General features: G+C 45.0%; 1 protein-coding gene across 4 annotated transcripts; it reads left to right on the top strand.

Annotated features, from left to right (window-relative positions):
- The first annotated feature begins 40,340 nt into the window (after positions 1–40,340).
- On the top strand, positions 40,341–66,170 carry Sephs1 (selenophosphate synthetase 1). 4 transcript variants are annotated; one of them, XR_004607461.2, is made up of 10 exons: positions 40,341–40,515; positions 43,046–43,319; positions 47,745–47,848; positions 49,949–50,056; positions 51,146–51,300; positions 54,074–54,164; positions 56,464–56,563; positions 62,453–62,665; positions 64,247–64,894; positions 65,718–66,170. XR_004607461.2 is itself a non-coding variant. In XM_034509874.2 (9 exons), exons 2-9 carry the CDS (start codon positions 43,127–43,129, stop codon positions 64,459–64,461), a joined length of 1,179 nt encoding a protein of 392 aa, XP_034365765.1. In that variant the 5' UTR covers positions 40,341–40,515; positions 43,046–43,126; the 3' UTR covers positions 64,462–66,170. The 4 variants fall into 4 exon arrangements, 3 of the variants coding, with proteins under 3 accessions (XP_034365765.1, XP_034365767.1, XP_034365768.1); XM_034509874.2 differs by having other exon boundaries at positions 64,247–66,170; XM_034509876.2 differs by lacking the exon at positions 40,341–40,515 and adding an exon at positions 40,557–41,223 and having other exon boundaries at positions 64,247–66,170.
- The last annotated feature ends 5,469 nt before the right edge of the window (positions 66,171–71,639 follow it).

Here is a 71,639-nt window from a genome sequence, read left to right as displayed (position 1 = left end):
TGGAAAAAATGGGGTTGAGGGGATAGCATCAATGTAACGAAACCTCTATATTAGATGAGTGACCAAGGTGAACTATAGTGGTCATAAGTCATATTGATAGTACCCACCCTTGATATGATAGGCTGAAAAGGATATCTGACCCCTGAGGGGTTTTTTCCCTGAACATTCTTACCTCAGTCTACCTATGAGAAAAAATTCCAATAGAAGGGTACCCTTCAATTAAAGAGAGGAGAAATAGATCCTCCAATCCTTTAAGTATGGGTTTTAATTCTTTTCTTCCAAACAATAAAGTAAAGAGAGAAAAAGAAAGAAAGCGTCAGAGACTTGCATGAGAGAGGGATGGTGAATATCTAAAACTCAAATTCAAGGCCAGCAACCAGAGTGACAAGTTACAACCGGAGTGACAAGTCACTTCGGTATCTGGCCATGTGGTGATGAGAGAGAGATTTTACTTCTGTGATCTTCCCTTTCAATGCCCAAAATATTACTCTAATCATGAAGAATCCCAAGGCATTTGGGTTGTAGCTCGGTTGGTAGAGTGCTTGCCTATCAGGTATTAGGCCCTGGGTTCAGTGCCTGGCACTACATAAACTTAAGTACAGTGACATGTGCCTGTGACCTCAGCACCTGGGAGCTGCAGGCAGGAAGATTTAGGAGTCCAAGTCTATGAGATGCTAACTCAAAAAGAAAAATGAGACGGTCACTGCTTATGTCAGGATAGATGAAACTTCCCTCCTTCCTTTACTCCATGTCTTTCATGTTAGAAACACAGACTAGGAACATGGAACAAAAATGGAATGTCAGCGTCAATTCTGAATGGCAAGGCTGACATCATAAAAACGTGGTCAGCTCACACAGTCTCCCCCAGTGCTTGCACTGTTGCTAATACTGTGTGTGTGTGTGTGTGTGTGTGTGTGTGTGTGTGTGTGTGTGTGTGTTGCTTTTCCTATTGTATTTATCATATTTTTTTTAGACAGTCCCTCTATATAGCCCTGGCTGTTCTAAAACTTGCTATATAAATCAGGCTGGGCTTAAAGTCACAAAAATCCACATGTCTTAAGAGCACTGGGATTAAATATGCACATCACCATGCCTGGCCATGTTTATTTTCCAATGTTATTAAAGCCATTCATCTACATATTAAATGCCTTCACAACGATGTGTGATGTCCCATGCCATAGTTTATTCGGCCATCCTCCAGTTGTTGGACATCTGGATTGTTGCTAGTTTTTGACAATTACAAATAATGCTGACAGACATCACTGATGGATCCTTTAGCCCAAGTCTCTAAATGTGAAATTACTATGTGGAATGTACACACATTGATATTTAGGGCTTTAGGTAATGTGGGAAATCTCTGGTCTTCTCGGAGTCAGGCTCTTTGGTTCTGTCATTCAGAAGATAATCTGTCCGGCCCTCCCTTGATGCTAATCTAGCTTTTGATCCTAATGTACATAGCATTCTCCTGCTTTCCACCTTTCCATTCCAAGTACAATTATTAGCTCCAGGAACCCCTTGGTGCTATGATACCTCATGGGGATAGATAGGCAATACAGCCTCTCATGAGCAAGAAAGGTGAGGACCAGAGTTTGGTTGCCAGCACTCACATCAGGTGGTTCTCAGCACCTACAACTCCCACTCTATGAGATCCAATGACCTCTTCTGATCTCCACTGGCAGCCACGTGCACATGTACATACATGTACACAGATACACACATAAACACATAAATAAATAATAAACCTGTTTTTAAAAAAGAAAAGTGCTTGCATGTGTGCCTTAGTTCCTTTTCTATTTCTGTGAGGAGACACCATGACCAAGACATGGGTGAGCCCATGACCATCATGGTGGGTAAGCGTGGCTCGTGCAGGCATGCCTGGCACTGAAGCAGTAGCTGAGAGTTTACATCTAATCCACAAATAGCAAGTAGAGAGAGTGAGACTAGGCCAGGTGTGGGCTTTTGAAACTTCAGCTCCCACTCCCTATGCTACACCTCTTCCAACAAGGCCACACCTCCTAATCCTTCCTACAACAGTTCCACCAACTTGGGAGCAAGCAATTCAAATATGTGAGCCTGTGGGGCCCATTCAAGTCAGCACATACCCGAAGCACTTCTCTAAACAACTCAAATGTCCTCCACTAAACTACTGTTCTCTTGAAATTCCCTAAAACGGCTTATATTCTTTCAACCTCTGATCCTATAGACAAAGGAAGCCCCAAACCGAGTCTGCTTATTTTCTTATCTTTTTCCATAGAAGAAAAAGAGGGAAGACAGACAATCTAACTGTAGAATTTTATAGAGAAGTAACCCAGCCCCGTTTAATCTTGGCTGAATAAAAATGGACTTCAGGGCCCAGCTCTGGGGAAAAGTTGTACAAGCAGGTCTGTCTGTCTGTCTGTCTGTCTGTCCCACAGGCTTGCTTCCTTTTGTCTGTGTAATAGAGTCATAGTTTCTGGCCTGGTAGATATTGTTTTTCATGTGGATTATAGAAGTGTATGGCCCAACCTGTTGTGTGCTTTCCTGAACCTCTGGGCACTGGACCAGTTCTGGTTATGCTCAGCCTCATGGGACAGAAATTACATGTCTCCCATAGTCTTGTGTGTTTGAACCCTTGATTGTAAGCTGGTGGTGGTATCTGGGAAGGTCGTAGAAACTTTAGGGCAGTGGTTCTCAAGCTTCCTAATGCCGTGACCCTTTAATACAGTTCCTCGTGTTATAGTGACCCCACAAACAAAAAAAATTATTTTCATTGCTACTTCATAGCTGTAATTTTGCTACTGTTATGAATTTTAACATAAGCATCTGTGTTTTCCAATGGCCTTAAGCAACCCCTGTGAAAGGGTCACTTGATGTTCTAAGGGGTCAAGACCCACTGGTAGAGAACCACTGCTTTAGGAGGTGGAGCTTTGCTGGAGGAAGTATGTCACTGAGGGTGGGCTTTGAAGATTTATAGTCCAGCCCTACTTCCTGTCTCCTGCCTGCCACCCTGTACCTCTGCTACCCTACCTTCCTGGATATGATGGGTTATATCTCCAAACTGTGAGCCACAAACAACTCTTCTTCCCTTAAGTTGCCTCTGGTCTGTTTGATCACAGCAGTGAGAAAAGGAATCAGCACAGTCCTTAGATCTAATTACAGAATGCAAAGCTTTCTACTGTGTCATGACCTAGGCGGAGAGGAAACATCCTCCAGAAAGATTCTTAGAAGACTGGAAAACAGACCGTCCAGGATATCTGCATTCTGAAAAGTGCAACTATGTTAGTTCTTTTTCTCATCGCTGTGACAGAGTTCCTGACACAAGCCATTGAGGAAAGAGAGGTTTGTGTTAGCCCACAGTGTGGAGGGACAGAGAGAGTGGTCCAAGTGACTCCACAGCTTCAAAACAGCACTGCCAGCTAGATACCCCATGTTCAGACATGAGTTTGTGTGAGCTGTTTCATCTTCTAGAGGAGTAGAACAGTGCCAGCCCCAAGGAACCTCAGAATTTTCCTCTCTGACCTCAACATCTCTGCTAACACCAAGATCCTCAGTTCCTAGACATATCCTGGTGGTTATTTCCCTTCCATCTCAGGCCCACAGGTGACTGAAAGGTCACGAATCTCTGGGCTACAGTCCAAAGTAGCATCTTGTCTGTTTACCCATGACGCTGCTGTCAATCGAGTCACATATAGGTATGAGGACTGTCCCCAGAGCTCCACCCCAAGAGCCACGTGCCTCCTACATGCCAAGGCACTGAGCAGGTATGACAATTCTACCCATGACATCATAGCCACAGGCACTGACTCCAGTCTATTGGAGCCCTGAACAGGTCACAGCAGCCTGTGGTAGAGCCAGGGGGTGTTCCAAGTGAACCAGGGATGTTCTTTGTCAAGTGGAGATAAACCCACAGCAAGAAATGAAAATTGAGCGGGAGTGGCCATTCCCAGGGCGTTATTAGGATCATTTCTTCCTAGGTGGGACTCTATCCTTGCTGAGTCCTGTACTTTGCTTCATGGCTAAGGTAAGTAAAGAAAAAGTGGCAAATTCACTGGCCCTTTCCTTCTTCCCAGAAACATCACACCCCAAGTATAATGGGTCAGGAAGCACCAATCCAAAGAGACCTTTGTCAAAACAGAACCAAGTAGGAAATGAAAATAAGTAAAATAGCCTCGCATTGTCACTAAGCACACACACACACACACACACACACACACACACACACACACACAGAAAGCTTCACATGGGTCTTGTTCTAGTGAATGGAAGAATGTGTGTTTACTGTCTATAACTGGCTCCTCCAGCCCTTCTCACCTTCACGGCTTCTTTCTGGCCACACTCCTGTCCTAGGGTGTCATTCTGTATATCTGTTACTTATTGTTAGACAACTCCAGCAGACTGTAAAATCTATGAGGCAGTAGTCTTCCTGACCCCAAAGCAGTGTTTGAATCAATAAATAGCTATTAAATGTGTATTTTGACATATTATCTATCCTTTTTTCCCTAATATGTACACATACAAAATGATGTTTATAAATTACCACTTTTGCAAATTTTAGTAAAAATATTTTAATATTTATCTTTTAATTTTTGTTTATGTGTACATGTGTATGTATGTGTGTGTGTATGTGTGTGTGTGTGTACACGTGCACTAGTGCCCATAAAATCCAGTAGAGGGTATCAGATCCCCTAGAGTTCCAAGTGTTTGTGAGTTAATGATGGGGGACTTCTGGTTCTCTGGAAGAGCAGCAAGTGCTCTTAACAGCTAAGCCACCTCTCCATGCCCCCACAGTAGTTAATTTTGGAAACTATTTTATTACTAAGAGCCTCTAAAATACTAAGAGTATCTAAAATACAGATGATTTTAAAAATTGTTCTCAACTATACTCAACTTCAGGTTTATTTTTCACTCAGTTACTGTCAAAACGCTGGCATCCTGGCCCTGGAGAACCTAAAAGCAATAGGGATGTTGAGGCCAGGCCTAGGGCCTCCGCGGTCCTGATGCTGGGCTTGCAGTCCCTGGTTAGCATAATGAAAGTGCTGGGAGGTACACAGATAAGCAAGAGGGTGGCATGAGCAGATCAGATGAGATGGAAGGTCAAGGGGGTGAGGGCACCAAAGGAACATGAGAGAAACTGAGGCCTCTTGTGGATGATTCCCTGACCACCACTTTCACTCAGTCGCTGTTCACACTCAGATCTGAATTCATATGGAAAAAGCCCAAAGTGTCCAATATTGTTCTGATGCTGGCCTTTTTTCTTTTAAAAAAATGTGTGTGTGTGTGTGTGTGTGTGTGTGTGTGTGTGTGTGTGTGTGTAGGTCAGAGGCTAACAGTGGTGTCAGACCCAGCTTGTTTGAGACAGGATCTCCTATTCAGTGATGCACATACCAGGCTAGCTGGCCCATGAGCCTCTGGGAATTCCCTTCTCACTTCCTCCCATATCACCATAGTTGAGCTAAGATTCCTAGTGAGATGAATTTATCCTGGCCCAGGGAACTGAACTCAGGTCCAAGGCATTTGCAATAGTAAGTACGTTTGCTTGCTGAACCATCTCTCCAGCCCAGTACCATCATCTCAAGAGCAGAAATCTTTCCTGCCTGCCTCCCTCCTTTCCTCTCCCTCCTCCCACCTTTTCTCTTTCTTTTGTTTTTTTTTTTTTTTTCCCATTAATCTGTCTCCAGGTTTATCTTTTAACCATTTCTCCTAACCACAGCCACCTCCCCCCTCTACTTATTTCTTCTGGTTTCCTGATGTGTTAGTTCTCCCTCCTTTTGTGGCAGTCCTTAATCTATCCACTCCTAGAACAGAATCCTGATTCCTGTGACTGACAGCAGCTCATCTCTTCCCTTCTCCTCCGATCCCTGATGTACAGAGTCAACCCTCTGGTCTCCCGTGCTTGTCTCCTGCTACCCACACCCAAGCCCATCAATGACCTTCCAGTTGTTCTGCCTGAGAATCTTATTCAGCTTGTTGCTATAGTTACTGTCAAGTTCAATCTCCCTAAAGCTCCTCTCTCCTGCTACATCCTACATATTGAAGGAATCCTCCCAGAGCATAACTATGTTCCTAAAAGAATAACTTCACTTCTTCCCACTTCAATCGGTACATCACAGAAAAAAAAATTAAATAGAATGGGCTATAGCCTCAGGGGGACAGTTTACAAATATCTCCTTTCTGGGAGAGAAGGTTGACAAGTGGGGATTACCTCACAGCACCAAAGGTTTTCCGTGCAAGAAACAAACAGACTTCTCTGGTGTGAATGTTACCAGCAGCCCTGGCAGGGTGGGCATGGTGACTCCCAGGGATGACAGTCCTTGGTGGCTTGAAATGCAGGCGTCCTTTCCCCACACAGGAGAACATGCTCTGTACTAACATGTTCTACAGATGTCTGAAACCACAGGCAGAGCCAAACTCTATACTACATACATTTTTTTGTTCTATTTGTATGTACCTATGCTAAAGTAGACACATTTAGAGAACAATAATAACTAATAAAAACCAGACAATTACAATGCAGTTATAATTATAGGTGCAGTGATATGGCTCATATAGGTGCAGTGATATAGCAAGCATGAGGCCCTGACTCAAGTCTCACAAACAAAAACAGATGAACAGTACACAGTCATATAGGTTACTTAGAATATTGTCTTAGTCAGGTTTCTACTCCTGCACAAAACATCATGACCTAGAAGCAAGTTGGGGAGGAAAGGGTTTATTCAGCTTACACTTCCACATTGCTGTTCATCACTAAAGGAAGTCAGGACTGGAACTCAAGCAGGTCAGGAAGCAGGAGCTGATGCAGAGGCCATGGAGGGATGTTACTTACTGGCTTGCTTCCCCTGGCTCACTCAGCCTGCTTTCTTATAGAACCCAGGACTACCAGTCCAGGGATGGCACCACCCACAATGGGGCCTCCCCACTTGATCACTAATTGAGAAAAATGCCTTACAGCTGGATTTCATGGAGGCATTTCCTCAAGGGAGGCTCCTTTCTCTGTGATAACTCCAGCTTGTACCAAGTTGACACACAAAACCAGCCAGTAAAAATTTACAATTAGCTTATTTCTGGAATTTTCTATGTAATGTTTTTAGACCATGGCTGACCACAGAACATATAAGAAACCGAACATCAAGTAAGGATCCACTTTTGAACAATGGATACTTGCCTTGTGCCAATGTGTTGCCTTCTTTCCTTTCCACATTTGCCTCTACTACAACAGGAGCAGCAAAGCAGAGGCAAACATCTGTCTTATCACATGCTCAGACTCCAAAGAGCCTGGAACAAATGGCAGCTACAATCCCCAATATCTCCAGCACGTAGGCCATCCTACAGTTGCTCTTATTCGGCATCCCCAGGCTTTCTCAGCCAGAGCTCCACCTTCTTACTGCTGGGGGTCCTGCTCTCGAGTCAGGGCATAGGCACTAGGCACAGGCTTGCTTGGGGTGTCATTGTTTTGTCCCCTCTGAACTCTGAGATAAACAATTCTGTGTCACTCTTCTCCTCAAGGCCCTCAGTGAATTTCTATCAACTGCACAATTCTCAGCCTCCGTAGGCTCACAGCACAGCTCAAGTCAATGCACACCAAATACTAGCATGCACTACTAACCTAGCTGTTTTACACAGACTCTGGGAATTGGACTCAGGTAAAGCGCTTGTCTTACCTGTGTTAGGTAAGTGGTAAACCAATTGAGCCATCTCTCCATCCCCTACCATTTACTTTGGCATTGGGTTTCCAGTTTCCATTACTGAAATCCTACTAATTTTCAATGACGACGATGACAATAATAATAATAAATCGTGTATAAAAACCAATATTTGAGATTTGAGGCTGGAGAGATGGCTCAGCAGTTAAGTGTACCCATTGCTCTTTCACAGAACTCAGAGATTTCAGTTCCCAAGGCCCACACTGGGTGTAACTCTGTCTCCAGGAGGAACTGATACCTCTGGCCTCTGTGGGAGCCCACACTCATGTGCACATATCTGTACACAAATGCACACACACATACATACATTAAAATAATAAAAGTAAATATTTTAAAACATCAATAGATAATCCCGAAGATACAGAAGGGAATGCTCCTGTCCCAGCACTGGGCTTCCTGCATGTGAGCTACAGTTGTCCTTACTTTCTTGTAGCCTACAGTCTTGCTGGCATTTTACAATTCAAGGCAGAAAGAAGTGTGTGAATAGTTTACTCCCCTCGTGACTTAACCCATCCAGTCCAGCAAATGTGGAGTCGGTCTGTGTTAAGCAGCACTTCTTGGAAGCCTTTCTGCCCCCTATCAAGCCTGGGTCAGGGGTTCCTCTCAGACATTCTGAGGCTCCTATGTAGTAACCCCATATTCCTCAGTGCAGAGCAGAAATCAACTTTTTGGTTGTTTCTTCCTTCGAGCCTTGGAATGAGCTCAGTGTCTAGCAAACAAAAAAAAAAACTTGCTGAATTCATGTACTTTCTGAATAACTACATGTTATGACTTGACTTTAATGTACATTCCCACAGGCTTGAGGATACATCTGAAAGCTTGTGGTGTTAATTTGAAGGCTGTGGCACCTTCAGGGGTGGGGCCAGGCTACTGGTAGAAAGTCACGAGGGGAGGTCTTTCCAGGTTAGTAGTCCAGCCTTCCCTCCACAGCTCTCTGCTCTTCTCCTGGTTCTCCATAACGTGAGGATCCCACCACCACAGACAGAGCCTTGCCCGCCCATGTGGATGCCTGAAACTTCTAAAACCACAAACCCAAAGAGCATCCCCCTGCTGTAAGCTGCTTCTGCCAGGTTATTTGGTCACAGCAATAAGAAAAGTAATGAACACAGTAGCACATACAGAGTTCCATACCAGATCCTGAGAAAGCTCCACTCAACAAAGCATTGTCCCAGCCTCTCCTCGAGCCTTCTAGCATCTTCATAGAGTTCACGAAACAATAACCTGGATGTAAAAAAGAAGGCTGGGGATAGCTCAGAGGCAGAGCACCTTGCCTCTGGTTCGATGCCAGCACCATAAACAAATAAATAACACAAGAAGTTTTACTCTAATGGGCATGAGGACTCCCTCCTGTGATCTCAGGAGGATCACTGAGAGTTCCAGTCCACCTGGGTCTACAAAGAGATGGAAACCAATTCTAATGATTCACAATGGGACCATCTGTATCTGACCTGGCCTTTTTTCATGTAGTCACTGAATCTCTTTGTTGTTGTTTTGTTTTGTTTTGTTTTTGAGACAGGGTTTCCCTGTGTAGCCCTGGCTGTCCTGGAACTCACTCTATAGACCAGGCTGGCCTCGAACTCAGAAATCTGCCTGCCTCTGCCTCCCAAGTGCTGGGATTAAAGGCGTGGGCCACCACTGCCCGGCCATTGAATCTCTTTGGTCCCCATTTACTGACAAGTGAGACCTAAGGTTCCTATTACCTTATGTTTACAGAAGGGTTGAGGCCTGACCATGCCTTGCCCTTTTTCCTATCTCTGGAGTGGTGTGCAATTCTCTAGCACCAATGACTGAGAATACTGGCAAGACACTGGTTGGTGCAGCCTGGGGACCCAGCTCTGAGTGCACACGGGCATAGAGTGACTGGGAAAGAGAAGCAGAGCAAATACAGTTTTGCTTGCTGTCATTTCAAATCTCCAAGTGTGCAGTAAATCCCTAGGGTGATAGCTGAGCATGGTGGCATATAACAAAGTTGGCCTTCGAAAGCCACAGGGCCTTTCACTCCTGTTTCAGGCCGGTATACCTCAGGGGCCTAGGGCTCTGGACAAATAAAGGCCACCAAAGCAACACCAGGCCAGTGGCTTCCAGGTCCTTTGTCTTAGGACTAGAAGGAAATTCACAGGCAGGAGGGTGAGTTTGGAAAGGAATTTTATTCTAGGATTGCAGCTGGGAATTTAAGGGAAAGAAGCCAGAGCTGCCTACAGCAGAAACAAACCCCAGAAAGCAGAGTGCCACCAAGCAGTTAGCCCCAGGGCTTTTTAATGACAGAAGCTGAGGCATAGGGAGAGCTGGCTCATGCAGCTGGCCCATCCACCAGACACCTGCCAGACTCCTTCATGTTCCCTTATCCGGTCCCCAGACAGGCTTGCTCATAAAGAGAATAATCCATACCCCCCTCCCATTGATCCCTGCTTCCCACAAGGAGGCCCAAGGTTAGAACCACAGAGAGGACAGAGGGCATTTCCTGTTTCCAGCCAAGGACAAGAGTCAAAATTGCCCATGTTTGGGGACCCTACCCTAAAACTGCTTGACCAATGCCTATCCCCTCCTTTCCTCACCCACACTCCAATAGTTGAGACAGGAGGATTGCTGTGAGTTTGAGACCAGCATAGGTGACCTAGTGAGTGCCAGGCCAACCTGAACTACAGGGTGAGACACTGTCTCAAATAAACAACACTCAAATAAAAATCAACTAATCAACAACCTCAGAAACCTCTGGGGCATTGCCAGGGTTACCCCCAGAATGAAGCTGGATTCCTAGCACTGAAAACAGACAAAAACCCTAAGCAGATACCAAAAACAGTTTGTAAAATGTCTAGTGAGCGGGCTGAAGAATAAACATTGTTCTATCATGAGGCCCTTGGTTCAGTCCTCAGCACAGAAAGTCTTGACTTTTTCCCTTGCTAGAATTTGAACACCTAAACTCATGTATCCTTTTGTATCCCCTTAAGAGGAAAGTCTAAAAGCTTGTGGGTATATTATAATGATATCTTGTCAGTACTGGATTTTGTGAGTTTTTTGTTAACATTTTGCCACTAGCCTTCCCTCAAGGGTCCCTGGAGCCGTCTCACCATGGGCTCCTGCTTGAATCTCCAGCTTAACTTGAGTTTGTCTTCATTTGTTCCTTCATATCCATCATGGAGAATGTCTTACTTAGAGTTTTACTGTTGTGAACAGACACCATGACCAAGGCAACTCTTATAAAGGACACATTTAATTGGGGCTGGCTTACAGGTTCAGAACTTCAGTCCTTTATCATCAAGGTGGGAACATGGCAGCATCGAGGCAGGCATGGTGCAGGAGGAGCTGAGAGTTCTACATCTTCATCTGAAGACTGCTAGCAGAATACTGGCTTCCAGGCAGCTAGAATGAGGGTCTTATAGCCCACACCCACAGTGACACACCTACTCCAACAGGGCCACAGCTCCTTGGGCTGAGTATATATAAAGCATCACACAGATAGAGCCGCTCAGATATTTTTCTGAAGACTTGCCTTCTGTTCTGTGCACTATTTAGTTCTCTGATCTGCCTTGCTTCTGATGACTTATTACCTCACATCTTTTTGTCTCTGTCACATCCTCTCCCTGGTCAGGAAGAAAATACACATACAAAGTCAGACCTGTGGTGGCATATGCCCCAACACTCCAGAAGCAAAGAGAAAGATCAAGAGTTTGAGACCAGCCAGGACTAGAACAGTAAATTCCAAACCAAGCTGAGCCACCTGGTAGGTTCAGGGTTCTTGATTTGAGTCTCGGGAGTGCAAAATAAATAAACAAGGTGTTAGTTTTAAGGGTTTCTTGTAACTTTAATTTTTTTTTTCAAACCTTAATTTTAATGATGGTTCTTAAATGCTTTAAACTTCCTGGTAACCCACTACCCACCAGAGGTAGTGGGTAAAAAAGGATATGGGGGAAGTGGAACCTATTTAGAAAGGTTCTTTGGAGCGACTCCCATGTGTGTTGTCTGGAAATCAGCAGTTCAGTTCACAGGTTAGCAGCTGCAGCTCGACCCACTCCCAAACATTTCATGAATACACCAGCAGTCCAGTTAAGTAGAGTCGGGTTAGCAACAGCAGTGACCCAACCTAGCAGAGACAGTCAGGCCTCAGCCTTGGCTCAAGTTAACAAGAGGGACCCAGAGGGACACCAGGAGAATTTCTCAGCTGTCCCTCTCTCAGGGAAGCAAAGATCAGTGGAGACTTGAGACCCACAAGCATTGCACAGCTAGCTGTACCAGCAAGCCAAGCTCCATTGCTCCGTGGAGTCCTAGTTATATCCTCTAAACATCACGTGTCCTCCAGGTGCCTTGCCTCAGCACGTGCATCCAATCAGCCTGAGTTCCAGGAAGCAGCAAGAAACTGCAGCACACCACCAGAAGTTTTTTGGTGTGTTTCTCTCTATGGAGTCCCGACAAATGTAGCTCAACTATGCAATGTAAGGCAGACCAAGACATTTGTATCGTTAGCAAAGAATCTTTTATCACATGTCCTTTCACATGCTTGTTTTAGCAAATCATCCCCTCTTCTGTGTCTGCTTTAGCAAAACATTATCCAACCGACTTTCCAAAGAAGCCTTAAGTTTCCACTCCAGTTTCTTTTTATTTTTGAAGCAGTCTTAGTACTCCACCCTGGTTTGCCTAGAACTAGCAATATAGACCATTTAGCCTCAAACTCATAGAGGTCCACGTGCCTCTAAGATTAAAGACATGTGACTTTTATGTGTATGTATGTGGGAACAAGCACGTGAGTACACGTGCTCTTGGGGACCAAAAGAGGGAGGAAGATACTCTGGAACTGAAGTTATGGGGGTTTATGAGCTGCCAGCCTTGGAGGCTAAAACCAAACCTGTGTCCTCGGTAAGAGCAGTATGTACTCTTAACCACTGAGCCTTCTCTCCAGCCCTTTGTTTCCACCTAAACATTTTTGAAAGGGACAGACACACAGAGACACAGAGAGAAGACAGAAGGACTTTTTTTTCTCCCAGCATGCAACACAGAAGAGGATGTGGTTCAGGGGTGGTGTTGAGAAAATCTCCTGTACACTGTGTAAAAGCACCACCTGTCAATAAAGAGCTAAATGGCCTATAGCACGGCAGGCGAGAACAGGCAGGATGTCCAGTAGAAAGAGAGAGAGGAACCCTGGGAAGGAATCAGGCATGGGGAAGTCACTACCCGGACTCTCAGAGGAAGTCCTGCTTATTAAACTGAGGAGAGGCAGCCAGCCACGTGGCAGACATTGAATAGTATAAACGGGTTAACAAGCTAGTTAACAAGCTAGTTGGAGAACAAGCCTAGCTTAAAGCCTAGGCATTAATTCATAAATAAATACGCCTCCATGTCATTATTCAGGAACTGGGGCAGATGTAGAAAAAAACCAAACCTTTATAGGGTGAAGTGCTTCCTAGGTTCCCTCCCCAGCAGGCTGAAATGATACCTTGTGGGCACCTCAGTCTGGTCATGTTAGGAACTTCTGTGGTGGCCCAGAACTCTGCAAGCAGAAAGCTGCACACACAATCTGGCCAACCCTGGGTTCCCTGCCTTCTCTCTGGCAGCCCCTGCAGGTGCAGCTTACCCTGTGGTAATTGTCTCCCCCCTCATCTTCCTCGCCCCCCCATCTCCCCCTCCCCGTACCCTAGTCACTCCCAGGCCCGTTGCCATTTCTCCTTTTCTCTGATTCAAACAGCCCTTGAATAATAATCCTCTTTTATTTCCCTGAACTTTTGATCTTTTCCAGCACCTTTTTGCCTCTGGTCTTTGGCAATCAGGCCTTGAATTATTTTTTTATCTGCCCTTGGTCACACTGAAATCTTTGCTCCGGGACAGGTGGGGTGACTAGTTTTCACCATTCCTTGGCTATATCTCACTTCCGATCATACAAACTTGCCACAATTGGTTTACTTTTCTCTTTTACAAACCTCCCTGTGGGGCCAGCAAGATGGCTCAGACAGTAAAGGTGCCTGCAGCAGACACCTAGTAACCTAAGTTCAATCCCTAGAATTTCTATAAAGGCAAAAGAAGAGAAATGACTCCATAAAACTGTCCTTGGCTTCCATACACGTGCTGCGGCATTTGTGTGCACATACAGGTATCATGTAGTCACGTACACACGGTAATAATTAATAAAATAAAATCTGTCTCAGCTTTCCGGTGCTCCCCACGTGCACTCCCACTGATCCAGGCTGCTCCGGACAAACTGGCCCAGCCTTTAATCCCTATGAAACTGATAGTATCACACACACACATAAACATACATACACACACACATACACACACACACACAGAGAATTTATACTGTCTGGTCAGTTTCAATAGTCTCACGTTGAAATTCACAAGCCGTGACTGCCCTAGCCCTGCTCTGCACCCTGGTAACCTTCAGTCTGTCCTGGGGTGGGAGAGTTATCCCCCAAGCCTTGCCCTGGGCACTCCCAGAGGCTCAATTGAGAGGCTGACTGTACAGCGCCTTCAGTACTGAGCTGTACAGAGATCACATCTTTCATGGCCGTTTGCTTTCTCATTTAAGACATAAATTGGTCATTTCCTGTTTAACTTGATGTGGTGCAATTTGAAATTAAATTAGCAGTCTGATTTTTACCCTCGAATTTTGGAAGGCATGTCAGGAATTCTTCATCTCTGCTTCTAGCAATATACTGTTTTCTAGGAATCTAAATTTCACAGTGTGTGTTTGGGGCTTATAGAGTCAAGATTTTGTAATTTAAATTTTTCCTCAAAAAATTCCTATTGTAGAGTATTTTTCAGATGACAAAATATCCTTTCTAAATGGCCGATGACCCATTTCTCCAGATCAGCTAACAACTGACATTTTATTCGGTGAATTTCCTCTTTTACCTCTGGATAAATTAATAACAGTAATAATAACCTTGGCACTTCTCAGTAAGTATTGTTTTTCCTCTTTTCTCTCATCTCATGGCAACCTACCTATTCTCTGCATTTATTTTTTTTTATTATTTTATAGTTTGTTGTATTATTTTGTTTCTAGTCTGTGACTGAAATTCATTAGAACATTGTTCCTTGCTACTTTCTGAAAACATAAGAATCAGTCACTCGCCAATCAACAGTCACCCAGAGCAGGGAATAAAAGAATTCGTGCATCTAACGGAATATAAAAATGTAAGTTTATTTAGTGAGATTCAAGAGTGTATGAGCAGGGACAGTAACAGAAGAATTCACCTAACCATGATTTTTTGAGGGGTGGGGAACAATTTTCTTTTTGGTTGGGCTTCCCACCACACAAGGCTGTCTATGCAAATGAGGGTAGCCCTGATTGATTGGTCTTTAACTATGGGCAGGTAGCTAGGTTCACAAGGCAGAAACTCCGAGATACCTAAGATGGTAGTTTTCCTACAGGGAAAATATACTAATACTACTGAATTGTGTACTGTGGAATGGTAAGTTTTGTCTTTCATTAAGAAAAAAAAGTAGAAAGAGACAAACGGGAAGACAATTTATTCAGATCAAACAGATTAGATCGGATCCCTAAGTAGCAAGTGCACACTCCTCCTACCCACTGATGAGGACCAGATACTTCAGGCAAGGTCTCAGAATCAGAGACAAAACTGGCTTCCTGCCTTCAGAGGTAGGCAGCTTCCCACCACCCTACCCACAACAGCAACCCCTTGATTCTTAAGATCAGATCTTCAGTATCAACTTACTGAGTGCCCGAGGCAAGCCAGAGGCTAGCAACGATTTCCCCTCCTGCTTGAATAGCCCTTTCCTTGCAAGTATGTGATTGAATTGGTCCTTTAGAATCAACCAATTCTAATTTCTATAAATCATTTTTAAATTCATTTTTAAGGGACTCAAGAGGCTCACAATCTGAAACTGTTGCCATATAACTTGAAAGTGGCTGTTTGGGTTTCATTTTGGCTTTGAAACAGCAAGAGAGGGTTGAGATTAAAGGATAGTTGATGTGTACATGGGGCTTTTCAGATTCCCAGAATGTTAGAGTGGCTTTAAGCTCAGAGCAAGTGAGCAGATGACGTTCAGGTCAGCTCCATCAGCATCAGTGGAATGACTGAAGCACTCAAAGCCTGCTGTCTAACAACAACTGGGAGATGTAGACAACTCTGGCCTTTTATCTAAACACTGCCCCCAAGTTTATAATAATGATGATGATGTTGTTGTTGCTGCTGCTGCTGATGGTGATAACAATAATAGAAATAGAAATTCAAACAAACCCAAATTTTGTATGCTTTGAGTGAGGCTACCCAAAAAGTATAAAGATGTCCACAGAAAGGAAAATGTATTTAAAAGTCATAGATTGCATACAAGTCCAGTCTTGGGGATACATGAAAGAACTCAACTCAGTTATTAAAAGACAATATAACTATTTAAAAAAAATAGGCAGAGAGAGGGATGCCTCAACACTTAAGAGGCATCTCTTCAGGAAAACCAGGGTTCAGTTCCCAGCTCCTACTCCAGTCCCAGTGGGTTTGATGACCTCTTCTGGCCTCCACTGCATGGTACACACATGCAGGCAAAAAACGCTCATACACATAAAATAAATTTTCAAAAAGAAATGAAATAGGCAGAGGACCTGAATAGATCATTTCAAAGAAAGAAAGAGAGAGAGAGAGCCATTAGCCCATGTCAGAAGCTCAGTGTCATTAATTAGCAGAAAAATGTAGATCAAAGCCACAATGAGACCCCACTTCACACTTACTAATGGCTAGAATAAAAAACAGACCATCACAATTGCTGAGGAGATGGTAAGAAAATTAGAACCCTTTGCAGGTGTTGGTGAAAAAACATCACACTGCAGCTTCTTTGGAAAACAGTTTGGCTGCTCCTTAAAAACTTAACCTATGGAGCTGGAAAGGTAGATGGCTCAGAGGTTAAGAGCACTGACTGCTCTTCCAGAGGTCTTGAGTTCAATTCCCAGGAACCACATAGTGGCTCATAACCATCTGTAATGGGATCTGATGCCCTCTCCTGTTGTGTCTGAAGACAGTGACAGTGTACTCATACATATTAAATAAATAAATAAATCCTCTTGCACGTGCACACACACACAGAGAAATATAAATTCATTTTTTTTTCTAAATTAAACAGCATCATTGTATAGACATGACTGTCTTCTCTGAGTGATATCCCCAAGGCACATGAAAATGAAACCTAGACACAAATGCCCATCAACTGATGGATGACCAAAACATTATCCAGGTGAAGAGGGAATAAATTACTGCTCCTGGAACAACACAGATGACCCTGGAAAATGGCATGCTTGTTGAGAGAAGCAGCCACACAGGGCCTCACATAGTGACTGCTTTTACAGGACTGGACAAATGTCTAGAGACAGAAAGTAGGTGAGTAGTTGCCAGGGGCTGAGGGGAAGAGGAACGAGGAATGACTAGTGATAGGCACCGTTTCTCTCAGCAGTGACAAAAAAACGTTCTGGAATTGTACAACCCTGAGAATGTACTAAAAACACTGAATACATACTTTACACAGATTTTATTATCTATGCAGTGTATCTAAAACAAAAATCCTAAAGTAAAGGTAGCTTGACCAACTTCTTTCGTGTGTGTGTGTGTGTGTGTGTGTGTGTGTGGTGCATGCATGTATACACACATGTGCTTTACTCATGTGTGCACATGTGAAGGTTAAGGTCCCCTTTGAGTACATTCTTCAGTTGCTCTCTATTTTACTGAGACAGGGCCTCTCTTTGAACCTGCCGCTCACTGTTTTGACTAGGCTGGGTGGTCAGTGAACCTCCACAGTCCCCACATTCCTCCCACATTCTCCTCAGTTCTGAGGGTTGCAGACACATGCTGTCATGCCCAGCTTTTCCATGGGTGTTAGGCAACCAAATTTAGGTCCTCATAATTGCACAGCAAGCAGTATGTGAACTGAGCCATCTCTCCAGCCCCAGTAACCAGCTGCAAACTGAGAGCAAACGCTAACCGCTAACCAGAGCAGAATTGAGGATAAAAGAGCAGGCCAGAGGAAGCCAGGTTCATGGTACAGACAGGACCAGGCAGGAGAGGCAAGGCCACTTGGCCTACACTAATCACTTTCCCTGCCTACCCCTCTACTGTCTTTGTGCAGAAAGCAACCCAAGGCATCAATCACTCTTGACCTTAAAAGTTGCTGCAACACAAAAGGCCAGACAAGGGACTTGGAAAATGTCAACCAACAAAATACATATGTATTTTTTTTCTTATAGCTAAAAACAGGAAACGTTAAGAGAAATGCTGGCTGAAAGATGACTGGAAGCTTGTGGCTTCCACTGGACCACTGGGTCTACACAGCTGTTTGAAGACGCCTGCTATGAACTGTTGTGTATGTTGATAGAAAACAGGTTGCCGCCGCCCTCCATGAACAGCCCCATAAAGATGGATAGCAGCTGAGTTGCATGCACTAGCCTTTGGAGAGGTAACCTGGGAACTCCCATGCTCTTGGAGCATCCTCGGAGATCTATTGTCCTGGCTCAGGTGTCTTTGCACCTGGCTGGAACCTCGAGGAACCGAGGAACCGGAACAAAAAGAGACGGCCTGATCTGTAATCCTAGAGGCAGATTTGACTTTTAAATTGTTAACAGATTTTGAGTTGTGAGGAGTACTTGGCAGGGGGAAAGCAAACACATTTTTGACTGAGTTCTGCAGCAGCTTGGTTATTCTGGAAAAGCACTGAGCTGACAGAGTTCCAGGGAGTCCCTCATCCTCTCCAAAGGAGAGCAACAGTCTGCCCAGCTGAGAGAACCAGCCTCTCTGTCTCAGGCGAAATGACTCAGCGCCGAAGATGGACCATATTGATTAATACACAGTGTTGTAAAATGACTTTACAGAAGTGTAAGGAAGACTGTCAGAGCTAGTCAGGAGGGAAAGAATGTTTCAAGTTTGCCCCAAGCATAACATCTGCTTGTGCAGTCTCAGGGAAGAAAGCCAGTCCAACGATGAGACACCGGAAGCCTGGAGGAGGGGCATGGAGATCAGATGCAGACACAGTGGGGTGTCTGGATGCCAGAAATTAGGCTGACACTGAGACCTAAAATTGTCTCCAGTTACGGGTAAGACACATCATCTGTGGCCTTTTAAAAATGGGTTCAAGGGCTGGTGAGGTGGCTCAGAGGGTAAAGGCTCTTGGTACTAAGCCCGATAACCTAAGTTGAATCCTCAAAACCCACATGGTTATCCTCTGACCTCCACATAGGAGGAGTGATATTAGTATGCAGACACATGTGTGAGTGCATTGCACACCTGTGTGAGTGCACACATGTACACACATACACCCAAATGTAAAAAACAAATTTAAAATCAGGTTCAGCTCACTGCCAGAGGTGTCCAACCCTCTGTCCTCAGGCCCTTTGTGGCCCAGAGAGTTCATCAGGTCACAGTGTCATACAAAATAAAAACATATCCTCTCACAATCTACAGGCAGCAGTTTGGACAGCCCTGGATTTAATGTGTGGCCCAAGACAACTCTTCCAAGTCTCATGTGGCTACCAAAGGCTGGACACTCCTGCCTTGCCCTCCAGACGTAGAAGCAGTGGTAAAGCTAGAATCCAGAGCAGCAGATGGACATAAGACAGCACCACGTCCCGGCACCCCGCAAGTACCTCTCCTCATCTCTGCCTAGGACACTGAGAGAAATTTAAAAAGTGCCATTCTCTAAGTCCAACTACCCCATCTTCAGGTATCCTGCTGAACCTTGTAAAGGATCATCACCGCTGGGCCTTCAAACTGAGAGCCTTCCATTACAGAAGAGGATAAGGAGGCCATAGGACCCTCACCTGAGGAGCCACCCCTCCCAACCAGTTGTATCCAATTCTGCCCTAATTAACATGGTCTTAGTGGAGGGGCCAGAGGCTATGAGGTATGTGGAGGATACAGATGAGAGGGAAGGGGCCCCATCTATGCAACTATCATCCATGCTGGGTAAAGACCTTCCAGTGTTTCTGCCTTAAGGCCACCCACATTCCTGCCCATAATCCCTCACCCACTGCCCTGTAAGTAACCCTAATAAACTCCTGGATTCCCCTGGGTGAACTGTGCTGAAACGGACTTCAGTTTGTTACTGGGAACTTAGGAGGGGCTGGTGCTGTTAATTTCTCTCCCAGGAAAGGGATTTTTAACAGCAGTGGTCATTAGCTTGGAGTTAATTCTTTTTTAAATGTTTTAATATTTTAAAGTGCTGTGTGTGTGTGTGTGTGTGTGTGTGTGTGTGTGTGTACAGGGATGCGTGGAGGCCAGAAGGAAGGTCTTTCTCTATTACCATCCACCTTATTCCTTTTGGGGCAGAATCCTCCCCTCAACCCAGTGTTAGCATTTCAGATAGGCTAGCAGCCAGCCAGCCACAGTGACCTTTCTGTCTCCATCCCCAACAACGTTGGGGTTAACAGGACACACAGAACCCACCCACCTGTCCCTGGGGTTCTGAAATCCAATCTCAGATCTCATGCTCTTACCCACCGAGCCCTGTCTCCTGCCCACTGAGCTCATTTTTTTATACTTTTGTCTAAAAGTCTATCGAATGCAAACTTAACCTTGTTGTCACAGGAGCCTTGTCCAGGGCACCCTCTCTTCTGACATTCTGTCTGTGTTGGCTAGTTTTATTGTCACTGTGACAAATACCTGACGAACAGCTCAGGGGAAGGAAGATTTCCTCTGCACAGCTGCAAAGGTTTCCATTTGTCATGGTGTAAAGGGAATGGCCGAGCAGCTCACGTCATGCTGGACCAGAAGCAGAATGGCTCAGCGATAGGAGCTGGGGGATAGCAATCCCTGAAAGGATACATGCCCAGTGACCCATTTTCTCTAGTCACACCCTACCTTCCTCAGAGCCACTACTTCCCAAAACTTGAATCTATGTTAGAGGGGTGAGGCAGGAGTGGGTGGGTGGCAGAGCATCCTCTTAGAGGCAAAGGGGAGGAGGGATGGGATGAGGGTATGAAGGGGAGACCGGAAAGGGGAACATTTGAAATGTAAATAAATAAACTAACCCAATTTTTAAAACAATCGAATCTATCTATACATTGATTAAGTCAGAATCTTGGGGATGATCTATCTAATTGGTTCTGGTTGCAGGTACACTCAGTGGTGGGCATTATCAATTTCCTTTGTACTTTTCAGTCCTATCGAATTGCCTGTTGTCTTAATTAGAATTCCTATTGCTGTGATGAAGCATACCCTGAAAGCAAGTTGTGGAGGAAAGGGTTTATTCAGCTTACATTTCCACATCACAGTCTATCAGCGAAGAAATCCAGGGAGGCAGGAACCTGGAGGCAGGAGCTGCTGTAGAGGCCATGAAGGGGTGCTGTTTACTGGCTTGCTCAGCCTGTTTTCTGATAGAACCCAGGACCACCAGCCCTGGGGTTGCACCACCCACCATGGATGGGATGGGCTCTCCCCCATCAGTCACTACTTAAGAAAATGCCCTACAGGCTTGCCTGCAGCCCCATCTCATGGAGCCTGGTTTCTCAGTTGAGGCTCCCTCCTCTCTCTGACAACTTTAGCTTGTGTCAAGTTGCCATAAAACTATTCAGCACATCTGCCAAATTTAAACATCTTGGGATGGGGTGTGTGTGACTCAGCTGTTAACAGTGTGTCCTGCTCTTTAAACGGTCCGAGTGCAGTTCCCAACACCCACACTGGGCAACTCACAACCATCTCTATGTCTGCCTGGGGGCGGGGGTCCAGCACCCTCTTCTGTCCACAGACACACATACATAAACACATAATTAAAAATACAGGGCTAGAGAGCTGGATTGGCGGCAGCGGCGGCGGCGGTGGCGGCTGAGTGTGATACTTGTTGCTCTTGCAGAGGATCCAGCACCCTACAGCAGCTCACAACCATCCATACCTCCCGTTCCAGGGGATCCAGTGCCTTCTGCTGACCCCTGAGGGTACCTGGCATGGTCATGCTATACATACACACATATAGACAAAACAGTCACAGACATAAAGTAAAATAAATAAATCTAAAACTATTTTTTTTTTAAAAAAAAAAAAAGATGAACCATTTTTCTGTGCTTTAGCAACCCTATGCTTCCTAATATTTTCTATGCAACTCTCGGGGAACTTTTTGGGTTAGGTCTGGGGTTTCGGATTCTCTGATCTCAACGCTGTCCAATATAGTAACCACTAGACCGGTGGCTACTAAATTCTTAACAAGTGGTCAGTCTTATATACCCTGGAATATACACTGTGGTGGTTTGAATGAAAATAGCCTGTATGGCTTCATATATTTAATTTATTTTCCCAGTCGGTGGACTAAGTTTAGGAAGGATTAGGAGGTGTGGCCTTGTTGGAGAAGGTGTGTCACTGGGAGATGGACTTTGAAGTTTTAAAATCCCATGCCAGGCCCAGTTTCTCCCTCCCTCTGCTTCCTGTGATTGGGTAAGATGTAAGCTCTCAGCTACTGCTCCGGTGTCATCCCCTGCTGCCTTGCTCCGGACCATGATGGTCATGAACTCACCCTCTGAAATGGTAAGCAAGCCAACAGTTAAATGCTTTTTCTCATAATTTGCTTTGATCATGATGTCTCTTCCCAGCAATAGAAAAGTAACTAAGACATATCCTAAGTAAAAACCTCATTTTGAAAGTATTTTTAAATTTTTAAATATTTTAAATATTTAAATAAATTTTAAATATTTTAAAATTTTTAAAATGATTTTTTAAAAAAATTTTGGTTGCATGTTGAAATGACAATTATTTAGTATTTGTGGGTGTAAATAAAACAGTGTTAAGCTCCATGTCATTTGTGTCTTTTCAACACGGCTACTAGACAATTGAAAGTTGCAGCTGGGCTTCAGTTAGGTTTCCTTTGGTTAGAGAGTTGATTTCCTTTAAACAAAGTTGCTGAGTTTGTAAGGTACTCACAGAATTATACATCTCTTGAATGGAGACATGCCAGGATTTACAAGTGTATGTGACCACAATGTCATAATATCTTGTTCTAGTTATCTATTTATTTTTTCCTCATGAGCTCCAAAAACCATCAGCATTTCTATCTTAATCTCAGAGTCTCCTGTGGGGAAGGTCAGCTGTTTCACGCTGAGCCCAGACATGGGCTTCCCAGAAAAGGTTCACTTATTGAAACAAAGTAGCTTGCTATTCCATTGACTTTAACTTGGTCGCAAGACTTGGGATGTAGCTCAGTTGGTAGAATGGAGGCAGCAGGCTGGAGGCCCTGGCTTCAGTCCCTAGCACCACATTAACTGAACCTGGTCTTGCATGGTGTGATAGTTTCAACAAGAATGGGCCTCATAGGCTCCTAGCTGTGAATGCTTCCTCGCCAGGGAGCTGTTTGAAAGGATTGGGAGGCGTGGCCTTATTGAGGTTTCAAATGTTCAAGCCAGACCCAGTTAGAGTCTCTCTCTCTCTCTCTCTCTCTCTCTCTCTCTCTCTCTCTCTCTCCTATCTCTCCCGCTCTCCCCTCTCTCTCCCTCCCCCTACTCCTATCTCTCTGATCTGGATATAGAAATCTCAGCTGCCACCATGCTTCCTGCCATGACAATAGCGGAGTAAACTTCTGAAGGTAAGCCAGCCCCAGTTAAATGCTTTCCTTTATAAAAATTTCCATAGTTATGGAATATCTTCCCAGCAATAGATCGGTGACTGTGACACATGCCTACAGTTGCTGCAGGAGTAGTGGCAGGGGGAACAGAAGTTTGAGGTTATCCTAGGCTACCTAGTGAGTTACCTTGAGGCTGAGAATGGGTTCAATGGCAGACCACTCACCTGGCGTTTGTGGCCCTGATTCCATCACTGGTGCTGCCGAGTGCACTCAAGATCTGCAAAAGCATCTTCTATCTAGGGGCTCAGTGCAATAACTCAACAATGCCAAAGAACAGTAGATGTTATTATCTCCCTGCATCCCGTAGAACTGCAGACTCCTGAGATTTGGAAGGTACCTATTTCAGTGCCTAAAGTCATAGTTAGGCACTAATCAGTCTAACCACTAATCAGTCACCAAAAAGTCACCATGTCCATGTGTCCCCTCAGTGCCAGGCACACATTTCATACAACCAAAGAACTCGAAGAGTTGGTTCTACTACAGTCAGCCCAATACTGTCGGTGTAAGCACAGATGAAGAGGTCAGAGCCCCTCTCTGAGGTCACACAGCTATGAGGAGAGGTTGCAATGATTCCTTAGAATGCTTTCCTTATTGCATGAAAGTAGAGAAATTGTCAAAGACATCAAGCAGCATATTCCTCTTGCAGCAGATAGCAACAGACTGTGATTGCACCAAAGAATGGCAACACTGTGCTAAGGGTATCATACAATTCTTTAATTTTAGAGTAGTAAGATCATAATACAGGCACGGAAGCTGAGTCGTGACCTGGGTAATCTAGAGGCTAGGGTGGGTGAGGTCCAAGTTCAAGGCCTGCTTGGGCTACGGAGTGAGTCTGAGGCTAGACTACACAATTTAAAAAGAGGACTGGGAACATAGACCAGCCTGCTCAAGGCCTTAGGTTCAATCTTCAGTACTGTAAACAAATTAGACTTTCCCAGAAACCCCTGCTTTTCTGTGTTTCTGTACCAGTGTGAAGTTTGCCCCATTTCTTTACAATTTGTTTCTCTGTATCTGGCATTCCACAAGGCATGCCTTCCTGGCTTGTGATTTTATCTCTTCTGTGTATCCACATACTAGGCTTTCTCTTGACAAGAATGGGAACAAGACCAGCTCAGAGAAAGTGCTGAGCTTTTCAGATTTCATGGCCAAGTCAGAGCGCAGTCGCACAATGGTGTTGCATGCAGCGGCAGTTTCCACAGCAATGCCTGGAACACCCTCTATGTTTGATGTCTTGAAGGTGTTCAGCTAGTAACACCACACACACACAAGCACAGACACACACACACACACACACACACACACACACATAATTGCAGGTTATAGGCAGTGGTGGAGGGAAAGAATGCACATAACTGCTTCTCTTTGCTCCAAGCCCCAGAAACCGCAATTCTGACTCTGAACACTGGGTTATGCTTCCATCTGTTGGCCAAAGTGAGAATTGTGCCAAATGCATTGGAAGGAAAATTGTAATTCAGAGCTCAGCTTGATTAATAAATAATACAAAGACTATATTTAAGGAGAAGCAGGTAAATCTCTTTGAAATACATCAACAGTCCCCAGAATGAAAATCACCCCTCTAAATGTCACAAATGACAAGCAACAACCAAGTTGAGACTTGGTGCGTTTAACAACCAAGTCTCAAATTCCATGGGATGTTATTTGTAGGAGACCCTAAAAGGCAGGGGGTTGCCTAAGTTCTCCATAGCACGTGAACACTTCAAGTCACCTCTGAAATAACCTTGCAGTAGTGATGACCCTTGGCCTGGGCACCACTCCTCACTCTTAGTGCTGTTTGTAATCTCACTCTTGCCCTGATGTCTGTGAAACCACCCCTGTGACTTGCAGGTATGGGGATAGACGTATGTGGGTGTGCTGGCATGTTGTGTGTGCCTGCATGTAGAGACCAAAGGTCACCTTCAGGTGTCATTCCTCACTGTCCACCTAATTTTTTTTGAGACAGGCTCTCTCGGTTACATCCTGAGCCTGCCAGATTCTGTAGGCTGGCTGGCCAGTGAGGCCCAGGGATCCTTGCCAGTATTGGGATTTCAAACTCCGCCCATTATGCCCTGCCTCTTTATATAGATGTAACATCCACTCATGTTTCCCTGGGAGAGGAAGACTGCCTGGTCTCCACACTGTTCTTTTACACTGTCCTTTTATGAGATTATATATCCTCGGGAGCTTCTTGAGTGACCTCTCTATAAACGTGACCCACACTGTTCCTTGTATTTCTTCACTAACAGAACTGTCTCCAGACCACACCAATTCTAGACTGTGACAGCTGCTGTCATCCTGGATACAGCTACGTGCTTCATTCATTCCAGCCGCCCAAGGACAAAGCACCACACCATCCACGTTTTTTAAAGAATGCATTTTTAGAGCCTCGCATTAGAAAATATACTTTGTGTTATTAAAGGGATCATCTTGACTGAGATGTTTGCATAAAAGTCCACAGCCTATGAGGACATAGATAAACGTCTGGAATACTTGACAAGGTGACAGAAAAATGGCAGTTTCCAGAAGTTGACCAGGCTCTGCAGTGGCTTCTGGCTAAAGGGGGAGGAGATGGCATCTGAGGCTAATTTAAAGCGATAAGCTCTACATGCGGATGGAGCAGTAGAGCTGTGGTCCTGGGCAGCTGTCCCAGACAGAAGAAAGAAAAATAAGATAGAATAATAATGCATAAACCTCAGAGACAGGCAAGCACATCCCCTCTGAGCCAGTAGACATTCTGCTTTTCCTGGACCTTATATAATCACAGGAAGGGCAGAGAGAAAGGGAAGCCATGTCTTCAGGGACTTTAAAAGCCAAGCTAAGGAAACTAGAGAGATAGCTCAATAAATAGCATACTGTGTGAGCCTATAAAGTATGGGTTTGGTCCCCAAACCCACACAAAAATGATGGGCATGGGGGGAGTGCTCCACCCTCTCAGAGGAAAAGGGAAGAGGGGACGGGGAAGGGTTGTGGGATGGGGTGACCAGAGGGAGGGCCAGTGAGCGGGATGTAAAGTGAATGAATAAAAATAATGACAATAAAAATATTATGGCACAAATAAATTTGTTCCTGAATTTAATGGGACAATAATGATGGGCTTGGTGGCACACACTAGTAAGCCCAGCACCAGGGAAGCAGGAACAGATCTCTAAAGCTTGATGAACAGCCTTCTAACCTAATTAGTGAGCCCAGGCCAGTGAGAGACCCTGCCTCAAAGAAGGAGGATGACACTCAAGGCCTGTTCTGGCTTTCCCATGAATGCACAAACACACATACATGCAGATCCCCACATGTGAACCCACGCACACACACCATAAAAACTAAGCAGTTGTTTTGCATAGGCAAAGATTGAGTGTTTTGTAACAGGCCAGAGCATCTTCCCCCTCCCCCCTACACTTTAGGAGTTGGGCTGCATCCCACTTTGCCTTGGATGCTAAGTACCTCTGAGAAAGGCTGGTCTCTATCACTCAGTGGTTTATAAAACGCTGCCCAGTGCAGGCAGCTTGAGGAGTGTCCACAAAGGCTGCCAAAGAGACCTGGGCTTCCAAGAAGAAACAATCAGATCTATCCAAATTGGAACTCTGAACACCGCAGGGCAATTAATACCACAGCTAGGGCTGTCCTTAGGTGGCATGACCCTGTCCTGTGGCATAGGGCTGGCCCTATAGCCCTGCTGAAAGAGCAACACGTAAGAATCTAAAGAGAATTTCATTTATGACCCTGGCAGCAACCTTTGCCGGGATGCTCAGTTCCTTGAGGTGGGTGAGGAAGGAGGTGGCCTCATGTAAGAGCAGAGGTCCCTAGACTGAACACCCCCAGACGAGTTACCACAGCACTGATGGCTCCCTCTCCAGTCAGTCAACAGGTGAGTTCAGTAGGACCCCAAATGTGCTTACCCACCCCCCCAAATTCCAGGGCTGTGGACCAGATGCAGACAGTTTAGAGACTGGCCTTTTGTTGTTGTTGTTGTTGTTGTTGTTTTGTTTTTTTGTTTTTGTTTTTTTGTTGTTGTTGTTGTTGTTTTGTTTTTTGGCTTTTTGAGACAGGGCTTCTCTGTATAGCTTGACTATTCTGTAACTTGTTCAGTAGACCATGTGGGCCTTGAACTCACAGAGATCCATCTGCCTCAGCCTTCCAAGTGCTGGGATTAAAAGCAGGCGTGACTACCACTGCTGTCTGTCAAGGGACTGGCCTTTGAAAGTCTGGGTAGGAGAATGTGCCCTAAGGCTAAGGCTAGTGTAGTGTAATTGTGTCCAAAGGCTAAAAGACTTGATTCCCAGTCCATGGTACTAATGGATCAGAGATGGGTCTGACTGTATCACACAGGAGTGCCCTCAAAAAAGACACTGTGACCCCTCCCCCACTCTCCTGTCCTTCTCCTTCTCTCTTTCCTCTCTCCCTCTCTCATTCCCAGATAACCATGAGTTAGGAAGCTTTGCTCACCGTGCTCCCAGTCACAATGCACGGCCCAAAGCAACAGGGCCAAGCAAGCAGGGATGGAAACCATTGCCACACATAATCACCTTTAAGGTGATCGATTGTTCCAGGTAGTTTTTTGTGAGGTGAGAAAGAGGACATCAAAGGTCCCAGACAGTTTACTTTGCTATAGTATCCAGCATCTAGGCAGGCACCTGGAAGACAAAAAGTCCTCCAAAGACTATTTAGGTAAAACTTGCTCAGAAACACTGCACTAGAAGCCCTAAGGAAAACTCAGCCCGTGAAGTGCTTGCTTTCAAACCACACCAGGACAAGGTGTGGCCCAGAATCCACATTAAAAACAACAAAAACTAAGATCCGGTGGGTGGCACAGCACAAGAAGGGTGGAAACAGGTGAACCCCTGGGGCTGGCTAGCCAATCAGTATAATTACCAAACTCCACCAATGAGAAACTGAGTCTCACAAACAAGGGGGTCAGTTCCTGAAGATTGATGGTAGAGATTTACCTCCGACCACCTGCATGTGCTCCTGTACAAACATATGCATCTACATGTGCGTGTGACACACACACACTAGTAGAAGATGCCATGTGACAGAGACAGGGTTAAAATCAAAATGTAGGCAGCTCCTTTCTGAAGGCCCCAGGGACGAATCCATATCTCCCAGCCTCCAGAAGCCTTGCCCTTACCTGTATAAGAAACCAGCAACAGTGACCTCCCCCCATTCTCCATTTCTCTGTGTTCCTTCCTTCGTTCTTCTTTTCTTTTTCCTTTTTCTCTTTTGAGTCCAAGCCTGTCTCAGCCTCCTAAGTGCAGGGATTATAGGTACTTCTTGATAAAATTTTATTTCTAATTCTTATATACATTACATGCTCTTTTGTGCATACATCCACCCAGAAAAGCTGGCCATGGATGAAAGGGCGTGGACAGCTTCTCCGTTCCCTGGCAGCATCCAACTGCACATCAAGGAGAAGTGAGCTCCAATGAGAGAACTCCAAGCTCTTGGCAGCTTAGCTCCAGGGTCAACAAGAGAGCAGGATACCCCTGTCTTCTTCAGGCCTCCGAAGGTGCAGGCCTGGGTACTCATACACACATCTATAAACACAAAACTAAGAAAGTATCTGAGAGGGGCTGGAGAGATGGCTCAGAGGTTAAGAGCACTGACTGCTCTTCCCAAGGTCCTGAGTTCAATTCCCAGCAACCACATGGTGGCTCACAACCATTTGTAATGGGATCTGTTACCCTCTTCTGATATCTCTGAAGAGAGTGACAGTGTACCTCACATACATAAAATAAATAAAATTTAAAAAAGAAAGCATCTGAGAGAGAGAGAGAGAGAGAGAGAGAGAGAGAGAGAGAGAGAGAGAGAGAGAGAAAAGAGTGCCAAGATTTCCCCTCCTGGCAACATTTAATCAAAACTCACAGATAAACAGAATGATAGATAGATAGATAGATAATAACTAACTAAACTTTCAATATTTGCCAATGTGCTAAATATAAAGTAGGCATCTTATTTTAATTTGCATTCTCTGGATTATGATAAGATTGAAAATCTTCTCGTGCAAGCCGTTCTGCTACCCTCTTCTGTAAACTCCCTACTTATATTTTAGCTATTTGTTTCCAATTCTTTTTTTATTGCTTTGTAGAGTTCTTCACATATTCTGAAGAGTGTTTCTATGCTGACTAACTTCTCCACAGCACAGCAACAGCACACGTACTTATTGCTACATCTGTGGCTTGTCTTTTTGTGCGGATTGAATATCGTTTTTATCACACAGAAGCTTTAGTAGTGTTGTCAAAATTATTAATATTTCCCTTCTGGTTTGGGCTTCTTATATTTTCTTTAATGAGGTACAGTGACATATATTTCTGGTCCCAGCCAGCAAGAGGCCAAGGCAGGTGGATGGTGAGTTTGAGGCTAGGCTAGGCAACATAGCACAGCTTGAAAGGAGAGATGCCACTCTGCTGTATCGTGAAGGAGAAGAGGGAGAGAGAAGAAAGAAGGGAGGGAGGGAGGGAGGAAGAGGGAGGGAGGAAGAAGCAGAAAAGAAAGGAGAGAGAAGAAAGGAAGAGAAGAAAAAAGAGAGGAAAGAAGAGGAGCCCAAAAAAGAAGACGGACCTATGTCTCCTTCCCTTGAGGTCATAGCTCCAATTTTAAAAGCATAAAGACAAACTTCTCTTATGAAGTTCCTAATTTCCCAGAAACTAGCACAGCTGCATTACAGAGTTCCAGGAGCATCATACAAAGAGCATCACCTTATTAAATGTATACATTTGGCTGTTCTGTTTTACTTGTAGCTGACACATAATTACATAGATTTATTGTGGAAAGGTGCTAACTAGATACATGTATTCATTGTGTAACCACCAAATTGGGGTAATTAGTATTTCTTTGTGCTGGGAACTTGCAAAGTTTCCGCTGCTTGTTTGCTTTGAGATGCATAATAAACCATTGTGTGCCACAATGCAGTGTAGTAGAGAACTCTAGAAGCTGGTCCTCCCACCTGACTCGATTTCTCTATTTGTCATTCAGCTTCTCCCTCTCTTCGAAGCCTCTGGAATCCGATTCTCCTCTCTCCTGTGGCATCCGTGTTTTAGACTCCAGACGAATAAGAGCAGACAGTATTTGTCTTTCTGTGCCTGACTTACTTCATTCAACAACCTTTGTTCTATCCATCTTGAAACAAATGACAACACTGGACCCTTGGTGGGGGGTGTGGTGTGCATAAGATTTCACTGTGTGTCTGAATGTCCCTTTTCTTTATCCGTTCATCTGATAAGATAATAAATGCACCAGTGTTAGCATTTTCCATTTTTAAAGTTAAAGCTCACATGGGCACATTGGTGCACACCTGTAATGCCAGCACACCAGAGGCAGAAGCAGGAAGATCAAAATCTGCCTCAGCTGCATAGTGAGTTCGAGGCCAGCCTGCACTACATGAAACCCTGTCTCATTAATCTAAAGAAGAGGCAGAGGAAATGGCTCAGTGGGGAAGGGTACTTGCTGTGTGAACATAAGGGCTTAAATTGAGATCCCCAGTACCCACAGAAAAGCATGACTTCATATGCACCTGCAACCCTGGCATTGTAGCAGGTAGAGACAGGAAGACTGATGGAGTTGACTGTCCATAAGCCTAGATCCCAGTTCAGTGAGACACCCTGTCTTAAAAGGATAAGACAGAGTGCCAAACCACAACACTCAAGAGCCTCCTTTGGCAACTGTGCATGAGCATGGCACCCCCCAACACAGACACACACGCACACATACACACATGCATGTACATGAGATACATACATATATACCATTCGCACACACTGCCGTGTAAATCTCCTCTAGATTAAAACATTCCATCCTGTAGGAGGCCTTCTTTAAGAAGGGAGGTAAACAACACAAAAACAGCTTCAGGAACTCCCTGAAACTGACCAGATTCATTAGGCCCCTCCCTGCGGGTAAGCAGAGCACACCTGCAAAGACTCTTTTTTTTTTTTTTTTGGTTTTTCGAGACAGGGTTTCTCTGTATAGCCCTGGCTGTCCTGGAACTCACTCTGTAGACCAGGCTGGCCTCGAACTCAGAAATCCGCCTGCCTCTGCCTCCCAAGTGCTGGGATTAAAGGTGTGCACCACCACCGCCCGGGGCAAAGACTCTTAGAAAGAACTGCCTAGAGGAGATTTAGAAGTTAGCACCTGGAAGGACACCCTCCAACTTGTTTAGCTGTCTGTAGCTAGGCAGTGTAATCCAGATTTCCCAATTTATATACACTGTCACCCATCCTGGACTAGGCTTTGGTGAGGCAGTTGTCTTTGACCCAATAAAATTTATTGGTTCACCAAGTTGGACTTTGGTGGTATCTGTACTTTGGTCTGTTGTGGGTCCCTTATCTGAGATGAGAAGACAAATGTATTTTGTCTCTCCAGGAAAAGTTTTATCATACAATACACAACATACACACACACACACACACACAGATGCTAAATCAATTTAATTAAAGATCAAAATAGGTAGAGACACCAACTGTTCTTGACCTCTGTAAATTCTGGTATTTGTTATCTGCGTTTCAAGGATAAGAGCAAGAGTCTCTGATGCTTGGGGCAACTTTAGTGTAAGGCATCAATGGCCTTAAGTTGGGGGAATGTGTAAACACCTGGGGCTCTCCCAGGAATTTCATCAGCCCTGAGGGTCTTAGCATCTTGCCCAGAGCATGAATGCAGTAGACTGACGCTTATTCCACCACTTGCACGTGTTGGGTTCACAAGTGAGGATCTTGTTTCCATAAACAGAGGCTTCAAGTATTGAGGGCGGGAGTGTGCAGCATTATCCAAGCTGTGCCTAGCATGAGTAACACTGGGCTAGGATAGAGGGTGGAGGCAAAGACTTATGTTAGGAGACACAGCAAGGTATGTTGGGACACATCATCAGAAAGGTAGCATCAACAATAGGCCAGGCCTTGAGGGGTCACCGGCAGCCAAGAGTCAGGCCGTACCCACCCCATGCATGAATCGCTTACTCTGAAGGTGGAAAGAGATCTGAAGGATCGTGCATACAACTACCCATCAGTCACTTGGGTCACCCTGCCAAGCAAGGAGGTGGAAACCTCACTGTCCAGGAAGGAAACAGTACTACAGACTTCTTGCAGGGTGCCATGAAGAACAGAGGAAGGTGCTGTGTTCAGAGAATCTCTAGCCAAGAAGGTCAAAGCTGAAGGACACTCAGGAAAGGAGTTGTCTGTGTCCCGGCTCTGAGTGCTCTGAGCAGTGTGGATAAATCATATTTCCTTTTCTCCTGTCACCGTCATTACCCTCAGCTTACATTTTTGTTTGTCTTGGGTGATTTGCTTGTTTTGTGTTTTGTTCTATTTTGTTTTGAGAAAGGACCTTACTATGTATGCAAGCTACTCTGGAACTCACTATACAGGACTCAAACTCATGATCCTCCTGCCTCCGTCTCTTGGATTACAAGCCTGTGCCATCTGGCCAGCCCTCATCTTGCATCTTAAGAGTTCAGGGTCAATTCCGGAGACTCAGAAGCCACGTCTAACTCAGGAACTGTCTCCACCATAAAGCTAGCATACCACACCGCTGAGTAGATGCCAAGGATAGTACCTGAGCAGCAGGATGGATAGTTTGTAGTTCTTATCTCCAGTGGCCTCTGGCCAAAGATAATCAAGGAAGATGGCCTATCTTAGGGCAAAGGGTAAAGGTGCCTGGGATTCAAGGTAGGAAGCCAGGACAATGAGTAAACAGCTTTACCTTTGTTTGGAAAACAATGAACTGTCATGAACTCTGGAACATGTTGGAGCTAAATTTTATTTAATGATTTCTTAGATGAGGCAATAGCCAGTCTGAAACAAGCACCCACATACCTATATCTTCTGCCTAGCACCCACAACTCACTCTCTCTCTCTTTCTCTCTCTCCTTCTTCTCTTCTCTTTTTTTCTTCCCACTATGGGTGTATCTGGCTTCTACTAGTCATCATTTGTCACAGTAGGAGCGTGAACATATGAGTGGGTGGTCCTGAACTGAAGGGGACAAAGGAGAGCCTATCAAATTTAACCCTGTCAGGGCAAAGAGAGCTATGTAGAAGGGGAGGAAGAGGAGGCAGAAAGGTTGTAAGGGCACATAAGAACTCACAGAGACTGTGGCAGTACACACAGGGCCTGCACAGGTCCAAGTCAGATAGGGTCCCAGTGCCAAGAGGAGGAAATGGGCATAAGCTCCCATCCCTAACCAAGAAGTTCTCTCTAATTGATAACCACTTGCAAAAGAACAGTTTGTTTTCTCCAACAGAGTCTCATGGGGCAGGAATGGGTATGGTCCATGCTCAGGAGTAGATGGCTAACACATATAAACACAATAGCTTTGGGGTTGTGAGGGGAGGCATGGGGAGTGGTCTTATATTGCTTTGTTTGGGTATTTTTTTTTTAACCTTACTGATCTTTTGCTTATATATCATGGTTTCTGATTTTGTATTTTTATGAGATTTATGTGTATATATGTGTTCGTGTGTGTGCTCACACATGTGTACATGTGTGGGTATGCATATGTGCTGTTGTATGTGTGTATATGTGTGTATGTATGTGTGTGTGCTGTTGTGTGTATGCATATGTGTGCATGTGTATATGTATGTGTGCATGTGTATATGTGTGTGCATGTGTGTATGTGTATATGTGTGTATGTATGTGTGTGTACTGTTATGTGCATGTGTGTTTCTTGTGCTTTTTCATTTTGTTTCCTTCTTTTTTTTTTGTTTTAATTTGGGTTTATTTGCCAGTTTGTTTTATAAAGGGAGAAGAAAAGAAGGCATTGAGTTGGAAGGGTAGAGAGAATCTGGGAGAGGAGACTATGATTAGAATATATTGTATAAAAATTATTTTCAATTAAAAAATTCAAAGGGGGGAGGGGGACGGGGATGACAGGTTGAGCAAGAGCAGGTAAGCATGGCTCCTCCATGCCCTCTGCATCAGCTCCTGCCTCCAGGTTCCTGCCTTGACTCTCTTCATCATGGACCATAACGTGTAGGATGAAATAAACCCTTTCTTCTCCACGTTGCTTTTGGTTATGCAATCCTTCTGCCTCAACTTTTTGAGTAGTTGGGATTATAGGCCTGTGCCACATCTCTTATGATCTTTAGGAAATTTGAAGTTATCCCCATAATCTGGTCTGCCCCAGTAACACAGGATAATTGCCCTATTTTTTTTGGGGGGGGGGGGGGGTCGAGACAGGGTTTCTCTGTGTAGCCCTGGCTGTCCTGGAACTCACTCTGTAGACCAGGCTGGCCTCGAACTCAGAAATCCACCAGCCTCTGCCTCCCAAATGCTGGGATTAAAGGCGCGCGCCACCACTGCCCGGCTGCCCTATTTAAAACTCAACCAATTAGTATGTGTCATTCCATCCCGACCAAAAGTTTTTCTTTCCTTGGACATACCATATGCATTCTTCTGGAGACTGAGACATGAGTGTCCTTGAGCGAGCACTATTTCAACAGTCAACAACACTTACTTAATACCTTTCTCCCTAGGGCATCAGGAATGTTTCCTACGGTGTCTTAAAGAGCTCTGCAAGGCTGCGGTCCCACTCACCCTCCTTGGTAGCGCTGGATTAGCACCCCTTTGGGCTTTCTTCCTTCCTGGTTTCTTTTCGTTCAGTCCCCAAGTATCCCTCTTGTCCCCAATCCTCCTGTGAGATTTACCTTGTGGGACTGTTAACTAAGGAGGTAAGCTTGCAGATGACTGACTCTGCCTTTGCACATCCTTCTCCCCATGAAAGGAAAAGTGCCCAGCTCCTACAGAGCTTTATATAAGAGCGCATCTTCTACTGTAGTAGGTTCTAAACAAAGGTGAACTACTGCCAGAGGGCTAGGTGATGTGTCTGTGTGGGGGTATGTGTACATGAGCAGAGGTGCCGAATATTAAGTGCCAAACCCTAGGACCAATGGCTGAGGTGTCTGCTTAACATATCAAGACGGACTTGGCTGCCAGGTTCTCCCAGCATCCCTCAGTCCCTACTTCTTACAGAGTGTAGCTGGTATGTCCTGCCCTTCCCCCCACCCCCTCTCTGTCTCTCCAGCCCAGGGGCCGGGCTGCCCCTCCCCCAGTGGCTCTTCCCTATATAGTCCAGCTATTTTGTTACCATTTAGTTACCCCTCCCCGCCCCCCTTTTTTTTACCCTTTACCCTCTTAGCAGCCGCACCTGGTTCCTCTCTCTAAGGCCTACCTCTTTTTTGCCCTCCCCCTTCTCCTCACATGGCTCAGAGTCAGGTCCACTTCTGGTTATGCTCTCCCTCCTGACTACAGTAAACTTTTTCATCCACCATACCTAGGAGAAGACATGCCCTTCCCTTCCCTCCCCTCCCTTTTTTTCTCCTTTTTTTCATTCACCACGAGGCCAGAGACCTTGCATCCCTTTGGCATTAGCGTTCCCGATGACTGTGCGCTCGCTGCCTGCCATGGCCGGCAGCCGCTAGAGCAGTCTGCGTTGTTTAGTCCTGAGCCGTCTCTCAACCCCAAGACTGGGCACTTTAAAAGTGGTATAGATCCAGTCTCAGGTTTCTGAAGGCTGGTAACTTAAAGTTAGGTGTCAATACGGGACAGAAGAGAAGGAAAAAACCAGGGGTCTGTGGAAGAGGAAAGGAGCCTGGGTGAAACTGCCCCTAGTTAAGAATCCCCGCACAACAGCATTCCGAGGGAGCGGCAACGTGGTCCACATTAGTCCTAGGTGAGCCAGAACTGCACGGTGAGACCCTACCTCAGCTGAAAAGAACGTGGGTCTGGTGGGGTGGCCCAGCAGTTAAGACTTCATACTGCTCTTGAGGAGGACCAGAGTGCGGCTCACAGCATCCCTGTTGGGTAGCTCTCAAGTGTCTGATACCCCAGCTCCATGAGCTTTGACACCTCCAGCTTCTTCATGTACCAGCACTCGCATACACCCCCCACCCCCACAGATACGTAATTAAAATCTTTAAGAAGAAGTTTAACTTAGTCAACAACATTTACTTAATTTCTTTCTCCCTTCCCAGCTGCAGAGCTGTGATTTTCTTAGAATCTTGGTAGAAAACCCCTTTACAGTAAAGGGAGATGTCCTAATCCCTGAACGCAATCCTAATGATACCTAGCCTGACTGCATCAGATTATAATCCCTCCAGGTAGTGGTGGAACATGCCTTAAGTCCCAGTGTCTGGGAGGCAGAGGCAAGCAGATTTCTGAGTTCGAGGTCAGCCTGGTCTACAGAGTGAGTTCCAGGACAGCCAGGGCTATACAGAGAAACCTTGTCTCGAAAAACAAACAAACAAACAAAAAACAAAACAGATTATAATCCCATCTAGGCACCACTAGACCTACCCTATATCTCACTCCAGAGAGAGAAAAAGGGAAAGGTTTCTTAGCAACCCTCTGAGATGTTCCTTGAAAGTCACTAAAAAGATACATAACTCTATTGCTAAGACACTTAATTGCTACTCTCCCTTGAAGAGCCCACACGCACACTTGGGCGAGTCTTCTTCACTCCCAGAGCACCTCTCTTAATTCCCCTATTCCCACTTAAGAGCCGTGTTTAAAATGCCATTTAATAAGCCACCACTCTTGAGAAGTCCACACTCATGCTCTGGGGATCTTTCTGTTTCTGATACACCCCAATTTTCCTCCTGCCCACTCCTGAAATGATTTTGTGTGGAAGCCAGGGATCTGGTTTTCCCTGAGTCAAGTTCTCTAAACAATCACAAGTAAAGTCTTCAGCCAGCCGGGCAATGGTGGCGCACACCTTTAATCCCAGCACTTGGGAGGCAGGGGCAGGCGGATTTCTGAGTTCGAGGCCAGCCTGGTCTACAGAGTGACCTCCAGGACAGCCAGGGCTACACAGAGAAACTCTGTCTCGAAAAACCAAAAAAAAAAAAAAAAAAAAAAAAAGTCCTCAGCCTGCAATGGGATGCAATGGGAAGACAGTGCTGATCTGTCTGCCCCTGTGGTGGAGCCAGTGTTTGCTGGCCATCCTTGGGGTGCTCCCTCATGGCTGTGTCAATTTCTATCCATGGCCACTGTCTTCAGGTCAGTGTAGCCCAGAATGGCCTCTCACGCTCATGATCTTCCTGCCTCTGCTTCACAAGTGCTGGGGTTCCAGGTTTGCACCAACATGTCTGGTTTGCTTTTCTTTTTTCCTTTTGGTGTGTGTTTGTATAGGTGTCTGTGTGCATGTGTGCTATGTTATACATGTGATAGGCTAGAGGATAACCTTAGGCGTCAGTCCTTGCCTTTTTACCTTACTTGAGACAAGATCTCTTCACTGATAGGAAAGCCAGGCTGGCTGCCTCCCACCTCCTCATAGCCCCGCAGCTTTTATGTGCATCACATGGATTTCTATATGGATTGGGGGATTCAAACCCAGGTTATCAGACGTGTCCAGCAAACACTTGTACCCACTGAACCATCTCCCCAGTCCTGACTCTACCTTAGAACACCACCAGCCATTAGATTAAGACCCATCTGTATTTATCTTAAGTCATTTTAGCAATTTCATTTGCAAAGACCCCACACTGCTGTTTTGGCAACGCTGGAGATGCAAGTCAGAACTTCTCACATGTTAGATGGTCACTCCACCTACGCTAAACTCCAGCTAGCCCTGTTTCTAAATAAGGCCACAGTCACACGTCCTGTGGTGATATGGTGTGGCTTGGACATATCTTTTGGGAGGATGGGCGGCTACAACTCACTGTGCCTGCCGGATGGAATATTTCAAGGGGAGCTAGTAAATTCTTATAAGCCTCAGCATCGTCGTACAAGCCAGAAGAGCTCTGTCTCAGATGGAGTCAGCAGAACCTGGGGATTTTAGGGAGGTGGCTTCCTGGAATGGTGTTCTGAGGCTCTTTCAGGTGAGCCCTCCAGAAGGACAGGTAGGCAGAAGAGCTGTCTAGAGTGAGTTCCGTAAGCAAAGCAAGACACACGAAAAAGGCATCTTGGGCACAGTAAAATGGGACAATGGTCCACTGGATTAGCTAGCCTCAAAGGTGCAATGCCTCCCTCTAAATCAAGGCATCTGCGGCTCCAAGACCCTGCAGCCTACACTGCAGAGAACTGTCTGAGTTGGAGTGTAGAGTTCAGTGGTAGAATCTTGGCTAGCATGTCTGAGGCCCTGAGTTCCATGCCCAGAACTTGGGAGTGGCAGAGAATTGTTTCAGAGCTGCTGAAGACCTCCAGCCGGTGGCCAGGGGAGGAAAGGGTAAGCTTGGAGGTACTTGTTATCTTACAGGCAGGGAAGAGCCTTGTTCACCCAAGCCTTGCCTTTCCATGGATGCAGTGCTCTGTCCAAGATCTCCCTCTGGGTTAATCCTACCTCTCTCTGAGGCTTAGGGTACCATTTACAAGTGGATGATACAGAGATTTGCATCTCAAAACTCCAAACTGCTTTCCCAGTTACCTGGAGTATTCATGGAGTACAGAGTTTAACATCTTGAAGGTTGAAGTTATTGCGAAACTCATTAGCTTCCCAGTAGTTCCGGTATCAGGAGCATCAATCACTGGTCATTCAGTTCCCAAAATTAAAAATTGGGGGATCTGATACTTAACTCCCCTCTTTTTGGTACACATTAAATCACACCAAATCCTTCCCTTTGGCTGCTCCCTGATGCTTCCAGTTCAAGTACACATGCAGGCTTAGTACAATTTCATTAAAACAATAATCCCCTAACCCAGGGCATTATTTCTTCATCACCACTGAAAAAGAGCATTCTTCAACATCAACAAGGAGCTAAGAGTCCTTGGAGGGGCACACAAATCTGGACATGGGGGTCTGTTTGATCTGTGTCATCCACATCAGAAAACCTTTTTTTTTCCTCATTGTGAAGTCTTCTTTTATTTTTAACTAAGTGAGGGACAAAAAAAAGTCACATTGTTTAAAATGCAAAATCAAATTTAAAAGGTTGAGAGGGACTAAGGTATCTTTTTAATAACCCTTTCCCTCTGGTTTTGGAGTCCTGGTGTGGTATCTGGTAAGATTGTGTTTGTGTCCTCTCCTGACCATTCACAAGAAACTACATGTTCATCAACGATAAATCGATGTCCGAAGTCTGATGCTAAGGAGCCCAGGTGCTACTGTATTCTTCCAAACATATTGTGGAGAAAAGACACAAAGACAGGAGGCGCCTGTGTCCATCTGGCCACACTCCGCATCCTAGATTTCAGTCCTAAGAAACTGGAAAACGGCAATTTCAGGAATGAAAAGGACATCCGCGTGGTGTGCAAACCTAAAAACAGCCATCAAAGCCCAGTTCGGCTATCACCAAATCGAGAAAACACTGAGAACCTACTCCAAACCAAGTTAGCTCGGCTCAGCTTTCCAGGGAAGTCCTTCGAATGGACACACTCTGCACCAGCAATGCATTACAAAGTCGGAAATCTAAAGTTACTTCACGAAGTGAAACCGCATCACCAATGTCAATTTAAGCACACAGGATTAGTCTGCCATGTTTACTTGGACATGGTTAGAACAAATGATATAACTGAGCAACATAAACTGCCCCCCCCCCCCCCAACGATTGAAGAAACTTCACAGCGCATTTGCATATTTCACTGGGACTCCAATGAAATGCGGAGCTACGCTTAAACAATAGAATGAAGAAAAGATGGGAGTCACTGAGAATGGAGCGCGGGGTTAAGTTGGGTTTTCAAATGTCTCACTGGGGGCTGAGGAGTCCTTGGCTCCTGCACTCCTCTGCAAATTGTTCCCACGGTCACTGTACTGTCTCGCTGCAGCAGAGATCTGGGAGCAGGTATTGCGTTCCGTGGGTGATGCGTGAGTCTCACCGGGCCAGGTTGTGCATAAAACCACTTTGGTCCCTTCTCGCGGGACAGAGGGATGCGAAAGTAGGTGGGCCCCATCACTCAAGGTTGCTGCCAGTGCTCCTCGCAACTTTTGAAATCAATCTACCCCCTCTTTTTTTTTTTTTCCTTTTGCATCATGCAACGGATGCCACCGTTCCTTGGGTTTGCAACCCCCCACCCCTCCCCCGAGACCAATCATTGCCGCGCTCGGGCCTCTGCACAGCGCCCCCGCCCCCTTCCCGGGCCGCACGCAGCCACCACGACCGCCGCCGCCACTGCCACCAGCAACACGGAGCCGCTCCGGCCACCGGCCCGCCGCCTTAAAGGGAGGTGGCCGCTCTTAAAGGGACCCTCGCGCGCCCGGCCGGAGGGAGCGCGGCGGTCCGGTTCCCGGAGGGCCGCGCCCAGCCTAGGCCGAGCTCCACGCGGCGTCCAAGCGCGGGGCCGTGCCGCCGCCACCGGGAGCAGCATTTTTATTCAGGCGACGCTTAAGGGAGCCCGGCGCGCCCGGTGCATTGTGGGAGCGCCGCGGCCCGTTTTCGGGAGGAGGCGGAGGGCGCAAAGCGAGCCGGTAAGCGGCGGGCCTGGCGAGGGGGGGCGAGACAGCAGGCTTAAAGGGGAATATCGGGCCGCAGGCCCGGCGCGGCCGTTGCAAATCCCCCTCCGGGCCGCCCGGGACGGCCGGGGAGCCGTGCACCGGAGCCCTTCGCGCGCCCTGCCTGGAGAGGGGCCGAGCCCAGGGTTTGGTGGGGCCGCTTTAAAAAAGAAGCGCCGCCCGCGCCGCTGCCTCCTCCGCCGTCGCCGCCGCGGCACGCGGGGCCGGGGTTAGGAGGGAGGAGCGGAGGGGGAGGGCGGCGGCGGCCACGCAGGGGTTAATCTTTTCGCCCGCCGACATTTTTGTGTGGCGGCGCGGACGGGGAGCCCGCGCGCGCGCGCGCTTCGCTTTAGCCGCCCGGTGTCCTGGCGCTGCGCCGTGGGCCTCCCCGCCCCCACTCGGCCCTCGCGTCCCTCCCGTCCCCGCCGGCGACCGTCACCGCAGCAGCGGCGACGCGGGGCCTGTGCTGCGGCATGGCCCTGCCGGCGGCCTGCCCGCGGCGCGGCGCTGTACAAAGAACACGGCCCGCGCCCGCCGTGCCTTTAAAGGCGGCAGCCTGAGACTTAAGGTGTCCCCTGAGCGGCATCCTCGGCGCCCGACCCCATGGAGGGCGCAGGGTCCGGGCGCACACGCCGCGGCGCCGGGGCCTGTGAGCAGACGACGGGTCTGGGGGCTGCCGGGGAGGTAGGTGTGCTACACCACCGCACCCGGCTGCCGGAGCCCGCCCCGCGCGCGGGAGCGAAGGGGTTAAACGCGGTCTTTAAATATTCATGTCATTGTTTTAAAGGTGTAAACATGTGGCTTCCAGGTCGACTGTACTCTCCTCTGTCCAAAGCACACCCCCAATTTCATCCTTTTCAAATAGCTGGAGCTTTCTTTGAGGTCAAGCCGTGGGACTTAGGTCTCCTTGCACTTGGGAGTTTTTGAACTGCTGAGTTTTCTTGATGTAAGGCGTTTTTAAACTTTCCAAACCAGAAACTGTAGGGGAAATAACATAACAGAAAAGGGCTCTTCAGAGCCCCTCTCTTGCCTTTGGGTTGAGGCCAGAAGGATTGGAAGTAGGAAAATAAACTCCCTATGAAAGATAGTTTTCCCGTTTTGTACCAAGTAGAGGTGAGGCAGACACTTTTTGCGAGGGGATGTGCCGTTCCAAACCTTTCTTTGAAGTTGAATTGTAGTTCGCACTTTTTCCAATCTGTTAAATGGCTTCAGAATTCCCAACTCGGGAACTTGCTTGGCTTACACTGCTCTTTAGAGAAGTTTGGTTTCTATGAATGATGCGTGAAATCCGTGTCTGTAGTTTCCTGCTGAAGTCATTGCTCATGCCGTGTTTGTGACGACGGTTTGGATTACTGCCCAAATTTGGGCTTTGTGAAATTTAGTTAAATGAGTGATGTGCTTCCTGGGGGATGGAAAACTCTGTAAATGGGAATTATGTTCTCAATCATAAATTTTATAGGGGAAGCCGACCCTAAAACTTAGGGTGTCTGTAATCCTATGCCCAATAAAGCATCAGTCAGAAAGTTTGTAAACCCCGGGAGCACTTACTGAGTTTTGAATTAAATAGAAGGCTGCAACCAGAAGAGCTTGTGCAGAAATGCAGTGTGTGGTACCCAGTACCATAATACTAGTGATCTCATCTGATACTGTTTCTTTTTGTAATGAGCTAGTGATGAACAGTAGTGTGTTTTGTCAATGATGTGTGTACTGGTTTGTTAGACAGGATGTTTGCTTTCTAGGAATGTTAAAAAACATCAGAGAACTTTGCAAGCACTCTCTTGAACGTTACTGTGTTTTACAACCATGGGAAGCCTATGGGAAGCCTTTGGGTTTTTGTTGTTTTGTTTTTAAGTAGTGTCCGTCCTTCAGTGATTTCTCCATAGCTTGATACTGTGGTGTCTGGTTCAGAGGGAGACTTGTGTTTTAAGTTAGGATTTAGTATCTTGAAGAATTTCACAGGGAATGGTTGTAAACGCCTTTAATCCCAGCACGCAGGAGGCGAAGGCAGGCGCATCTCTATGAGGCCAGTCTGGTCTACAGAATGAATTCCGGGACAGTCGAAACTATGCAGAAGGACTTAAAAAATTGCATGAGATCCATTTGTGTCCCCCTTTTACAGTTTCTGGTGGCTGTTTTATTTTTCTCTGTGAGAGAGAAAAAGACAGCCAGAGGTTTTTCCAGAAAAGTCACTGCAGCTAGGATCTTTGCTTTCTAAAGCGCATAGAACTTTTAGGCTGACACATAGTGAATACCAGTTGTCTTAGCCCTGCACCCTAGAGGAACTTCAGAGAGTTTACTGCCTAGGTGGCAGGTGGCATGAGAGCTTACCTTATCTGTGATTCCAGTTTACCCCACACCCTAACTTAAAGTATTTCCCTATGGTCTAGGCAATCCTGCTCCGTGCATGTTTCTCTGGTGTATTCATTCACTTGTTTCTTGACAAATACCAGTTCAGAGTCTTAACAATGACTTTTTTTTTTTTTTTTTTTTGGGTGGTGTTACCTAGGTGGATCACAAGTAGAAAGCCCAGTGGATCAAGAGAGAGGGAGGGGAGGGGCTGAACTGTGAAGAGTGCAGCGGCAGAACCATGTCTACTCGGGAGTCCTTTAACCCGGAAACCTATGAATTGGACAAGAGCTTCCGGCTAACCAGGTTTACTGAACTGAAAGGCACAGGCTGCAAAGTGCCCCAAGATGTCTTGCAGAAATTGCTGGAATCTTTACAAGAGAACCACTTCCAAGAAGATGAGCAGTTTCTGGGAGCTGTTATGCCTCGACTTGGTATGTACACCATCTGTTAACACCCAGAAGTGTGGTCAACAACCAGACTTCTCTCCTGTGTTGCTTTGACTCTTCAAGTTTGTCAGATGGTCTCAGTAGCTAGTGTGACTGTTAATGCCACTTATTTAAAGAAAGAATTTGAAAAGCAACAGGGCACGTGGTTGGCAGGTTTGAAATTACAGAGTATATTGTGACATCATTATACTACAGTAGGACATTTTTTACTTTAAGTTTTTGGCTAGCAGAAAATAAGCAGAAACTCCTTTCTGCCTTTTCTCTCAAATGGCCTCTACAACGCTGTGCGCTCTTCATTGCCCTAGTGATGATGTTGCCTTAAGTATCCTAAAAACAACTTTAAGGGCTGTGACTGGGGCCTTTGCAGGATGTATGGGCTGAAAAGTTTCAAGTGGGCCTCGCAGACTCAGGAGAGCAGACTGGGAAAGTAGCTCAGTTCGTAAAGTTCAAGGACCTCAGTCTCAAAAAAGAACGGACACCTGAGCTTGTACTCTGGCCTGCACATGCATGTGTGCACATATGTGTCTGTACCATACGTACCCTTACACATGTGCATCTGTACCCTTACACATGTGCATCTGTACCCTTATGCATCAGCTGCACACATATGCATATGCATGGTTTGAAGTTGACCCCAGAGTGCTCAGTGGAGCTGAGGGCACTGTTGTTTTCTTTTCTGAGCTCTTTGTATTGTTAGTGGTTTCTCTTTCTCAAACACAGAGCTCCTCCCAAATGCTGGGATTAAAGGAGAGCCCCACTACGCATGGTTCTGTAAATCTGTTACTTAAAGGATGAGCCAAAACATGCTTAAAGATCTATATAATTACTACTGTCGCCTACGGGTCTTAGTGAGGGTTTCTTTGCTGCGATGAAATACCATGACCAAGAAGCACGCTGGGGAGGAAAGGGTTGATTTGGCTTATTCCACATTGCTGCTCATCACTGAAGAAAGTCTGAACAGGAACTTGGAGGCAGGAGCTGATGCAGAGGCCATGGAAGGGTGCTGCTTACTGGCTTGTTTTCATGGCTTGCTTAGCCTGCTTTCTTCTAGAACCCTGAGCCACTAGCCCAGGGTTGGCACCACCCACAATAGGCTAGGCCTTTCCCCATCAATCACTAATTGAGAAAATACCCCATTCCTGGATTTTGTTTGTTTGTTTTTTGTTTTTGAGACAGGAATTCTGTGTATAGCCCTGGCTGTCCCAGCACTAGCTCTGTTAACCAGGCTTGCCTCCAACTCACAGAAATCCACCTGCCTCTGCCTCTCGAGTGCTGGGATTAAAGGCATTATGTGCCACCACTGCTTGGCTAAGGCTCGATTTTTTTTTTTTTTTTTTTTTTTTTAAGAATTACTCATTGATTTTACTTGTGTGAGTATACTGTAGCTGTCTTCAGACACACCAGAAGGGGTCATCAGAGCCCATGATTGTGAGCCACCATGTGGTTGCAGGGAATTGAACTCTGAACCTCTGGAAGAGAAGTCAGTGCTCTTAACTGCTGAGCCATCACTTCCAGCTCCAGAAAATAGGTGTTTCTTAAAACCAGTCCATTTTTTTTTTCTGGTTTTTCGAGACAGGGTTTCTCTGTGTAGCCCTGGCTGTCCTGAAACTCCCTCTGTAGACCAGGCTGGCCTCGAACTCAGAAATCTGCCTGCCCCTGCCTCCCAAGTGCTGGGATTAAAGGCGTGCACCACCACCGCTCGGCCCATTTGTTTTCTATGCTTGGAAGCTGGCAAGCATAGGTTATTGGTACTATTGTATTATTTCATTCATTCATTCATTCATTCATTCATATAGTTTGATTTTTTTAAGAACTGACTATGTAGACCAGTCTGGCCTTGAACTCACAGAGATCTGCCTGCCTCTGCCTCTCCAGTGCTAGGATTAAAGGTGTGTACCACCAACGCCCAGCAAATGTGTTCTGTTCTTGATAAAAGGTTTCTGTCTTTGAAAAGATCTAGACTTCCTTGTAGCTAAGTGTCAGCTTTTCATGCTTGTGTTTAACCTCTCCAGGGGCCACGTGACACCATTCCTCTACCCCAGCTATCCTTACCTTTGTAGTTGAAGCTCTAGTTTTTAGAGACCCATTTCAGGCTTACTCCTTCCTTCCTTACAGTTTCAGGGAGTGTGTGTGTGTGTGTGTGTGTGTGTGTGTGTGTGTGTGTGAGAAACCCAGGGCAATATGAATGCTAGACAGGTCCTCTACTGCTGAGCTATATAGCCTCAGCCAGCTTCCCATATCCCATAGATATGTTCCTGACTCTCTGCGATGAAGGCCTATTGGTAATATTCCTGGAAGCTTTCATTCTCTATGTAGAGGTTCATCTCCTTGTCAGCCATGTGACCTGTATGACATATAATATCATCCACCTAATTATGTCCATAGGCCAGCATGACACCTTGAGCTCTTCCTGTCAGCTTCATACTCAGGTTTCAAGAGCGTTTCCACTGGGCAGAGGTGGCGCACGCCTTTAATCCCAGCACTTGGGAGGCAGAGGCAGGTGGATTTCTGAGTTCAGAGATTTCTGAGTTTTATACAGAAAACCCTGCCTCCCCTGATCCCATTTCCCCAGGTCTCTCCTTTATCTTAGTGTGTCACAAGTGTGGCCTCAGGGACAGCTCTGACCTGCTGTGTGTGTGAAAAAAATGACACTGGAATGCAGCCTCATTCATGTGTGAACATGTCTGTGGCAGCTTTGGTGACAGTGGAGTCGAAGGCCAAACTACTTACTTACTTATGGAGACAGTCCGAGTTTGTTCTGGTTTGCTTCTCTGTTGCTGTGATAAACACCATAACCAAAAGCAACTTAGAGAGACAAGGGTTTATTTGGCTTACAGGTATCCCTCAACAAGGAAAACCAAGGAGGGTGAACACTGTGTGCTGGCTTGTTCCCCCAGCTTTTTAAAGCAGGCCAGGGTACCTGCTCAGGGATGACACTGCCCACAGTGGGCTGGCCCTCCTATGTCAATTAGGTAGCAACCAAGAAAATGTCCACAGATATGCCCTCTAGGCCAGGTCTGTGGAGGGAATTCCTTAATTGAATTTCTCTCTTCCTATCTATAGATTTGTGTTATGTTGACAGAAAATAACTAACCATAATCTAGGGCTGGCTGTCTTTTTAATAGGATCCTAAACTTCCAAAAGATTTTTCCAGCATCAGATTAACCATATCTGATAAGTCCCCAGCTTGCCCACTTCAGGGGCATCAGGAAGTGATTTTGAAACCAAGTACTATATAGTACAGTGCTGGATAAGACATGCGATGGCTCACAGAGAGCCATCCTAGCTGAAGGTGAAAGTGAAATAAGGTGAAAGTAAGATTGGAAAGAAACCAGATGCTGACCTCTGTGTCTGGGCGCACACGTGTGTACATACAAAAGCATGTATGGATACACAACCAGATACTGGTCTCTGTGTCTGGGTGCACACATGTGTACATACAAAAGCATGTATGGATACACAAGGTGTAGAAAGAAACAAACAAGAATTGACTTACCCAGATCCTGAGGATCTTTGCACACACTTGTTGGGAACTTTGAATTCCCGATTTCCCGGAAGGAGCTTTCCCGGCTCCTTCAGGCTAAATGTAATGCTAACTGGCATTTTCTTTTCTTTTCTCTTATTTTCTTTCTCTCCTTTTTTTTTTTTTTTTTTTTTTTTTTTTTTTTTTTTTTTTTGTTTGTTTGTTTGTTTTGTTTTGTTTTTCGAGACAGGGTTTCTCTGTATAGCCCTGGCTGTCCTGGAACTCACTCTGTAGACCAGGCTGGCCTCGAACTCAGAAATCCACCTGCCCCTGCCTCCCAAGTGCTGGGATTAAAGGTGTGCGCCACCATTGCCCGGCTCTAACTGGCATTTTCTGTACGACAATATGGTACAAATACTATCTAGGAGGTTATAATAACATCTGGGTAATTAATATCAATGTAGCTATGACTTTAATAGCTAACAGTTCCATCTGTAGAGCTTTCTTACGCAGAGTTCTATATGAGCCAGCATGATAATAGCACCATGCCGAGATAGTACAGGCTTTATTCCTAGCACTTGGGAGACAGAGGCAGGCGGAGCTCTGTGAGTTAAGAGGCCAGCCTGCTCTACACAGTGAATCTAGGATAGCCATAGCATCACAAGGTTCAGGAATATAAAGTCTTAAAGACTTCAGTAAGGTTCAGGTCTTATGCTGTCTTGCATTCTTGCTGATTAACAATTAATTCTTGTCTTCCATCCTATGCTGGCTCTGTTTCAGTCACTTCAGTAATGCCTCTTGATGGCACACGCATAGTTTGGTTGGCAGTGTGGGGTTTGCTGTCTTGTTATAGAAATCCTTCCTGCCCTAAGTGCTGCTCATACAGGAGTAAATGCTTTTCTTTTCTCCTTTTATTTTTTGGGTGCTGGCAATGTCCATCTTGCCAGGCATTGGGATGGATACTTGCGTCATTCCTTTGCGGCATGGTGGTCTTTCCTTGGTTCAAACCACAGATTACATTTATCCAATCGTCGATGACCCTTACATGATGGTAAGTTTGTATATTTTTATAATTGGAACTACTTTATGCATTCAGTTTTGGCTGGCAGCTGGGTTTATGTGTGCCTTTGGGTTTGGGTTTTATGTTTTGCTGTTGTGCTTTTTCCCTTTTTCTGTATCCAAATTATATTGCTGTTCCCTGATACCTACCATCATGGCAGGCTGACCTGTCTCTTCTCAGTTGACACTGCATGAACCAAGTGGCTGCTGCTGTTATAGTGTGTGCAGAACAGCATCTGTTGTTTGGAGAGAACACTAAGAGTTGGTGGTGTTCTCTGCTTTCTTTCCTTGTACCTGTCTCTCTGATGTTTGTAAAATTTACTGCTCCTGGCTGTTTCTGGCTATACTTTGTAATAACACTGATTCTAAATGTTTCCTCCCACAGTAGAGGAACTTGGGAATCTCATCACAATTGGACTTCCTCCGAGGCAGGGTTTCTCTGTGTAGCCCTGGCTGTCCTGGAACTCTCTACGTAGAACCACACACTCAAAGATCTGCCTGTCTCTGCCTCCCAGCACTGAGAATAAAGGTGTGCGTCACCATGCCTGGTTTACTTTACAACTGGACTTCTTGAACCTTTTTTATTCTTGTAAATGCCAGGGTAAGTTGGTTACCAGCTACCCAGCCACCTACATGCCCACTCACCACTGTATCATATGCCATTTTGAGATCTACCTGACCATGACATTCAGGTTGTCACTACTGGGGCAGGGGAAATGGTGCATCAAGGAAAAGCACTTCCTCATGTAAACAGGAAGACCCCAGCACTCAAGTAAAAAGCCAGATGTGGCAGCACACACTTCCAGTACTCATGCTGAGAAACAGAAACAGGAGGATTCCTGGGACTTGCTGGCCAATTGCTGAGCTGCAGGTTCAATAAGAGATCTTATCTTGAAAAATAAGGTGGAGTGACTGAGGAAGACACTGGACAGCAGCCTCTGTCCTCTAATGCATGCACATTCGATACACAAAGTTTATGTGTATGCACAAAGTTTACTGGCCATGCACTATGCAGACATACTTCCAATTATTTGTTACACGCTATGGCCAGCAGTCTTTAACCAACAGTGAAGAAATGGGAATATCCTACTTGTTTAAAATGTCAGCTGTCCTTCTTGGGTTGCGGGGACGCTGGGATCAAGCGTCACATGTAAGAACTTGGGCCATGAGTAGCAAAATGAGGACTCTCTAGTGCGGTGTGAGTAAGGAGGATATTACAAGTCCGTTCTCTGTAAAGCAGCACAGGTGGCAGAGAAGCTGCCCAGAGCTGTCTTTCCAACATCTCTTAGAAGCGTGCGACAGTGGCTGTTACATGTCTGCCTATGGCCTGTGATTCAGCTTCTAGGCTCCTCACTGACAGGGCTTGCAGAAGGCTGCAGGGCTGCCTGGAAGTCCCAAGAACATAAACAGTGCTGCAAATGATGGGCTGTACCCGTGTTGATTATCCTATGTCAGAGGAAAACCCTGTTATTTTTCTCTACTATCTATAAAAAGATAATTTTGACAATAGCAACTTAACATTGCAAAGATCTTCCGGAGCAGTGGTCTCTATTGCCACATCCTATTGGATGTTGTTTAAATTCCTCATAAAGCAGCAGAATTTACTGGGAAATGCTATTTCAATTTTACTTCAGGTCTCTGTGTTTCTTATTTCTCCTACTTTTGTTTCCTATTTGCTCTGTTCTACTTGAAGCTGCAAAAGTTTGTTAATCCAACAACATAAAAATCATCTCTTTCTGTAAGCAGCAGAGGCAACACTTCCCATGGTCTGCTGAGTGCCAGTTTCCAAGGTTGCCTTTAAATGACTGTCTCTCCCAGACCATGGTGCTAACTGCTTCTCTTCCTAACCCCCCACCCTGCCCCATCTTGAGCTGGGGCTCTGAATCTCAGATGGGAAAGAATGTGAATTCTTTGTTCTGCTTGCATGGGTGAGTGGGTGGCCTGCCAGTTAAGTGAAGGTACCAGCTGAGAGTCATATCCGGGAGCTGCCCTTCCTGGAAACTCCCAAGGTCTTGGAGGCCTTCATAGGCTCCATCTTTGGTTCTACAGATGGAAATCCCTGGCTTTTTCACATCTCTGCTCTCTTTCCTAGGGCAGGATAGCATGTGCCAATGTCCTCAGTGACCTCTATGCAATGGGTGTCACAGAATGTGACAATATGCTGATGCTCCTTGGAGTTAGTAATAAAATGACTGACCGGGTAAGTCATGGGTGCACTTTATTTTGCATTTACAAACAAGGCCTCCAGTATTGCAGCTCTTTCCTGTGGGGCATTTATCTGTGAATGAAAATGAGGGTACCTGTCCTTTTTCTCCCACCTTAACTCTCTTCTGGGTACATAAAAAGCGAAGTTGTGTGCCTGTGAGTGTGGGGGGTACTTACTGCCGTTTAGCTACATTAGCAGTACGTTGGTGCCAGGCGTATGGCTCTGGTTCAGAGTTCCTGACCCTCAGGCAGCGAGCAGTCTTTGTTGAGGGCCAGGCTTCAGGCTTTCACACACTCACTCACTCTGTTACTACCTGACACTCTGTTCTCTTACCTGGTCTTTGAACCGGGGATGGATTCCTATTTAGGTTATTTTAATTTATTTTATTTTATTTATTTTATTTTATGTGCATGAATATTTACCAGCATGTAACACCGTGTGTGCCTGGAACTGCAGTTGGAGATAGTTGTGAGCTGCCATGTGGGTGCTGGGAACCAAACGTTTATGCATAATCTCAACCATTGAGGCATCTCTCTGGCCCCATTATTTAGTTTACTCTAACAAGATGTATTTTTATTTTCTTTCTCTTTCCGTATGCTCTCCCCAGTCAGTTTGTCATGATTTACTGATAGATAACCCAGTTTTCTATGGTCTTTTTCCCTAGCAGTTTGCACTTTGAGCAGTAGTTCTCACAGGAAGGGCTTCTCTGGGGATGCATTACATGGAATCTCTCAGCAAGTCTTTCCACTTCTTGGCAATCAAAATCCTTTTTGAAAACAGCGCTGTGTTTATATGGTTAGCTTGTCTGGTGTTCTTCAGGACCAGCCAAGAACTGGCCTCTGATAGTCACCTATCAGTTAAGAAACTGGACTTGGTTCAGTTTGTAACCCAGAATATGTTTGCCAGAGTGCTTGCATCAGAAAACATGCCCCTGCTTTATTGCACTCTACCCTGTCTGTCAGCTTCTGGTTCTCTAGAGGTTTTTTTTTTTTTATATCTCTTTATAACTGTAGATGTAGAACCATCCTTTCTGGGGTTCAAACAGAATTCATGACTTTTCATCTGTGTCCTTTTAAACCCTAGGAGAGGGATAAAGTGATACCGCTAATTATCCAGGGTTTTAAAGATGCGGCAGAGGAAGCGGGAACCTCTGTCACGGGCGGCCAAACAGTATTAAACCCCTGGATTGTTCTGGGAGGAGTCGCCACAACCGTCTGCCAGCCCAATGAATTTATCATGTAAGTTGGCTTTGGTTCATGTTGGAACATGTGTTTCTCTCATTTTCTCTAAAGATAAGGTATATTAAATAGTCGTTTACTTGCTGTACAGTTTGCCCATTTAGAGTGTGAAGTTCAGTGGCTCTGGGCCTTTCCAGAGCATAGACTCACCTGTGTCCCTTCAACACTTCCATCACCCTGAGTGGAGACTCTCCCACTCCATTATCACTTGCTGGTCCTTCAGCTCCATCTTGGTTGGTTTCACTTCATGTATTAGCATAGTGTTTATAAATTTCATGTGACAAAAACATGTAACGTGTTATTCAGCATTTTATTTGTCTATTTTTTTGGTTTGGTTTTTTTTTAAACAAGTTATCAGTTTCTATCTCATGCTGACCTCAAACTCATCCTCCTGCCTCAGCCTGCTCAGTCCAAGAATTGTAGGTTAGAGCTGCCTCCACAGCTTTTCTGGTTTTGTTTGGTTTCTTGTACCTGGGATTGAACACAGCTTGTTGTGTCTGCTAAGCAGGAACTGCACCATGAGCTCTACCTCTGTGTCAGTGTTTTAAGTCTACAGGTCATTAGCTTTGTGAGTGCAGGCATGAATGATCATCATCCTGTCCAGTACCCAGAACCTTTGCTTCCCTCACCCAAGCCTGTCCTCATTCGCAGACATTTCCAATTTCCCTTCCTGCAATGCTCTGGAGACCAGTAAGCTGCTCTTTGTCTGTAAGGTGGCCTGTTCTGAGCACTGTGGATAAATGGAACCTTGCTCTGTAGGACACTTTGTAGCTGGGTTTTGTAACACAAATCTGTGGTGCTTTTTTTTTTTTTTTTTTTTAACTTTTTTGTTCTGTTTTGTTTTTTAAAGATTATTTTATGTATATGAGTACACTGTAGCTGTCTTCAGACACACCAGAAGAAGACATCTGATGCCATTTTAAGAGTATGTTTCTCTTTGTAGTCCTGGCTGTCCTGGAACTTTTTTCTGTAGACTAGGCTGGCCTTGAACTCACAGAGATCCATCTGCCTCCACCTCCCATGTGCTGGGGTCAAAGGTGTATGCTACCACCACCTAGCTACACAGTACTTTTTTATGGCCTAATAAGCTGTTGTCTATATATACTCTAGTCTGTCCATTGATTGGTAAACTTTTGAGTTGTTTCCTCCTATTGCTGTGAACCCTCTTTAAGTACAGTTTTGTTGTTTTATGTATGTACAGACCCAAGTTCTCCACATCCCCTCTAGAAGTTGTTTTATGATGTCATTCTCATTCTGCTCAGAACCAGTATAGTGAGTATACGTGGTGTCCCGTTGTGGCTTTGACTTGTGTTTCTTTAGTGACTGGTGAGGGCAAGCATCTTGTCTTACAGCTGTCTTTGGGGTGAGGGAGCATTTCTCTGTATTCTTCGGAGATGGATTTCAACACAGATGTCACTTTCCATGTCTGACATTAAGAAAGACACTCTGTCCTTCGTTTATTTGCTTTATACTGATTGATTGATTGATTGATTGATTTTGATTGATTTATTTGTGTGGTGGGGAACCATTCGCAGGAGCTGATCCTCCCCCCTAGGGAGTCCTAGGAAATTGAACCCAGGTTCTGAGAGTTGATGGCAACCAGGTCCAGAGGAGAGTTGGTGGCAAGCACTTTCACCCACTAAGCCATCAGCTGACCCTCACTCACTTCAGTTTTTAATTAGTAGCTAGTAGGTACTATGTAAACCTGGTCAGAATGTAAAAGATGTAAAAAGAATCTACAGTACGGTGGTCGTGATCTGCACCCGTCACAGGCACCCTCCTGTTAGTTTTGTATATTTACTGTTGATGTTTCAATTATGTTTAGTTATTTTGATGTTGTAACTAATGTTCCAGGAGTAACCTTCGAGCGAATCATTAGAACTAGTTTTGAGAATCCCTAGGTCAGGTGGGGTGTGCCAGTAATGCTGAGAGCCTGCCTGTCAGAAAGGCTCTGCCAGGTTCCACTCCACAGCATTGAACAAATAGGCCCAGTTTCCCATGTGCAGATTAACTGTGGGTTTACAGGCTTGGTCTTTGCTGTTCTGCTTTGTGAGGGACTTGAACCCCAGACCCATGTGTGGGAGGCAGTGGCTCTGCCATTGGGTCCATCCTCAGCTCTCTACACACCCACCTCCCATCTCTCTTTAAATTGTTCCTAGGGCTGCCGTGTAAAACAGGCTTTGATCTCCCTGCCCTAGTCTCCCAGGCAACGGAGATGGACAAGTGAGGAGCACCATGCTACCTTCTGTTGGTGCTGTGAGTCTTGCTCAGAGAGTGGAGCTGAGCACATTGTTCACGTTCAGTCATCGTGTAGTTAGTGGAGACTCCTTTTACTCCAGGAGCTGAAGGCATGCCCATGAAGCATCCTGCATCTCAGAGGCTTCCCTTTTCCTAACAGACGGCATGTGTGGGGCAAGCATGAGGACCTGAGTTCTATCTCCAGCAGCCACTTAAAAGCTAGATATTGGCAGTGCTCACCTGTATTCCCAGCAGGGGAGACAGACATGGACAAGTCCCTGGGGCTCACTAGCCACTGGTCTAGCCAAAATGGTAAGTCCTGGGCCCAGTGAGAGACCTTATTTCAAAAAAACTAAGCTGGAAAATATTAAAGATTCTGCCTAATATTCTACCTAACCCACATGCATGTGCATTTACACACAAAGAAAAAGAAGAATTAGTGCAAAAACATTTATTTTAAACAAGATTCCCTTTTTGCTTTAATATTGCCTCCTTAGTTAGTTTGATCAGAACACACTCTTTTTCTTTTCTGCAGGCCAGATAATGCAGTGCCAGGGGATGTGCTGGTATTGACAAAACCCCTGGGGACACAGGTTGCAGTCGCTGTGCACCAGTGGCTGGATATTGTAAGTAAAAGCTGTTCAGAAGTGGGGCTGGACAGAGAGTAGAGGTGGGTGGGACAGTTAGCTCGCACAGTTGCTTTTTTAGTGTCAGAGTGGTTTTTGTTTTGTTTTACTTGAAATGGGGGGAGGTTTGTGAAGTGAAAACTTTAAATTTTACCCCTATAATGTCATCAGTAAAGTCCTTAGATGAAGTATCCATAATCTCATAAATGAATTTGTGAGATTCACAGATTTAAGCCATATACAGTTTGAAGTACACAGTCCCAGCTTGAGGAATCAAGTCAGGTGTTGACATATACTAGTCATGGAGTTAGGGGTTATTGTGATATGTTCGTGTTGTCTTTAAGTTGATTAATAATGAAGAACATACAGATAGATGTGTGAGTGTAGTGGAGGATGGGCAGGAGGACATTTTTCGAAGCATGATCACACTGGGGTGTCTTTTGTAACAGTTCATAGTGACTAAGATTCTGCTGTGTCCTCACATTTCTACAACTATCACATTTCTATCATCTGAATCTTCCCAGTCTTGAGAAATAGTTGGAAACAATAATAAAGACTTATATCATTTTTTGGCCATTTTTCTTGGCTTGATGTAGCCACTAAAGAACCCTCAGAGCTGGAGAGAGGGTTACTCAGCAGTTGAGAGCACTGGCTGCTCTTCCAGAGGGACTGGCTTCTCTGTTCCCACTCATGTGCTGGCTCACAAAGGTCTGTAACTCTAGTTCTAGGAGATCCAGTGCCTGCTTTTGGTCTTTCTGGACACTTCATGCATATGGTGTGTAGACATACTTATACAGGAACAACACCTAGATACATAAAATATAAAAAAATTCTCACTGGGCAGTAGTGACGCACGCCTTTAATCCCGACATTCAGAAGGCAGAGGCAGGTTGATCTCTGTGAGTTCAAGGCCATCCTGGTCTATACAGCAAGTTCCAAGACAGCCAGAGCTACACAAAGACACCTGTCTTGAAAAAAACTAATGATAATAAAATCTCAAAAATGGCCATATTATTTACTTCTTTTCCCTCCTTCCTCAGTGATGTAAAGCAGTCTGGGAAGCTGCTGTGGGGACAGCCCACAGAGGTGCTGTCTAGGACGACTGCATAGCCTGTATGGTCTCTCCACTTCTGCTTCACACATCCTTGCTTTATTATTGATTTTTTGTGAATATTCAGAATTTTTAAAAAGCAAGTTCCAAATGTAATGTAATATAATGTTTTGTTTATTTAATAAAGGTTTGAGGCAGTTGTCATATAGTTTTAGAATCTAATCATCTGAAGATCCTGGGTTTTGACAGGCAAAGAATGACAGGTACAGACGTCAGAGTGGGTGTTACTTCTGGGAGAGATGGGAGTACTGGGATTAAGGGTAGATGAAGTTATTCCTAATGTCTAACAGTGGGTAGGAAGTATTGGGTTTATGATACTGGGGACCAAGCTCAGCCTCACAGAGCTAGGCAAGCTCTGCTACTGAGTTCCGACCTCAGCACCTTGGGTTTTGTTTATATAGTGTTCAAGACACGTAAGCAAAGATGCATGAATCATAGAGCAATTAGTGGTCCTTGTGCCATGAACCTTACATCATGATGCTAGCTTCTTTAAAAATCAGACAAAGGTTTTTTTGTTTCTCTAATGATAACTTTATTTGCTCACCCAAAGCTGTCCTCATCATGGACAGTTGAAAATTTCACATCTGTTTATATCAAGATAGCTTCACTGCAGGAGTCAGTTAAAGAAAAGGGTATAACATAAAAGTAGAGGCCCTCAGCCTAGTAGAGGAGATGGGAAGGGAACCAAGGACATGGGAAATTCTATTCTGTTTTTGTAGTGTTCAAGGCTTTGTGAATACGGGGCAAGCACTTGCCTGATATCTCAACCCTTGAAAACAGTGTTCATAAAGGGCTTACACCTGGCCAAATAAGAGCAGGGTGCAGCCATGTGCCTGTTAGGTTTCCATCTCCAACAAGCTATGATGTTTTCCTACAGAAATATGAGGTAAGCCAAAGAAAGAATGATAGTTCCTCTGAAAAACACTAACCACAGAAGAGTATTGACTTAAAACACTTCTGTGTTTTGACAACTAGGTAAATAAAATTCCCAGTGACTGGGGTGTGGCTCAGTGCTGCAGGAGATGCTGAATGTGTGGGACCCTGGGCTTGATCACTGCACTATGTAAACGTATCCACATGCCCAGTCCCAGAAGATGACCAAGACAAGTATTCATTTTGCACATGGTTAGAAATAAAAATGAATCACATTTTTTTTTCTCTTTTTCTCACCTGTGTTCCTATGGCTAGCCCGAAAAATGGAATAAAATTAAGCTAGTGGTCACCCAAGAAGACGTAGAGCTGGCATACCAAGAGGCAATGATGAACATGGCCCGGCTCAACAGGACAGGTATGAGGCAGAAGCTGTTCTGCTCAGAGCTTAGCAAATGTTCTGGGAAAGACCAAGTAACAGATGGGAAATTAAAGTTTAGTTGGCTGCATCCAGTCTTAGTGCTTAGTATTTTTTTCTCAAGTCTTCAGTCATACAAAATAGGGAAATTGAAGCCAGGGGAAGAACATGGCTGGTGACTACACTCCTCCTCTTGGTGTTTACTTTGGTTCCATACATTACTGCTGGGAATCTATAGGCAGGTAGTATTTAATTTACATTTATGACAGCTTCCTAATGTTTTTCAACTTTTTAATGTCAAAGTGACATCAGCTGATTGAACCCTGACGCCTACATGTAACATGTTCTCAGTAAAAAAAAAAAGTGCTAAATGTAGCTTGTATTAGATACTTTCGCACTATAATGTCTTCACAAGCCTTCCTCCTTCAAGCCAGTTATCAGAGTGCGCTTTAAGAATCCCACTAGGTGAACTAGAGAGATGGCTCAGCAGTTAAGAGGGCCACCTGCTCTTCCAGGGGCTCAGAGTTCAGTTCTTAGCACCGAACTGGGTGGTTGGCCTCCAGGAGCACTTGGCATCATGTGCACATTCACACATACATATACATAATTTAGAAGTAATGAGTTACTTTTTAATTTAAAATAAATGTAGAAAGTTTGCCTTTTCACTTATGAAGTGGACTCTTAGTTGCTTTTCTGTTGCTGTGACAAAACACCATATCCATACAGTTTCAGAGGGTGAGTCTATTTAATACCATGGTAGGGAGCCTGTTGCAGTACCTGAGAGCTTACATCCTATCCATGAGCAGGAGGCAGTGAGAGCTAAGTGAGCATGGTGTGGGCTTTTGAAACCTCTCTTATTCCAGTTACACACCTCCTCCAACAAGGCCACACCTCCTAATCCTTCCCAAACATTTCCACCTACTGGCAACCAATATTTGAATGTATGAGCCTGTGGTGGCCATTACTCCAACCACTGCACAGGCTTTAAAACATGACTTTAAAGGAGTTAAGAGATAGTGAGTAGCATTACTTCAATGGAGAGATGTAAATGATCTTATTGTGTAGATTTTTGTTTTTCAATTATATATAAAAAGTCACAAATCAGGTGCTATATAGTAGTCAAATCTTTTATATATGTATGTGTGTATTTGTGTAGGAGGGTGCATGCATGTGTATATAGAGAGGGCAAAAGTCAACTTGAGTGTCCTTCACCTTGCTTTTTGAGATAGAGGGTCACTGACCTGGAGCTCACTCTTAGGCTGGGCTGCTGGCCAGTAAGTCCTGGGTATCCACGTGTCTCTACCTCCTCAGCAGATGGCACCATGTCCAGGTTTGTGCCAGGGATCAAACCCTATCTTATACATACAGCCCAGTCTTATGGAGACATTTTCCTATTTGAAGTTCCCTTCAGCTTATACCAAGTTGACATAAACCAAGCCAGCGCCGGGCGGTGGTGGCGCACGCCTTTAATCCTAGCACTTGGGAGGCAGAGGCAGGCAGATTTCTGAGTTTGAGGCCAGCCTGGTCTACAGAATGAGTTCCAGGACAGCCAGGGCTACACAGAGAAACCCTGTTTCGAAAACCCAAAAAAACAAAAACAAACAAAAAAAACACCCAAGCCAGCATACCAAGGCAATCCCTTGACATAGTTTAAGCATCTCTCTCTCTCTCTCTCTCTCTCTCTCTCTCTCTCTCTCTCTCTCTCTCTCTCTCTCTTGTTTTTTTGTTTTTTTGAGACAGGATTTCTCTGTGTAGCCCTGGCTGTCCTGGAACTCACTCTGGACCAGGTTGGCCTTGAACTCAGAAATCTGCCTGCCTCTGCCTCCCAAGTGCTGGGATCAAAGACGTGCGCCACTACTGCCCAGCTTTTTTAAAGTCTCTTTGTGTGTCTGTCTGTAAGAACACAAGTGTGCAGGTGCCCTTGAAGGCCAGAAGACAGCATCAGATTCTGGAGCTGAAGTTCCAAGAGGTTATAACCCTCTTGACATGGGTGCTGGGAACTAAACATGGCTTCTCTGAAGAGAGTACACACTCTTCTGAGCCATCTCTCCAGCCCCTACTTTAAGCATTGTATACTCTTATTTGATGTTCACACTAGTTAAATATTTTATAATTAAGCAAGGGTCGGGGGGACCTCTCTTGGGTCTTTTAGAAACCCTAAGCACTGCTTCTAGACTTTTTTTTAGGTTTTTATGCACTGCTCTATTCTTCTCCCTGCCCCTCAGTCACCACCACTGTGTATTCACCTGTGTGAATGTAGGCATGTGGGTGCTTGGGAACTTATGGGAAAGTCAGGGAAAGTCAGGACAATCTCGGTTGGTCCTCACCTTAACTGTGTGTGTGACCCAGGTCTGCTGTATGTGCCAGATCTGTGACCTTCTGGGGAATTCCTGTCCCTGTTTCACCTTGGGAATGCCAGAAATGCAGATGCTGCATAGGTCTGTGTCCATCCTGGGGGTCTGAACTCAGGGCCTTGTTTGCATGGTTGGGGCTTTACCCAGTGAACCATCTCCAGCTACTGATGTCTTCATTGGCTATGTAGAAAATTGCTACATTTGGCAGCAGAGCAAAGCTAACCCAGCAGAGGAGAACAAGCAGACATGCAAAACAAACAGTCTAGACAGACTTTGTCATTCATAAACATTAACTCAGTTATAACAAGAGGACCCAAGTCTTTCACAAATGTATTTTATCAAGCCAACTACTCAGGATGAAAGAGGGTCAGAGGTCACAACCTGCCAACCTGGGCTAAGTGGCTCCTGTCTCAGAAACCTGAAGGGAAGAAAGAGGATGAGTTTATGCTTCTGATAGAGAAGAGTTGGTTTGTTTTAATTTTCAGTACAGTGTATTTCTGTCACATTGTTGCCCTCCCTAGAAAAGGTTAAACCAATACAAATCAGTAGAGCAATGCCAACCCTGAGGTAAAGCCTCTTGTCTCTGCCTGACTTCTGTTGGAATGAGTACTTTTTTTTTTAATGTTTGAGTTTTTGCTTTGGGATACTTTTACCTATTATTGTCCTACTACAATAAATCTCTCATTGATGGAAATTGTTTTAAAAAATGCTATTACAATTCCATAAAATATTTGATTTATTTCTTCACATAGGAGGGAAACAGTTAAGGGAAACACTTTTCTGTGTAAAGGTAAAGATAACCTTACAGTTGTGACAGTTCTGATACATAATTGATACTGAGTCCTGCACAGAGTGCTTACCAGCGCTGCTGGAAGCATTTGGGAATTGGGATTGCATGGTACTTGAAAGGTCTGATTAAACTAAATTTTAGTGCATAGCAGTTGTACATGATTTCATATTTATGTAATAAAGTAAAATGTACTCGTATTGAAATAGAAATGTAAAGATAGCTGTGGAATGTGTCTATATGTGTCTCATTTGTTTAGAGCATAAAATACCTTTTTAAAAAATTGTTCTAACTGAATAAGGCTAAATGAATACTGTGAAAATATTTTGTAAATCTTTGTCATGTTTTTCTTTTAAAAACTAAAAAAGCAGCTTTTGCAAATTATATTGCTCCTGATTACACAGAACTTTGCAGTTATTCTTAAAACAGCAAAAAAGAAGTACAGAAGAAAATTATACATACTTATCCACCCAAAACAGCTTTTGTTTGCATTTTAGGTATTCTTCTGTGACTTTAACCTATTTCCCTGTAGCTTCCTTAAACTAGTGGTCACTGCGGTCCACGTGCACTTAGCGACCGCTCACTTGGTGACTGCTCTATCCATGTACCAGCACCCAGTTTTCAATAACCGAATAATGTTCTACTAGGAAGACAGTCTTCTAAGAAAGTAGAGCTGTTACCATAGTCACACTGACGTCTGGTAGTGGCACAAAACCAGAGCAGCCGCGTCGAGGTGGGCTTTTCAGCAGGTGGTGCTGGAGCAGGTGGGCATTCGTGTGCTGCGATGGATGTATAGGCCTTTGTCTTTCTAGAGTCACTCACAGAGCTGTAGATCTGCCTACACCAGAGAGCTGTAGGCCTCCACGAGCATGGCATAGAGGAAAGTTCAGGTGATTTCTTAGATTAAAAAAAATGTAACAGAAGTCTTATATTATCCAAAAGAAAACAAATGGAGTTGAATGTACTTAGATGAAATTGTTCTGTACACCCCAGCTAAGGTGATGAATGAGCTTGGAAAATAGCTCAGTAGAGGAAGTGCTTGCCCACAAGTCATGTGGACTTGGGCTCCAGTCCTTGGACACACATAAATATGAAACTGGCTACAGTGGTGTACCCTGAAATGCTAGTGCTGGGAGACAGGTTGCTAGGGCCTGCTGCCAGCCAACCTGTTCTAACCAGTGAGCCTCGGGTCAGCATCTCAAGATAAAATGAAGGGCTAGAGAGGGGGTTCCGCAATAAGAGAATTGGCTGCTCTTACAAAGGACCTGGATCAATTCCCAGCACCCAACATGGCAGCTCCACCATCGTAACTCAAGTTCCAGAGGATCAGATGCCCACTTCAGACCTCCATGGGAACCAAGCACACAAATGTAGCACAAACACTCATACACATAAAATAATAAAATATTTTTTGAAAACCAAAAAGCTAGATGGATGGCACCTGAGGAATAATACCTGCATTTGATTCTGGTGTCTGCATGTACACGTGTCACATACATGTACACAGAGAAGAAAAATCAAGGCACAGAGTAAGAGAGGCTTTGCAAAACACGTGCTGACAGTGGACTGATGGCTGAAAGTCATTGCAGGTTCTTAATAAGAAAACAACAAAATCAAAGATCTGAACCAATACCGTATCAGAGAAGTTGTCCTGGCAGTAAGACCCCGAGAGATGCTCAGGACTGTATGTCCTGAGAGAATCACACACTGAAACAGTGAGGTTCACTAGACATCTGTCAGAATACCAACCTGCGGGCACCGAGTGCTGGTAAGCATGGGGAGCAGCAGGAGCTCTTGTTGGTTAGTTGGTGGCATGCAGGCCGCACATCCACTTTCCAGCAGAGTTGGGCCGCTTGTTACAGTACTGATGTTACTGCTAGCCATGTGATGTAACGTGTGCGCCTGACTGTTTTACCCCAAAGGAATCATCACACACAGTCTCCATCCACTCACAGTTTATACCTTTGCCCCTAACTGCCAAGCTAACACTCAGCCAGATACTTGCTCAGTTGGGTGAAGAAATAAAATGGCACATTCAGATAGCAAAACATGACAGAACAGTTTTAAAGGGCAGCTGTTAAGTGACGTAGGAACCTGGGGAAGCCTCTTGCATGTTGTAAGTGAAGCCAGTCCATAAAACCATGGCCTTTCTGAAAAGGGAAAGCATGAAGACAGTAAAAGGATGAGAAGGGAGGAAAGGAAAGAAACAGGCCCCGAGGCCAGAGCAGTGAAGCCGTCCTCGGGTTGTGCCGTTACCCATTCATAAACGCAGTGAGGCCGCAGAGAGGCCACACATCCTAGCTGATGTTAAACTACAAGCTTGAGTCATCACACATACTAAATGCAGAATGTTCCCATGGGCCATGTGGGATCCCAGCATGGCCTTTTATCAGTTTTCAGATGCTGCTCTGGATGAGAAAACTTGAAGGCAGGAGCCTGTAATCTCATCACTTGGCGAGTTAGACTTTTCCCTTTAAACTTGTTAGTAGAGTACAGGTTGCCTTTGACAGGTTTCCTTCCATGAAGACTAATTCCTCTCCACAGCTTTTTATTTACTAGGCTGTTGGCCTTGCTAGAACTGTTCCTCATGGGTGAGCGGCTTAAGCTGCAGTAAGCACTCAGTGCCCAGCATTTGACCCCGGTCTCTGTTGACTTCCTCAGACTGCTTTCTTGTACTGTATTCCCGTGTAGAGCTTCTGAGTGGAGAACAGGTGGGTGTTTCTCAAGTCCCTCCTCTGCCTCTTTCAGCTGCAGGCCTCATGCACACGTTCAATGCCCACGCAGCCACTGACATCACAGGCTTTGGGATTCTGGGCCATGCACAGAACCTGGCCAAGCAACAGAGGAACGAGGTGTCGTTTGTCATTCACAATCTTCCTGTGCTTGCGAAGATGGCCGCCGTGAGCAAAGCCTGTGGAAACATGTTCGGTCTGATGCATGGGACCTGCCCGGAGACATCAGGTAGGTAAAGGGCCCTGTTCCTTGGCCTGAGGGTCAACTCAGTGAGCCTGACAGCCATGCTTGATTTGGTATTTAGCACGGTATTCCCCTCCACTCAGGAAGCAGAGGCAGGATGGTTACAAGTTAACTTCTACAACATAGCAAGACCTCATCAGTCTCAAAAACAGAGGCAGAGGCAGGAGGATGACTTTAAGTGTGAGGTCAGCCCAAGCTGTGTGCTGAGATCTAGTCTCAAATATAAAAAGGGTGGTTTGTTGTTGTTGTTGTTGTTTTAAAGTGGAATAGTATAAGGTTAGAAAGATGGCCCACAGTTAACAGCATGGATTGTTCTTGTGGAGGGGAGTCACCCACATCTGGCAGCTCACAACTGCATCTAATTCCAGCTCTGGGGAGCTAACATGTTGGCCTCTATGGATACCTTCAGTCATGAGCATAAACAGAATTAATAATAGTCTTTTAAAGCGTATGGGATGGTGAATGTTCCGAGTGCCCTTCCTCTCCCCGTGTTTCTTCCCCCTTTACCTTGCTGGTACCTTCTGTCTGTCTTCAGGTTTTCTCATTTCCATTTTCTTTCTCTGTAACTACTTTTTATTTTTAAGATTTATTTATTTATTTACTTATTTATTTTATATGAGTACACTGTTGCTCTCTTCAGACACAGAAGAAGGCATCGAATCTCATTACAGATGGTTGTGAGCCACTATGTGGTTGCTGGGAATTGAACTCAGAACCTCTGGGAGAACAGTCGGTGCTCTTAACCACTGAGCCATCTCTCCAGCCCTGTAACTACTTTTATACACATTCCTCAGCCCAGCTCCCAGGAGACTGGTCTGCATGGGTTGCTAAGAGATTCTGGTATTAAGCCAAGGTGGAGCCCACGGAGCCCCCTCCAAGACTCGGCCTCCCCAGCTTGCTGCTCAAAACTGATTCTAGAAGTAGTTAGAACTCCTTTAGCTGCAGGCACAGGCTCTGCCTCCTAGTGGGCACCAAGTGAACAGCCAGTCGTGGAGTTGGTTCCTTTGTTTTCTACAAGTAGAGTGTACTCAATTCATTTTTCCCCAGTTACTTAGAGATTCAAGCTCTCTTGCTGGCTGCTAGAAACAGGAAGAAAAGTTGGTATGTTTCTGTGTTTTGCAGAAAGTTAAGAGTCAAGACTACGAAAAACCAAAAAGAAAAAAGAAAAGACTAAAGACTATGCCAGGTGTCTTCCAGTAAAGACTCTAATGAGTCTAAAGTTTACCGGCATCATTCTTGCTGAGATGAGGAGCCCATGCAGAGAGCACACTGAGAGGAGCCTTCTCATGTTCGCTTCTCCTCGTGTGGAGTGGAAGGTGTGGCTGACCCCACACGCCTTGCTCTTCTGCACACAGTTCCACAGTGGGAGTGGAAGGTGCCACCCTGTGTGACTCAGATAGACCGTTTTCAGTTTGACGTCAGCTGGTTCATTATAGTAAGAATTGACCAAGGTGGTTTAACTCATTTCCAAAATAGAGCAGCCTCTCAGTGTAAGCTTTACTGGAGGCACAGAAAGCCACCTGCTCTCCCAGCGCCATAGGGTAACCTCTTCTCTTTCTTTGCCAGGAGGCCTGCTAATCTGTCTACCACGTGAGCAAGCAGCTCGGTTCTGTGCAGAGATAAAGTCCCCCAAATATGGCGAAGGCCACCAAGCATGGATTATTGGGATTGTAGAGAAGGGCAACCGCACAGCCAGAATCATCGACAAACCTCGGATTATTGAAGTTGCACCTCAAGTAGCCACGCAAAACGTGAACCCCACACCTGGTGCCACCTCCTAATCGAGTCAGAAATAGCTATTTGATTTTGTTTTTAAATAGATTTATTTCCTTTATCGTCACTTCAATTAAAGACTCTAAGAACAACAAATCTCATTGTGTCTACACATCTGGTGACCCTAGGTCGGTTTATGAGTGGATACAGTCAATAAAATGAAATCCATGGCCTTCTTTTCCTGTTCCATTAACTGAAGATGCACCCAACCTCCAGGCAGCTTCTGAGTTGAGAATGATATTGTTATCCAATACTGTTGATTCATTTTGAATCTTTAGCTGCGTATCTTGCCGCATAGGCGCTCTCTAAAGGTGCTTTCTGCCACACGGGCGTTGCGGAGAGGAGTGCCTGCCTCTAGCCTGTGTCTTCTCATTTCCACCTGTCAGATCAGTCTGCTCTGTTTTCAAGTGTCTCGGTTGACATTCTAGAAAGACAGGATTGGTAAGTCACTTGACGGTCCTCCCCGTAGTCAGAGGGTTGCATGGCTCCTTTGAGTGTTTGATTTGTAAGGTTGAGGCTAATAACTCGGGGGCATTTCCTTATTCAGTAGCTCACTCAGTTCAGTATGGCAGGTGCTTTGCTTGGCATGGAAAGCACTTGGAATACAAAAAAGAAATGTTCTTTTAAAACAAAGCTTTCCTGAGACTTGCAGTAATACCATTAATGGTCTTTACCAATAGGAAAAAGGATACCTTTTGCAATGTTCTATAGTTGTTCTATAGTGCGACCAGGAACTGCCTTCTGATAGGGGGTTCATGTATAATATTCATTTATAATTCAATATCTAATTTACTTCGCAAATAATTTTTAAATATAATCAATAATAAAGACTGTTCTGTGGATGGTAGTGTTTAATACATTTTATATTTTGTATAGTGATTCCAGGCCTCTTGTTTAAATCAGCAGCTCTTTAGCCCGATTCTTAGCACCATTTTGTCTTTGCGCCCATACTTCTTTGTGCACGCCTTTTGTGATTTGTTAAAAACCTGCATTGCCAACATTGCAGCTCCAACAGAAAAGTTGTTATTCAAATAAATATTTAATTTTTTTAATTGCTCTTGTATAATCAGATGCCCTTTTTTAGTATTATTTTAGAAGCATTTGGGAGGGTTTTGCCTAAAATACAATTTATTGGGGAAAACTAGATTTTAGTTTTATAAACTTTTAAGTCTTTCATGGGACCTATATTTTCTTGAATTAAATTTTGTAGTTCTAGAACAAATAGGCAATCTACAAAGGTGTTACCTGTGTTTCTTAAAAACAGGCTTCCTTGTCTTCCTTATCTGCTAAGCAGCTGGGGGATTCCCGTCTTTAAGCACAAGGGCTCTGGGTCCTCAAACGCCTGTCTTCAAAAGAGAAAAAAAGCACCACGTCTTCAGGTTTCACAGGGCTTCCTACTAACAGGCCCCAAAGCTGAGCTTTGTAAACTCATCCAACCTCGCTCCTCAACACGGAAGGCCCGGAAACTGCCACTGGACCAGTGCAACTCTGAGAGGACAAGACTGTCGCATGCTTGTGTCCCCCAGGAGCTGCAGGGTCTCCTGTATGTTCCTGTCGCTGGAACTGAAGCCACCCACGAGTCTGGCTCCAACAGAGGAAACTGTCACAGAAGGACACTGATTGGACACTATAGGAATCTATATGATGTCAGTCCTTGAAAGTATGCACCAGTGGTCTGCAAAATAAAACGTGTTGGAACCTCTGAGTGCAGAAGGCATACTGTTGGACTTACTTCTTTTTTTTTCCTTAAATAGGTGAAATTGCACCTAACTTTGTACATTCTGTCCCCCAAAGCCAATACTTTCTTGGTGGCAAGCCTGTTGGGAGGAAATGAGGTGGTTAATGTCCTGAGCAAATCATTTTAAAGATTCATATGAGGAGAAAATGCCAGGGACTTAGATTCATGGATTCGTGATCTAGGAACAGCCCTTGTCTTGACTAGTATTTTCAGGGTGCTCAGAAACCCATGCATTAGAATCACCTAGGCATGTGTGGAGGCATGCCTGCCCTTTCCCCATACCCACAGAGTCAGTAGTTCTGGCTGTACAACCAGGTAATCCATCTCCAAAATGTACCCTTCAGGGCTTTGCATAATAAACCTTGAGAACCAGTAATCTCAAAGGAATCTCAAAGGAATGTTGGGGGGAGGTGTAAAAAGGGGCTGTCGGGGATCACTTTAGTTTTAGCCATTCCTTTTATTTCTTGTGGCTGTGTGTGTATGTGTGTGTGAGAAAGAGAGACTATAAAGTTCCTTGACTCAAGTTTAGTAAGTTTGGCAGTCTACGTGAACTCTTGATTTATCCAGCAGTCACTCTTAGCCGACTTCTGGGACCAATCTAAAATTCTACACTGGAGAGCGCTCCTAAAGAAGCTGGGCCCGGCCAGTGTCAAGTCCTCTCATATAGCCCGAGTTCTGGCAAAGGAATATTAAAGTTGAGTAGGTTATTTCTATAGGCTGGGTTGAAGCAATAACATATTTGTTCTTTTTGGCTCAGTATTTTGAAATATCTAAGTCTTCCAAATTCTGCATGAGTTGTAATGGAAGTGTTTTGATCGTTCTGATGCATGAACGAGCCCCTTGCACCTGAGTTCAGCATTGCCTTTAAAATTGTTCTGTTTGGAGCTGTTAAGATGGCTCAGTGGGTACAGTGGCTTGTCTCAAGCCTGAGTTCTGTCTGTCTCCAGAACCCATGTGCAAAAAGTGACCTGCACGTACATTGTGTGGTGTATGTACTCATGAACCTAGCAATAAATACATTAACAGTTGTCAGCGTTCTAGATCTTCATTTATTCTGTAGAAGCAGAAATAATAGCTATGTGCTGTCTATTTTTACAGATGCTTAGCACAGGCAGGTGTTTGAGAGACCCGAGGATGTGGATGCGCACAGACACTGCCTGAGGTGCTCACACAACATACTCCACTTTCCACAGCCACGTCTCTCATTCTCATTAAGAATTCACATAAGAATTATAGTCATGAAACACCAGAGACCACAGTGAAAGTCCAGAGTCCTTTTGAATGAGAGAAGAAGGTAGATTAGACCAGCCAGCCCTGAGTCAAGTAACTTAGGAGCATTTCTAGGCATCCAGACATGGTCAAGAACCACTGGATGCCAAATTTGCCGTACAAGAGAGTGATTGTGGTTTGTCTGGTGAGTATGGGGTACATAGGTCTTGATGCTTCTCTGTACAGTGTCCTATACTTGATAGACCTCACATATCAACACTATTGGTGTTGGTTGTCCTTGCTAGGTCATGCTGCCTTTAAAGGGAGTTTAATTCCCAGGAGAGCAGCATGTAACGAAGCCCACCAAACTATGGAGCTGGGCCTAGTGACACAGGGCTGTAATCCCACATACTCAGGGGGCTGAAGCAAGAGGACAACACATTCAAAGTCTGCCTGGGCTACCTAATAAGGCCCTGCTTTGCTCTCCTCTAACACAGAGGATTAAAAAGAAATCCGAGAGTATAGCTCAGTGGTGGAGTACTTGCTAGCATTCACAAAGCCCCAGATTTAGTCCACAGTACCAGCAAAACCAAACTTGGCGAAAGATTAATGTCAGTAATTTACTGTAATTACGATGTGATTGTAGGACTCCATTATTGTATTTCAGGAATAAAAACATGTACTATGTAGAATGTAATGTTTATCACCCACGCATATTTTGCACAGTTTCAAAGCAAAATTATATAAAATTCGACGTCTAGGATATATTCCTGGGTTTGGGTCCACTTTGAGAAATAAAACTGTTGTAATAGTTTGAACTTTTCGTGCCTCTGTTTACTAAGTGCTAATTTTTGTTTGTAGTGCAGTCAGCAATTTGAAAAAAAAATCAGAAATGCATGCTTCTCAAGTGTGAGGCTAATGCAGCTTACCTGGGCAGTTTTAAAAGCTGGAAAATTCACTGACCTTCATCCACCTTCTGCAAGTCAGTTCATCCCAGTATGTCTGCTCCCAATGGTTTACAGCATTTAGAGTCCTGACAACTTTGAAAATGTAAACACAAAAACATTTTTATAAAGAAATTAAAAACAGAACAGGTACTAGAAATTCTCATTTGTCAGTTTTACCACCTCTCCTTTTGCTTTATATATAGATACATATAAAAAATATATATGTATATATACACATATATATACACTATATAAATACTATATTATATACTAGTAATTGCATGTATGCAAACACATCATTGGAAGATATACTTGCATAAGTGAATTGCTGGTGTGGTTAGTCAGTGGGGGTGGGTAAAAATTCACCAGTATTTTCAGATACAACATCCTTTTTATTTTTTTAAGAGCTACTTATTTATGAGTACACTGTAGCTGTCTTCAGACACACCAGAAGAGGACAACAGATCCCATTACAGATGGTTATGAGCCACTATGTGGTTACTGGGAATTGAACTCAGGACCTCTGGAAGAGCAGTCAGTACTCTTAACCACTGAGCCATCTCTCCAGCTCAGCTATAGCATTCTTTGTCTGGGTATTCTGATTGTCTTGATTCTCCATATGCCACTCCCAAGGCAGTGATCCTGAGATGTGAAAGAGAGCTAGCTAAGTATAAACCAAAGAATAAGTGAGCATGGCTTATTCTAGCATGGCTCCTGCCCTGATTTGTCTCAGTGATAAGTATGACAGAAGCAAAAGCTGAAACAAACGCACTCCTCCCAAGTTGCTTTCCGTCCATGGTGTTTATCACAGCAGAACCTAGAACAGGGGTCAAGGAAACTAGCTATTGACAAGCTAAAGGCCAGAAAGAAGCCGAGTACTTTGGATGAAGATGCCATAAGGGTATCTCAGGAATTGGCTGAAGTTCCAAAGGTGAGAACATTTTAGCTCATGCCCCCCTAAGAAAAGTGTTTCCCCCTACATTCAGCCATTCAGGAACTCTGAGGCCACTGTAGCCCTAATACCAAGGTACCTGGCTGCAACTCAAGAAAACCTCAGTATCGTTCATGTCATGGTCTTGCAATGTGCAGAAACGTCTTGGATTGTTAAGGGTAAAACAGCGTTCAACTAGATTTCAAAGAAAGACCTGGGAGGCCGGGAAACTACATCAGGGTAGGAAACCTTCCAGGCAGTTCCCAGACGTGATGTATGAAGCCCTGGGATGGAAGCTGGAGTTTCAGTGGAGACCCTAAGGAAAGCTGCAAGCAGGGAGTAGAGCCCATCGGAAAAGGAGCCATGCAGATTCCCACCAGCAAAGCTGGCGGGGATGGAGCTTCCGTTATAACCGCACATGCTCCAGTGCTGGGCACCGGGGCTGGGTTTAACGACACTTGATCCTGATTTGATCTGACCATTCCCTGCTCTTTCCTAATCCTTTTAGACTGGTCATCCACACAATTAAGAATAAAAAGATTTAAATTTTTCTTTTGAAGAATTTTTTTTTTTTTAAGTAGTTCTTAGCTTCCCGTGGGCAGAAGCCAGAACTGACTGACGTGTAGGCTAAGTAGAAGCGTGGTTATTGGCAGAGCACTCTGCAGTTTATGGGAGTCCACTGGGTGTTCAAACACATGAGCCTATGGGGAATATTTCACATTCAAACCACAAACTCTGACTGCCATGTTGGTGTTTCAGCTGCGGCACTTACTGCTGATGCTGAACTCTTCTGTGATTTTATGCAGCAGGAGTATTTGTTGTATCTGACAGTCTAATGCCCAGGTCTCTTATCTAACTGGAACCAAGACCCAGACAGCAGCGTAACACAGGGGCTGGTGACATGGGCCCTGGAGTTTTGCAGACATATCCATTTGCTAGCCTGATTCAGGTACATTCTGGACCAGCCCATGTTTGGAAAGGCAAACATCTGAGTTTATAGAGTGCAGCTTAAAGGAACTGGTGTGCTAAGGACTGTGTGCTATAAGAAATGATTCTATAGGGCCATCTACAAAGAGTGCATCCGTAGCTAAGATTTTTCAAAGACTTACTTTTAATGATGGTTCTTAAAAGCTTTAACCTCCCTTTCAGCCCACCACCCACCAGAGGGTAGTGGAAAAGAAGTGGACCTGTTTAGAAATTGGTCTCATTCTATTAGGCAGAATATCATGGGTCTTGGCTCAGAAGGAGGTGGAGGGTCATCACCTGTTAGGACTTCTGTGAAGAGGTGGGGCTGAAGACCCCCAAACTCGGGAGACCCTTACTCAAGTCTCGGGAAGTCACGGCCACCCAAAAATCGCAAGACACCGTACCTGGATGCAATCAGCAGAGGTTTATTAGGGAAAGTTGGCCGGCCAAGGTCAATTTGTTTGCTCACACAGGAGCTGAATTGACAAAAGACCAGCAAGCTGAGGAGCTTTTTAAAAAGGAAAACCACAAACCAGGGGAGTGGGGAGAGGAGTGAGGGGTTGTCAAGGATACATAACATAAAAATAGCAGAACAATCCAGAGGTCATGTGAAAAGCACTCTGCACACCCATTCCTCTCAAAAATGTGGTCTTGCCATGTCACTTGCTCAACTATTTCTCAGTTGTTGCCCTGTCATTTGCCCAACTATTTCTCAGTTGTTGCCCTGTCATTTGCCCAACTATTTCTCAGTTGTTGCCCTGTCACTTGCCCAACTATTTCTCAGTTGTTGCCCTGTCATCGTGGTTACTAGTTTCTCAGCCCCACCTAGATGACTTGCATTCCTCTCTTCCAGTTTCTGAAACCGGCCAGTCCACATTATTTTTTTTAGCTTGCTTCAGAGAAAATTTTCTATGTCCTTTAAAGAAAAACCGAAAGAAAAATCTGTATATATTCTATAAAATGATTTTTATAATTTTTCACTCTACAGGGCAGCCACTGCCATTCTTTTTTGCTGTCTCACAGTTGTTCCAGGCGCCATCTTAGATCTAGTGTCGTATATGGCAGATCAGGAGTCTTCAAGGAGTCTCAGGAGCCTGTGGAGCTTCTCTCTCCACCCCACTTTTTCCTTCACAAAGTTGATCTCCACAACCCCCACAAAGGACAGTGGTGGTGGTGTTCACCTTTGATCCTAGCAGTAAGGAGACAGAGGAAAGTGGAGGAGCTCTGAGTTCAAGGCCAGCCTGGTTGGTCTACAGAATGAGTTCCAGGGAACCCTATTTCAAAGTAAAAAAAAAAAATAAAGAGAGAGACAAAAAGAGAGACAGAGAGACAGAGACAGACAGAGACAAGGAGAGACAGAGAGACAGAGAGAGGCCTTTGGACACACAGAGTCTG

The sequence above is a fragment of the Arvicanthis niloticus genome, chromosome 8 (genome assembly GCF_011762505.2).
Source record: "Arvicanthis niloticus isolate mArvNil1 chromosome 8, mArvNil1.pat.X, whole genome shotgun sequence".
In the NCBI taxonomy this organism is placed as follows: Eukaryota; Metazoa; Chordata; class Mammalia; order Rodentia; family Muridae; genus Arvicanthis; species Arvicanthis niloticus.
Note: the sequence above shows the minus strand (reverse complement) of the source record. Positions and strands in the feature narration are given on the sequence as shown.

Coding starts and splice junctions, on each gene's coding strand:
- Sephs1 (XM_034509874.2), top strand. CDS start 43,127: ATGTCTACTCGGGAGTCCTTTAACCCGGAAACCTATGAATTGGACAAG. Junction 50,057..51,145: donor GTAATAAAATGACTGACCGG/GTAAGTCATGGG, acceptor TTTAAACCCTAG/GAGAGGGATAAAGTGATACC. Junction 51,301..54,073: donor CAGCCCAATGAATTTATCAT/GTAAGTTGGCTT, acceptor TCTTTTCTGCAG/GCCAGATAATGCAGTGCCAG.